This window comes from Ochotona curzoniae, unplaced genomic scaffold (genome assembly GCF_017591425.1).
Source record: "Ochotona curzoniae isolate NIBS_2020 unplaced genomic scaffold, NIBS_Ocur_1.0 scaffold_2683, whole genome shotgun sequence".
Taxonomy (NCBI): Eukaryota; Metazoa; Chordata; class Mammalia; order Lagomorpha; family Ochotonidae; genus Ochotona; species Ochotona curzoniae.
The window spans coordinates 9,296,890-9,368,978 of NW_024467100.1; the positions used below are offsets into that span (position 1 = coordinate 9,296,890).

At 40.2% G+C, this 72,089-nt stretch overlaps 2 protein-coding genes and 1 long non-coding RNA gene across 7 annotated transcripts in view; all 3 read left to right on the forward strand.

Moving 5' to 3' along the window:
* FCRL3 (Fc receptor like 3) overlaps positions 1-11,998 on the forward strand; it is a 16,565-nt gene extending 4,567 nt beyond the window's left edge. For 3 of the 5 annotated variants that reach the window (XM_041003337.1, XM_041003334.1, XM_041003335.1), the window contains 9 exons: positions 1-6; positions 375-653; positions 4,432-4,710; positions 5,045-5,170; positions 8,456-8,483; positions 9,245-9,357; positions 9,562-9,627; positions 11,266-11,297; positions 11,384-11,998. The exon at positions 1-6 is cut by the window's left edge and continues 279 nt beyond it. In XM_041003337.1, coding sequence (XP_040859271.1) covers positions 1-6; positions 375-653; positions 4,432-4,710; positions 5,045-5,170; positions 8,456-8,483; positions 9,245-9,357; positions 9,562-9,627; positions 11,266-11,297; positions 11,384-11,527 — 1,073 coding nt within the window. In that variant the 3' untranslated portion in view covers positions 11,528-11,998. The remainder of the gene's footprint in view (positions 7-374; positions 654-4,431; positions 4,711-5,044; positions 5,171-8,455; positions 8,484-9,244; positions 9,358-9,561; positions 9,628-11,265; positions 11,298-11,383) is intronic. The other 2 variants (XM_041003338.1, XM_041003339.1) reach the window with 2 other exon arrangements.
* A 24,962-nt stretch (positions 11,999-36,960) lies between these two features.
* On the forward strand, positions 36,961-57,398 carry FCRL4 (Fc receptor like 4). Its single transcript, XM_041003296.1, has 8 exons — positions 36,961-36,993; positions 45,262-45,282; positions 48,208-48,316; positions 49,983-50,237; positions 51,466-51,720; positions 51,991-52,275; positions 53,032-53,319; positions 57,223-57,398. Exons 1-8 carry the CDS (start codon positions 36,961-36,963, stop codon positions 57,396-57,398), a joined length of 1,422 nt encoding a protein of 473 aa, XP_040859230.1.
* An 8,403-nt stretch (positions 57,399-65,801) lies between these two features.
* Positions 65,802-67,825, forward strand: LOC121171515. The gene is made up of 3 exons (XR_005886146.1): positions 65,802-65,859; positions 67,559-67,590; positions 67,689-67,825. It is a non-coding gene; the product is annotated as an uncharacterized LOC121171515 (long non-coding RNA).
* Positions 67,826-72,089: the final 4,264 nt, after the last annotated feature.

Genomic DNA, 72,089 nt, shown 5'->3' on the forward strand with positions numbered 1-72,089 from the left:
TGAGAAGTAAGTTCCCAACTATTTTCACTTAGACTTGGTTCTTGGGCCAGGCTCAAGCTTCTCTGTCAGCTTTGACAAGATTTGAAGGAGGTATGGAACAGAGATGTGAAGATTCGAAAGCTGTCCAAGAGTTGGTAAAATAGTAAATATGAGTTGAAGACACTTCACATCTTGGGCAAAGGACCGAGGGTGGGAAAAGCAAAATAATCCAGAGTTACTCCTCATGGTTTTGTGGAAATGCTTGTGATTATTAGATTGGGAAAGCATGATTAGTGGGGAACAGAAATGATCAAGGGCTGTGTTTGATTCTAGAGGGTTATGAGTCTGTCGCAGGGGAGGGTGCCTTCCTCTGACAGCTATTTTGTTTTCCTCAGTTCCAGTGTCTCTCCCTGTCCTGACCCTCAGGGTCTCCAGGGCCCAGGCTGTAGTCGGGGACGTGGCGGAGCTGCACTGCGAGGCTCTGAGAGGTTCTCCTCCTATCCTGTACCAGTTTTATCATGACAAGGTTGCTTTGGGGAACAGTTCAACTTCCTCAAGAGGAGGAGTATCCTTCAACCTCTCCCTGACTACAGAACACTCTGGAAACTACTCCTGTCAGGCTGGCAATGGCCTGGGGGCCCAGCAAAGTCAAACAGTGAGTCTCACTGTCACAGGTAAGCAAGATACACTCACAACAGTTAAGAGCCCGTAGCTAAACATGTCTTCATGTTCTACTGAACTACTTCCTAATGTGAAAATCCGAGTAAACTTCTGCCTCCACTTGCAAATTCTGGGATTCTTCCCTGTGACTATACATGCATTAACTTGGTCCAGTGTTTTATCTCTTCTGCCATTGTCCTGAAGAGTCCATAGCAGTCCATACAATCTTCCTTTATATAGTAGAAGCATGAGACACTTTCCAACATAGTAGCTATTTGATGGTTCTGAAGTTGCTGACAATGGAACGTGGTACATAGCACGCCTTCCTCCTGATTTCCTTTGTCTAGGGAAAATGACCAAACCATTCTTTCGCTACAGTTTCCTACCCATAGTGTGATTCAATATAAATCCTTATTTCTTTCCATGGGTCATTAAACACAGTGTACTTCCTTGTGGATACCCCCGCCTCCAGGAGCTACTGATCTGTCTAAACATCTCATGTCCTTCAAATGCTTCCATACTCTTCAGAGCTTCATTTACACTGATGTTCTTGGTATCCCCCAGTGAAATTTTCCTTGACATATTTTCCACGTTCTACCCATTATTGGCAATTGACAATATATGTGTTTGGCCATTAAGGAGAGATTCCCTCCTCACAATCCAAAGCATATTTCTCCAAAAACACCTGGCATTAGTAAAATGGGTAGACACTGGGAGATAGAAGATGGAAAGATAAAGAGATGCTGTAATGACTCCCAGAGACTCAAACCCATGCCTGCTCTGGATTTTGCTATGGGCTTGTTCTCTGAGGATTCTAAATTGTTAGAACACTTACGATGCTTGGCTAACCATGACTTTTAATCAGCCAGACTTGAATTATGGCTTAGCCCAGACTTCCAGTGTTAGAGCTGGCAATGCTAGACAGTATTTTGAAACTAGGACTCTAACTTTGCAGAGGAAAATGCTTATTTGTGTAACTTTGGAGTAGTTCTCTTCTCTGATGTTATCCTTAATTTCCTCACTAGCAATGTAATTGAATCAAGTAAAACAGGGAAGTACAGAATTCTTGATCTCATATCTCTTTCATCCAAAAATGTTAAGCATGTGCTCCAAATAATTACTAATTATATACACACATATAATATATGTAATATATAATACATATAAATGTGTATACATATAATATACATATAACATACATATAATATATATATATTTACACGGGTATTTGGAAATGTTTGTGGAAAATGTAATTAAAAGATAAACTTAGATTTAAAAAGCTTGAAATTCACATTCAGTTTTTCTACAGTGAACATTTTCTATGATCTTTTTGAGGAACTCCTATGCATTTTTTCCACCAAAGCAGTCCTCTTTTTCTAAGGATTTATTTTTATTAGAAAATAAAAATAAATTGGATTTATTTTTATTAGATTTACAGAGAGACAGAAAGGTCTTCTTTCTGCTGGTTTGCTTCCAAATGGCCACAAAAGCTAGAGCTGAACTAATCCGAAGCCAGGAGATAGGAGTTTCTGGGTCTCCCACATGGGCGCAGAATCCCAAGGCATTTGGGCAATGCTATTGCTTTCCCAGGTCACAAGCAGGAAACTGGATGGGAAGTGGAACAACTGGAACACAAACTGCCACCTAAATGGGCTCCTGGCACCTGTGAGGCAAGGATTTAGCCACTAAGCCATCACGCTAGGCCCAAAATAATCCTATTTTTAAGTCCATTTCCCACAAACTTTTGAAATTCCCTCATACATGTACTACTATACTAAATATACACATAACAAAAACAAAGAAGCATAAATTGAATAAAGAAAAAATAGTATCTTAAGCTCTTTAATTTAAAATCTAATTAAAATTATAATTGAATATGTTTCATTCAGTTTGAAATATCAATTTGCTTTTTGTAGTATAACTCCTTGAGTTTTGGCTCTGTGCTTGATTTGCTCCAATCGTTTTAAGTAATTTTTATTGCTTAAAAAGTTATGTTACCAATACATTCAAATAAAAATAGGATGTCACTGATTCCTTTTTTTTTTAAAATCTGTGGTGCTTGTTTTTTAATCTCACACACTAATTTTGCAAAGCTATTTATTGTTATGTGGCTGGTAAGTTTGTACTTCCATTGAGATCATCAGTTATTCTTATAAAGTAAGTAAAGTGGAAGTGCTATTCATCCAAATTTGCAGGAAGTGGCCTCAAACCTTGAAAGAATTACAAATTAATTACACTTGTTTCCATGGATTTTAAAAGATCCACTTATGAATTTTCAAAGTTGATCATTTCTACCTTTTCTGATAATAAAATTGTGTAGAAATGTAAATATGTTAAGCATTTAGCATACACTTCCCACACCAGGACTTGACATTTCTTATCTGAGGCAGCAAATGTCATCTTCTTTATAGCCAGCAGATGGCTCATTGTCGAGCCTGTCTAATTATTGCCATTCACTGAGTGCTTCCAACACTCACACTCACTTCCCTATAGCCAATCTCTGATGTAAAGCAGAGTTGAAAAATCTTTTCCAAGGTTCCCTTGCCAATGAAGTGCTCTGCTTATATCTAAAGTACTGCACACAAATGGGCTCATCCAGATCTCTGCACAGCTTAGCAGAAAGCAAACTCACCACCCACATTCGGCTTTCCACACTTGACCCTTTACACTCATAATTTCCTATCTCCTTGGCTTTGCTATCTACTCCCATAATCATTCAAATAAAATGGAAGTCATAAGTCCATCATTCTGCAATTTAAGTGTATCATGACATTGTAGGTTTGGACAATGGTAGAAAGTCCAGCATACTATTATAAAGACATATTTAACAGTTTCATTGGGAGTCCATCTTTGATTTGGAAATAGAGATGCATATTGCATCATGTGTTCAAATATCAATAGGATAGTCTCTATTACATAGTTCTTCTAGATGAATATATGTACATACATGCTTACCTAAATATCTTGTATTTTGCATGAAGTTGCCTTAGAGAGAACATACAATATTTGTCTTTTCAGGATTGGCTTATTTCACTGAATATAATGGTCTCTACTTGCGACCATTTCATTACAAATGGTAGAATTTTATTTTTAATGGCTGAGTAATATTCCATTGAGTAGATGTACTTATGAGTATTTTTGAAGAACTATACTATTGTAATAATGTAGGGGAAGTCCATGGGGGGGAGGGGTTTTGGAGAGGAAGAAAAGGCAAATCCCAGAGCCTATAGAACTGTATCATAAAATAAACAAACAAACAAATAAATACTTACAATGATGATAGGCAGACAGATGGATGGAGGGACAGATGGGTAAATGGATGGATTAACAGATATCAAATAGAATTAAACATTATGTAGAAAAATAAAGGAAGGTCATCTGATAGACAGTAGTCATGTCCCAACTTAGATGGATATGGAAACACATCACTTCTACAGCTGAGTTTCAAAAGTAGAAATATTCAGAAATGAAACGACCCCAGTTACCATTTCTGTCAATTACAATAGCTCACATTCATTGAGCACTTTGCATATATGATTCTTAGAACAATTGCATGCTGTTACTTATCAATAGGTCCATTTCATAAAGCAATAAACTAAAACTTTGAAAAGTTATTATTTTAACACATCAAGATTATAAAGTTAATAAAAGGCAAAGGCAAAATTCAAGTTCAGTTTTTCACAAATCTAGGTCTATTTTCCCACTACTAAATTATACTACATGTTCTCATATTAGGTTTTCCTGTACACACCCTGAAGCAAAATTGCCAATGACCTGTTTTTTCTCCTGCAGTTCCAGTGTCTCGCCCTGTCCTCACCCTCAGAGCCCCAGAGACCCCCACTGTGGTGGAGGGCCTGGTGGAGCTGCACTGTGAGGCCCTTAGAGGTTCTCCCCCCATCCTGTACCAATTTTATCATGAGAAAGTCACCTTGGGGAACAAGTCAGCCCTCTCCGGAGGAGGAGCATCTTTCAACATCTTTCTGACCACAGAAAATTCTGGAAACTATTCCTGTGATGCTGACAACGGCCTAGGGGCTCAGCACAGTGAAGAGGTGACCCTGAATTTCAGAGGTGTGTTATAGTGGTACCCAGGCTAGTGGCCACAGTTATGTTCAATAAAATGTTTATCTGAGAGATTATAGAGATTCAGCTATAGTTAAAAAACTTCTGACCATGCAAAACAGAACTTGTCCCTCTGGAGCTTGGTGCTGGTTTTATGGAGGGAAGAAAAGAGAATGTATCATGCATCATTGCCATGAAAACCACAAGCTATAGGACATCATTTAAATGGATAAAGCAGACCTAATCAGTAGTGCCTTAGTCAGCTCTCAAGCATGTTTTTTTTTTTTTTAACCTCTATCCAAATCCTTTGCCTGGCAACTCAACCATAGATCTCCCTCGTCAGGTACTTCCAGGAGCAGAATAGGACTGGTCACTGGAGGGACCGTCGGTGGGCTGCTCCTCCTCATCAGCATCAGTCTTGCCACTCTTGCTGCTCTGCTGCCTCGCTTCAGGACCCAGGGGAAATCAGGTATGCGTCAACGTCTCACCTGCTGATGCTGTGACTTTGCCACTTTACCATTGGGTGTTGTGTAGTGTTTGAGGACCTATTATTCCCTTCCAAGCGCAAGACTGCTGGTATTGTCACCTACCAGCCCTCCATAGGTAAAACAACAACAACAACAACAACAACAACAACAACAACAACAACAAAAGGTGGAAAAGACTGTTTAGTGAAGTTTCTGCCTCAATATGTTGGCATTTGAGTTTTGTTTCCAGTCACAAATTAAAAAGCTAATAGCTCTGGTTATACCACCATTGCAAAGTCTACAGGAAATAAAAGGAGGAAAAGTAAATCCTCCATTTGTAATAAAAAAAACAGACAAGTTTTATAGGTGCCATTAATAAACCTTGATACTTTAATACCAGCCAGACATGGTAAAATTTGGATAAAATCAATAGACAATGCTGGAAATGAGATTAAAAGTTCAGTTTCTTATTGTTTCTTTCTAATGTATAGAATTATAAGTGATTTGCATGTGTTAATCTTATAGCCTGAGACCTTGCTAAACTCAGTCCTTCATTCTGGAATTTTATTGATTGATTGATTGATTGATTTGCTCTGTTTTGCTCCATAGATGGTCACATTTACTAATAAAGTTTTACTCTTTCCCATCTGTACTCCTTGCTTTCGGGGTCTTGTTCACTCAAACTGTCCACAGCCTGCCATACAATGCTGAAGAGAAGTGAGAAAAACAGAAAATTTTCACCTGTGTTTTATAAGCGTAATGTTAACCTGTAGGATTTTTATAGATTCTTTCTGTTTGATTGAGGCAGCCTCTAGAATTTCTAACTTGCTGAGAGTTTTTATAGGAGCAAATGTACATACATTCTTTTTCTGCATTGATTGAGATAATCATTTGGCTTTTTTTTTTTTTTGTCTCTTGTTAAGCTAGCCTTAATACTGAAGCAGCCTTTCATTTATGGAGTCAGTCCAGTTTGTTTATGACTGTGGATTTCATTTGCTAAAATTTTGTTAAGAGTATCTATGTCTGTGTTTATGTAGGTTATTGATCACTAGATTTTATTACTTGCTATTTATTTTTATTATTGGATGTAAATGTGACCTTCTATGGAGCAAAACATAAGGAAATCAATAAAAGAAATTCCAGAATTTATCTGTTCTATTAGTTCTCTCTCTCTCTCTCTCCTTCTCTCTCTCTCTCTCCCTTCATCCCTCCCTCCCTCTTTTGTGTGCTTTGAGGTGTAAGGTTTCAAAACTGCCTATGCTGGAATTCTTATTGCTTTACTTTTCCTATGAATCCTGTGCCCATCACTGCCACCAAGTGGTGCAACATGGCATCTCCTCTTCTATAGGAACAAAGGCTTCAATCAAGCATAAAAGTAAAACACTCAGGCCTTGATTTGCTGAAAAACCTTACACATTTTTCCTTACAACTCAGATTTAAAAAGCTATTGACAAGGGTTAGAACTAGGACAAGACTTGTACCTGGGCCGATGGAAAAGACTCAGTATGTCTATGATTAAAACTGCCTTGTTGTTAAAAACAATAAGTCAGCTTGTCATTGTTTTAGTCCTCAAAGTACACACTTCAATTTTTAAACTTTTATTTTATTTTTATTGGGAACGCAGATTTATGGAGAGAAGAAGGGATAGAAATATCTTCTGTCTGCTGGTTTACTCCCCAGAAACCTCTAATGGCTGGGGAGCTGAGCCTATTCGAAACCAGGAGCCTAGAGCTTGTTCCAGGTCTCCCATGCGATGCAGGGTCCCAAGGCATTGGGCCGTCCTCCACTCCTTTCCCGGACCACAAGCAGGGAGCTGGAAGGAAAGTGGAGCAGCCCGGACACAAACTGGTGCCCATTTGGGATCCTGGTGATTGCAAGGCGAGGATTTAGCCACCGGGCTATTGAACAGAGCATACTAAAAAATTCTTTATAGAATATCTTCTCAACTGGCAATGCATAGTACTGGAAATGCAAAAAAGAAAAAAAAAAGACAAGGCATGCAGCCTCAAGTGCCACACGCTTTGATATAAAGCAGAAATTAGAAGCAAGCGTAGAAAGGGATCATCCTAACACAACTTAGTGCTTCCTTTTAATTTCTCTTGTTTTTATTTGAAAGAGAGGGAGTGAGGGAGAGAGACAGAGAGAGATCTTTCATTGCTGGTTCACTCCCCAAATGGTTGCAATGGCCAGAACTGAGAAGACTCAAAGCCAGGAGCCAGGAGATTCTTCTGGGCCTTCCATGTGGGTGTAGGGTCCCAAGGACTTGGGCCATCCTATGCTGTTTTCTCATGCTGTAAGCAGGTAGTTGAATCAGAAAATAGAGCAGCTGGATGTCGAATTGATGCATGTAAGGCATGCTGGCACTGCAGGCTGAGGCTTAGCCTATATGCCATGGTGCTGGTCTAATTTAGTATTTAAGTGTTGCTTGGCTCCATGTTCATGAAGGCCACTTAGTTCAGCCACCAGTTATTCGGGGAATTCTGTGGAGAACAAAAGGGAAGTTGGAATTTTCCAGGTGAAAAGAATGGCAAAGAAGAGGTATGTGAAGATCAGTATGGGGAAGACACACAGTCCAGTGTTTCTGCAAGGGTTTTGCAGGGATCACGGCTAGAGAAAGAGGAGCTTGTGTTCAGTTTCATTCTTACTGGTTTAGACTCCCCTGTGGCCTCTCTAGGGCTGGGTTTTCTTCTCTCCCCTTTGCCAGACTGTAGATAGGATAACAGAGTGGTGTTGGAGGGAAGTGCTTGGCTTAGAGTGAAACACCAGTGTGTTTCCTGTTTGCGACCCAGTTGCAACCACGTGGAGATGCTGTGTACACAGTTATTTCTGATTGATAAATCACTTAGGATAAATGTGACTCTTTAAAAGTCTTTAAAGACCCTACCTGGTTCGCCTGTAACATGACATGGCTGGGGGAACCTAGGGGCTTCCCAGCGATTGCTGTGCCTGAGGTCTGGACTGCCCAGATTTCTATTACACAGAGTCCTGCTGGGAGCATGCACACACAGCTCGCTCATGCCCAGGGTCCTGCTGGAGCACGTGCACACAGCTTGCTCATCCCTAGGGTGCTGTTGAAGCACGCGCACACAGCTCGCTCATGCCCAGGGTCCTGCTGGAGCACACGTACACAGCTTGCTCATGCCCAGGGTCCTGCCAGAACATGCGCACACAGCTCGCTCATGCCCAGGGTCCTGCTGGAGCACACGTACACAGCTCACTCATGCCCAGGGTCCTGCTGGAACATGCACACACACCTCCCTCATGCTCAGTATTCCTTTGTTTTGCAGGAGGACTTCCCATCGCTGGAACATCTTGGTGAGGCTCCTGCTTCTTATGTTTGTGCCGTGATTTCTTTATACCCACAATGGAAGCACTTGGGATTCTATGTTTTTAAAAAGATTTGGATGGGTCTCCTGTCACCATTTTAACATTTTTATGAAATCCAAGCTGTAATAAGGAAGACATTTTCATTCACTTTATGCATGATACTCATTCGCGTCTAGCTAAACACAGAATTCATGTTGTTTGTGATTTATGTTAATGTAGCTGTTTCTTTAAGTGTGCTGCAGTGGAAACTTGGCCACTGATGTCTTAGTGACACCATACTCATAATGCTGCAATTCACCGATTCCCTCATTTCTTCATTCACACTCATTTAAGAAATAACTATTGAATGCTACAAATGTTCAGTCTCCAATATTAAATGCAGACAAAATGAGACTAAGGGAAAAACTATTTTCTTGGAGTCCTCATATCCTACAGGAAGTAGAGGTTATTAGACTATGAAATAGAAAATTGGGAGGGTCTTTAATAAAATGGCAGAAGTTAAATCATGTGGAATGAAGAAGGCTTTGTGCACCAATGTTCTTTGAAAATTAGGAAAATTTGAGTCTTTAATCCCATCCAAGAGGCTTTGAGATTATGTAGCTTTTGCCCTCTAACATTTCTTTGGCCAGCATGCCAAAATGCTGCTCTAGACTGCGTCTTTTGCCACCTACTGCTGATATATTTATTTTTGAGGTTCTGTGCAACCCACATAGACTTTTCATCCATTATCTCTTCCTCACGTGTCACAGTGATAGCTCCAATGGGTGTCAGGAGACTTCTCGGTCCAGGCCTTCCAACATCCACCTCCAAGAGCTTCCCAACCCTGAGCCACCAGCCATAATGGAGCCACTGTACAACAACGGTGAGCACTTACCAAGAGCAGAGGGCTTCAGGTGTGAATTAGGGCAGGAGGAGTGATAGAGCACAGTTCATAGACCTGCCACATCAGGTTTCAAGTGACATTTTGGGTATAGAGGTGGGTATGAACTTGGTGGGTGGAAAGGAGAGTCCAGAATGTGAAATTCTTGACTACAATCAAAATGATATTGTTTCTCCTCTCTCACAGTACATCCCGAAGAGAACCTGGTTTATTCTGAGGTCTGTAGCCTTCATCATATGAATAAAAATTCAGGTGAGATAACTTTGAAACAAGTAGAGGTGAGGTGGCAGATAGTATCAGAACCAGCAGCAAGATTTCTTCAATTAGAGTCATTTCAAATATGAATCCAACATGGAAGGCATTGCCTGTTCCCTTCTGTGTTACTAGTCATATCATTTCTCCATTGCCTCCTACTTGTTCATGCTGCCACCATTAATGCATAGACTTTGGGAGCAGGCAGTGTGGCTGTTTCCCTAATGTGTCATATTACCTAGTGTAATGTTTAGAAAGCTGTAAATCCCTTGAAATAATGGAAAAGTGAAAAGTTTCTGCTAAATTACCACTCTCCTGGTCTAGTATATAGATAGTTATACTTCTATCTGATCTCAATGCTAGTCTTATTCCCCTCCAACCTTGCAATGTTACCAGCACAACCCCTCTGAGATGCCCCTAAAGATGACATACTTGCCTGGTCTAATTGCCTTAAAAAATCCTCCATTTAAAAACCTGGTTCTTGTCAATCCTTGCACTCCAACAGTTCTGTCCCTCCTATAACCATACTCAATTCTTGGCATTTTCATACTTTGGCACTGTCCTTACTTGTCCTAAAACCTCTTTCCCCTTAGTATATCTATCAACCTCTGCCCACATTTTAAAACACAGCGTAGGCACTACTGCAGTGATTTCTGACAATGATTATCTCTTGTAAAAATAGCATACTGGAGTAAGCATTTTTATCTTGGTATCCATAATTTTTTATATTTTTGCCTTTGATTAGATAACCATTTCTCCCCTTTAAAAGTATGGGCTCCTTGATCATATGGGGTGAGTTTGTGTTATTCCCATTAATTGATAGTTTACCTATTGTCTAATAGGAGGGCATTGTGCAATGCATGGTTACTGATTGAGTAAATAAATTAAAAAGATGTCATGAACCCTTTGGGGAGACAGAAGAGACACAGATTGAATTTTCTTGCTTTCTTTTTAAAAGATTAATTAATTTGAAAAGGCAGAATTAAAGAGCGAGAAAGAGACTCTTCCACTCACGGATTGACTTCCCAAATGGTCACAATAACTAAGGCTGGACTAGGCTGAAGCCAGGACCAGGAGCTTCTTCTAGGTCTCCTGCATGGTTGCAGGGGGCCCAAGAACTTGTGCCATCTTCTGCTGCTTCCTTAGGTGCCTAAGAATGGGGCTGGATCTGAAGTAGAGCAGTTGAGACAATTACCAACATTGTAGGTGGTGGCTTAATCCATTGTACCACTAGATTGGTCCCACATTGAATTTTTTTAATACTGCACTCCAAATCTTCGGCTTCCTGGGAAATAGTCATGTGGTCTTAGCACTGCCAATCACCTTTTTCTGGTCTCTTCCAATTTCCCTGTGAATATCAAAAGGAGTCATATTTGTCACCTTCTCTCAGAGATCAATACAGCTATTTATGATGTTTGTCAATAGGAATTGTGATGAGCAGAGAAGAGGAAATCATTGGGAAAGTCTTTTGGGCATTCAGTGGGCAGGAGAGAGGCTTTATGTGTGTTTTTCTGTGAGGGCATACTATGCAGTAGAGCAGACCGTCAACAAATAGAAACAGAGATGATTGCCTCGGAATGCACCGTGAGTTGAAATTTATTACCCGCAGTTTAATACTTTGCTACTTGCACCCAACAGCAAATTCTCCCAGGACACATTGGCCAATTAAGGTGAGTCACATTTCCTGATTTCCTGACTTTCTCTCTTCTCTTTCTCATATGTGTTTATGTAGTTATTGACTGTTGGCTTTCACCAGGAATCCATGATCATTTACTCCGAGTTGAAGAAATCACACACAGATGACTCCGCTGAGGAGTGTAGTAGGAATGGCAGTTTCCATGAAGATGCTACAGAAAACTATGAGAACATTCCAAATGCATCAGCAACCTTGGAGCAGTAGCCACTTCCCAAGAGTATCCTACAAAGACTTCCTAGAGGGAGCCTGTGTTGTTCACCCATTCCCTCCATTCTTGCTTCCTCCCTCTCTCAGACCACCTCCAACCTGGGTTGCAGGGAACCGAAGGCTTGGCAAAATCCCACCAACCTCCTCCCGATATGAGTCTGTATCCCTAAACAACAGAAGGGATGGCAGGTGAGCAAATTTTCACTGCGTTCTCACAGTGGAAATTTAGAGCAAGACTGGTGGGCCCTTCACTCTCAGGGCTCTGGAACAGAGGAGGAGGATGGTCTAGCCAGGGTTATAGTCACATCACCACTGGATCTGTGTGATTGAGAACTCTTAATGGGCTAACTGTATACAGCTTGTTCTAAACATGTTATTGGTACTTTTGTGTGCCAATAGTGACATTGCTAATGTGTTGGTGCTCTTGCTATCAATTGGGAACAATTAAAATAAAGAAAAAGATTTTGAGGTGAGTGTCTGAAAAGCATTGTTGTGTTTATGACATTTCCAACCAAATCAACCTGTTATGATGAACATTTACATCAATGTTTCATTAAATTAAAGTTTCTGTAATCTGACTTAATATGTATCTTCTCTACCCCTCACTTCAGGGACTTTTCATGCAAAAATATACTCATTGTAATCTGATTCTCATAAGAAAGGCCTACATACTTAGCTAATAAGTTTTAGTTCTATTACACATACTTCCCAGTGCTCACCCCTTTTAGGTATCCATGGCAGAGGAGTGCTAAGGATTGATGTTGATAATTACTGTCACATTTTAAAGGTTTACTGTCTGCCAGGTATTGTGCAATGTGCATTACCTGCAGTATCTCATTTACTACGACAGTGATATGAAGTAGACCCTGTTATGTCATTAAAAAAGAAAGCCTTCTGATTTGTAAAGGTCAAGACGCAGCTGGTAATTTCATAACCAGTGAAAAGGGAACGCGGGCCGTCTGACACCAGCCTGGATTCTCTACTAACCTTTCACTTACCACCACTTCAATCACTTCCTCAATTTAGGCTCTAATGTATTTTTGTTCTGTGAGTCAGTTTAAAACTTTGTTCTCCCGCATTTCCAAATAATAAAATGTGTTCAACTAATGTCTATAATATAAAAGCATATATAAAGGAAAACTAACGTGTTCATTACTAAATTGTCAAATAATTTTCTAGGGGTATGCTCTAAGGCATTAAAATTAAGACATTTCTACAAATTAAACCATTCTTGTAAAAATGCATACATGTGGCCACAAGTGTAGATTTAGAGATCCATCAAGCTTTCAACAGTGGTTATTACTGTTAATAATAAGAAACTTTTAATTTCTTTGATTTTCTTTTTTTTTTTTTATTATTATTGTTGCTTACATTGTATTATGTAGTACAGCTCCATAGGCGCTGGGGATTCCCCCCACCCCTCCCACAAACCCCTCCCCCCATGGTGGATTCCTCCACCTTGTTTCATAACATAAGATCAAGGCAGTGGAGAGTCATGGCTTGCATACACTTGCCTACATAAAGTCCGTCCTTTTGTCCAATAAGTTTCAGTGCCTCTTGGGGAACTTCTATTCTGAAGATATCTATCAAGTAAAGAGCCGTCCATTAAAAGCCCCCAACAAGGACTCAGTAATCATTATACATAATTAGAATAATACATAGGATTGGGAAACAAATGTTAAAAAGAATGCCAAGTTCCAATTCCTTCGAGACATCTATTGAGACATATCAATACAGGTCAAATAAGAACAATCAACCTAACTAAAATTACACGTAATATAAGGCAAACAGTGGTATCTAAATCTTTTGGGATTCGACTCATTCCGTAGCATTATCTTTCCTTTTTGCCCATTTAGACCACAAAGAACTGCATTTTGTTTTTTTAATATAGCGAGTATATCCAGTGGATAGATGAACATAGCTGTCTTATCCAAGCGCTGCTATGCAGTTTGGTTGCTTCCATGTTTGTTGCAATTACTGATTGTGCTGCAATGAAACATAGGGATCATGTTGGATTGTGAAAACAGTGTTTTTGGATATATTCCTAGGATGCTATTGAGGGGTCATATGGTATGCAATTTTGAGTTTTTGTGTGTTCTCCAACTGATTCCTAGAGGCTGAACCAATTTCAGCATCCACCACAATGATAGTCCGGTTCCCCGCATCCTCGCCACAGCGTCGTGGTGTTCTTGTTTATTGCCTAGCCGCGGGGTTAGTGTACCTCATCGATTTTAATTTGATTCCCTTAATGCTAGGGATCTGGAACATTTTTCATATTTGATTGCCATTTGCTTGTTCCTAGTAAATGTTCCCATTTCCCCTCCCATTTCTTGATTGCATTGTTCTTTTGGTTGGTTATGGTTTTTGTAGTTCTTTGTAATCCTGGAAATTAGCCCCCTATCGCCTATATCGTGTGCAAATATATTCTCTCCACCTGTGGGGCTTTTGACTTGTGATGGTTCCCTTGCTGTCAAACTTCTTAGTTTGATGAGGTCCCATTTGTTTATTCTGTTCTCAACTGCTATTGCTTTTGGAAGTTCAGCTTCTTCTAAAATTATGCTAATAAAGGTTAGGAGAAAATAGACAATTTCACACTGCAAGTGAGGAATAATTACTAGATCCTTCTGGCAGCCACTAGCAACATTTTAAATATATATATCCCTTTAACTTTTTGATTCCATGAGAGTTTTTGATAATAATGTAAAACTTAATGATATATGAATTATGTAATTAGAGAATGAGTGAAATAAATTTTAGCACACCCTTAGTATGTAGAAAATTATCTGTGCATATTTATGTATCTTTAAATTCTGGGGAAGTCTCACAAAAGAGACAGGTATTGAAAGAGCTGATAAAATAATAAAGATTATGTTAATTACCAGTTGAACATAGACAATTAATTTTAATTGGACATAATATTTACAACCATGATTTTAAAATGTTACATTTCTGGAAGTTGACATACAGGAAACAAAAATTGGTGATAAAAAAATAAATAGAAGAAGCAAGAAAAAGCTAGAGGTAAAGGAGAAAAATATCCTATTTGACTGCATTGGATTATTTGATACAGTTAGAATTGATATTATAAATAGCAGGGAATGAAGATTTAAAAAAATAATAATAAACACACTCAGCACAGGTGTCCATTCTCCACCAGCCTTACGAAAGCTTTTCTGTTATTCTGGAGGCCCTTGACTGAGGAAGAGGCGTCCAGAGTTGCCAACAAAGCTTTCATGCTCACTGGGAGAATTTTCCCAATTATACTTGTAAACACTGGCTCGCTGTGAATTCACCCACCATGAACTTTACTCCACACAACCTGTTTACTTCTCTGAGAATGAACAAAATCAAGCCCTGAATCTACCAAAAGTGAAAATATTCTAAGTTTTTATTTTTACACACATGATTTTAGTAAACAAAAATATTTATAGGTTAGATAAGTGAACACTTGTTTTACAGATAGGATTGAGACCCAGGGAAGTTAAGCAATTGTTGTGGATGAGTGCCTGCTGTCAATTCTTCTTCAGCATCATCTCATTCTTTGTTGAAATGAGGTACCCATTAAACTATTGACTTGTTTGAGATATTGTTCCCATGAGATGTTGGCAAAGTACCAACAATTTCATCATTATTCCACCCAAGCTTCATACTTTTGCTTTGATTTCAACAGAATTCATGCTGCTCTGATGGGGTAATCTCTTTCCAAACCAATGTCTTATCCTTCTTGGTGTCTCAAATTTGTTTCTGTTTAGCCATGCTATAATACAAATAGCCCGAATTTATTTGGGTTAAAAAAAAAAAAAAACTGGAAACCCATGCAGAATTTTCCCCATAACACATAATTTCCATGAACTTTGTTAAGTCTTTGGTATACTATTTCTTCATGAGTTACGCATCACTTTACAAGTTTTTAGAAATAATCCATTCCTTTCAGTAGGCAGTAAGTTTTCAAATTAACTAGATAGGCTCATACATATACATGATAGATGATTGATGCCTAGATGACACACAGATTGAAATTGATAGAGATAGATGATAGATAGATAGATAGATAGATAGATAGATAGATAGATAGATAGTTCCAGCTCTGGGTTTTTATGTCAGATTTCCAGCGTGGTCTCCACAGCCCCAGCTCTTGGCTCACAAGTCTCCACCTCCTGTGATACCGTGCTGAGGCTGCACGGTTGTCTCTGCAACCTTTCTCCCACTTCCAGTTGGAATACGTCCCAGGATTAGAGAGACACCAGGTGTCCTATCTAGTTAGGTTGTTGGTGGTGCTGATTTTGTCGGAACCTGTTGGACATTAGGTCTGGTGCCACACAGACCTATTTTGACTGGTATGATTCCATAGTTGACATTATTTTCCTACGGGACTTCAGCAAGTTCTCTCGAGCTCAGCACATGTGCAGTTCACTGTTGTCCCTGCAGTCCCGAAGTTATTGCCACAGTGTGTAAAATGGCGCCCGACATACCACCACTACAGTTCTTGATGCGGTGGCTGTCACATCCGAGGGCTACCCAAACCAGCCCCTGGTGGAACCCATAGAATACCACATCGTTGCAGTTCACAAAGTCAGAATTCACTCTGAGTTCACTTCCAGCTCAGAGAATGCTCCGTCCTTTCTCTTGCCCCTTCCTCCTTATGCAAAATGATGCCCTATTCATCTCTAGGGGGCTGACTAGGCTATGAAATCCACTCTGTTCTCGCACTGCCCATCTGAGATTTGCTGCTCTGTCTCTGCTGCTGGTCAAATCAAGCGGACCAGCAGGACCGACAGTTCTTTGTCTGGATTCACCTCCCAAGCTCCCAGTGAAAGTCCCTTTCCGCCTGGTTGCTGGTGGAGTTCTGGCTGCTGGTGGAGTTCAGATTGCCGTGCTGGAGTATCAGTCACTGCAACACCACAGTGCTGTGCCCCCTGCTTTCCTGTGTCTGTCAATCTCTAGGTACCCTTCTGCTGTTGTTCTGTCCTTTCTTATTTCCTGAAATATATCCTCTCTGCTTCATCCTGATTAATTGTTTCTCTGTCCGTTTAAACGTGTCCTTACCCTATTCCACCATCTTGATTCTCCTAAATATTGAATTTTAATATCAGCAGCATTTGAACTTGGCATCTCTCAACTGTCTTTATTTTAAATGATTAAACTTAGTCTCTTGTAGGTTGAATAATTTGGGATTATACCTTGGATGTTATGTTGTATGGATCCTGTGTTTTTTGCACTCATCATAAGAATGTGGAAGTTGAGCTACCATTCAACCTAGTTAGAGCTAACATGTTAGCTCTATCTTTCCTTTTTGTTCAGATTTCAATTCAATTTGATTAACTCTTGTGCATTTTGTTTTAAAATTTTATTTCATTTTTATTGGAAAGTCAGATTTACAGAGAGAATGAGAGACAGGGAGAACGATCTTTTATCCATGGGTTCAATCTCCAAGTAGCGACAATGGCCTATGTAAAGCCAGGAGCCAAGAGCCAGAAGCTTCTTCCAAGTCTCCCACATGCGTTCAGGGTCCCAAGTCTTTGTGCCATCCTCTACTGCTTTCCCAGGCTATGAGCAGGAATCTGGATGGGAAGTGGAGAGCAGCCAGGGCACAAACCAAAGCCCATATGGGGTCCTATCAGATACCAAGTGAGGATTTAGCTGCTAAGCCATTGTTCTGGGCCTTCCGGTGCTGCTTTGTGGCTGCCTTACTTGGCCCATGGGTCAGCCTAGACTGGGGCATTATTCATGCAGAAAAGTAAGAACTATCTTTCTCTGGCTCTCTCCCTTCGAAAATTCTCCCTTCACTTTCTACTGCCTTTGGTAAATCAGGTTCCTTCTCTTAGTTCCTCTGACTGGAAAAATTATAATATTCTAGCCATCCTCTTCAAGTTAAAATCTGCTGGCACTTGAGATGTATGAATACAACCATGGAAACTGAATCTCTCCACCAGTCATTGCCCCAAAGTTCAACTTCCTTCCACAGTCTGTCTGTCTCTCCTCATAATCCACAGGTAGTATTTTTCTGTGCTTCATTGAGAATGTAGGGAGTTTACAGTGCCAGAAATGGGATTGCAGCTTGAGGACAGGGCACATTTGTACCTGCTGACAACTAAAGTTTGGAATAATCAGGATCCATGGACATACTTTGGCTCCAGTTGTATCATTCACTTAATGTATTTAAAATGCATTTAAAATTTTTTCAAGCTTTTAATATATTCTTCTGAAACAAGTTTAGTAGCTATACAACACTCAATATATTTCTGACATAGTTCCCTGATTTGCTATTCTTTCGCTTTCAGATATTTTGCATTTTCTATTTTTATAAAAACATTTAGATGAAATTTTTCATCTCATTATTTCTTCATAATGATGGCCTTTAATCCAGAAAATTTTACATTGAATAATTTCAATTGGAATTCTGAAACTGGATGTTGCTGTACCAAAATTATACCAGGAATCATATATTATATATCATATAATATAGTTATATGTTATAAAAATTAATTATTTTATATATTTATTTAAATTTATTTATAATTGAAATTGTATATAATCTTATGTTTGTTGACCAACTTTCTTATTTTAGTCAATTACATAAGAATTGTTCCACATTAAAAAAATTGAGATGCTCTTTTCCTAATAAATAAAACAAGTATTGTATAAACTAAGGTCATTAACCCTTTACCCATTATGTTTTATGTAGATATTCAACATGCATTATTTGCCTTTTACTTCGTTTATGTTTTTAGCATGTCAAACTTATTCAATACATTATGAAGATATATTTATTTACTGAATGCTATGTCTAGCCTTGGTTTAAATGATCTAAGAATCTTGACCAAGATTTCTCTAAACAGGAAACCAAGGCTTGACCTGAATTTGAGAAAAAAAGGAAATAATTCTTAAGTAATATGTAAGGCAAGCCACCTTTCCAGTTGTGTTCTCAAAAAAAAAAATTGTCTTGATGGACCTGTTACCATGAGGTATAGAGAAAAGTAAGATTGGGAGTTGCTAACATGAAAGGACCGCTTCATAATCACCATCTAAGGGTTATTGTCAGGAGCTGTTGGTTATCCTTGGAACACACGGATTAGAGAGCAGTTGTACTTTTTCAAAAATGAGTATGGTGGAATAGTGCATGCAGAAGTGTTCCTTTTTTACACACTTCACACTCAAAGGAGAGATACACTTAATGTATAAGACAGAGCAATGCCTTGCTGATTAATGGAAGGGCATACGTATTAAGAAATGACTACCCAGCAGCCTCTTACGGGTCTTTTTACTGTCTTGGGCATTCCTCCTTGACCATTATAAATTTCTCTCTCTCCTTGCCTTAGATTAAGGAAAATTGAATGGTTCACTTGACAGAAACTTCTCCTAAAATGAATTCTTTGCCCTCCTTCTTACTAGTGAGTAATGTGAGTCTTCAACACCGCCATTTCTCAACCAATCAGCTGGAATAGGGCTGCTTTACATACGGTGTAAGGAGTCAAAAAAACTTAGAAGGAAGTCGTGGCAAAAAGAGGAAATAGTGGTTAGTGGGTTCCTGAGAAAGTTCTCTAATGGTTACAAATTGAAAAGTCTGGCATATTTATCGTTTTGTACTCATCTTGGATTTCTCCTTTTTGGAGGTTACAGTCAGAAGAAGTAAAAACAAAAAACAAAGCCAAAAAAAAAAAAAAACAACCCTATGACTTCTTGATCTCCAGGTAAGGTTGGATTTCCAGCTGGTGCAAAAGAGAATTGTAGATACCTGCTCAACTCTCTTCCCTTCAGGTGCTGCTGCAGTACTGTCCCCATCACCTTGGACCAAAGGAGCTGTGTGGTTACACTTGTCTTCACCACAGGCACCAGCTTGTCATTCTGAGCTGAGCTTGCCCTGAAAAGGAACCTTACCCACAGAGCACTGAAAAGGCAGAATGTCTTTAAAACCAAGGCCTTTCCCTTTAACCTCTCCTTTCTCACTCTCTTGGAAAGCTTCCATTTTATTTTCTGCTCTACACATGGAAAATATGTGACCATATTTTTTCAAATTCCCTTTTCTTAAGATGTAGTTGCATACACAGAGAGGGAACACAGAGCCAGGAATTACATAACATGCAACTTAAGCATGTACACGAGAAGGAAAATCTGACCGGGAGTACTGAAGATGCCAGAGTAACACCGGAAGTTGAGTACACCAGAGCCCTTTCAGAACCAAGAAGTCCCTCAAGTGTGGAAATCTGAAACTGAAATCCTATCTTGTCCTGATAGCCTGATACCAAGCCTGTACCTGTCTGGGCTTTTCTGGACATGAGCTTTTTGCTACCTAATCCATAATACTTTCCCCATCCACTAATTGTCAAGACAGAATTGAGACATACTCTCACGCTTCTTGCCCAAGTAATAATAAAGTCCCAGCCTCACAGAGCATGACTGGGAGTGGCAGGTACGGATCCTACAGCCTCAAGAAAGGCCTCAATACTAATATGGAAAAGAGAAGAACTTTGCTTTGCCTGTAGATCTAAATCTACTGGAAGTGGGAAATCCTTGTATGTGTGTGTGTTTAATTTCTCATCTATTTATGTTATATATTCGAAAGGAATGACATCCCACATCCTCTGATTTACCAACCCCACCAGTTCCCATAGCAGCCAGAGTCTAGCCAGACCAAAACCATGACCTTAAAATTCCATCCACATCTCCCACATGGGTACATGGGCGTGAGGGATCCAGGTGCTTAAGCCATTGCTTATTGCCTACCAGGATGTACTTCAGCAGGAAGCTGGAGTTGGGAGTGGAGCTAAGGCTCGAACTTGGGTGCTCCACGGTGTGATGCAGGTATTACAAGCAGCATCTCTTAATCACAAAGCCAAATTCTTACCCCTTAGAATTAATTTTATTTTTTAAAGAGTTATTTATTTTTTTTTTGTTTGAAAAGCAGAGTTACAGAGAGAGAAAGTCATTCCATCAAATGATCACAACTGCTGGAGGTGGGCCAATCTGAAGTCAGGAGTCAGGAGCTTTTTCTGGGTCTCACACATGGGTACAGGGACTCACGCATTGGGACATCCTCCACTGCTTTCCCAGGTCATTAGCAGGGAGCTGAATGGGAAGCAGAACTTAAACTGGTGCCCACATGATATACCAACACCACAGGCAGAAGTTTAACTTGCTTTTTCAGAGGCCTAGCTGGCAGAAATTTAACCTGATATGCCACTGTACTGACCCCAGAATTGCTTTTATTCACAAAATATTGATAGGGCTTTTTCAAGTAGTAGGGAATATGAATCGACATATATGATCTTAAATATAAATGTAAGCTTATTATAAATGAAAATGAATGGCTTTTAGAATAGTGGACAGGAAGGTCAGAAACAAGCTGGACTCAGAAAGAGGGAAATGGGTGGACATCTTGGAACTACCTATGACCCTGCAGTCAAACCCTTCCACTTGATGTCTGTGACCTTGGGCAAGTTAGTCAGCCTCCATGTGCCTCAGTTTCCTCACTTACAAAGTGGGAATGATGACATTTGCCTCATAAGACTTTTATGAGCCTTGGATAAGTTAAAACAGGTAAAGGGCGTGGCATTTTCCCTGACCTTTACTAACCATTCCAACACTCAGCTCTTGCAATGCTCATTCCTCTTGCTGATTGTTTCATTGAATCTTCCCACGTATTTCAGGTTCAATTGCTTTCTGCATAGAACTTGTTACTCTTTGAAATGCTCTTGCTTCCTTAAGTAGACTATACATTTTCTGTATTGGTGTTGAAGGTTTTCACGACCTTAGCAGAGAAAGGCAGTGTGCCCTGTTGGCTGAGAACTCCCAGCCTACTTCTGACCCAGCCCTGTGAGCCTCTCTCTCTGCTCTGGAAATGGAGCAACTCTGGTACCCAGCAGTATTTCTGTCTACTGGTCCTGGGAAACGCACACAGAGAACCTCAGCTGTCAGGTGGAACCAATCAGAATCAACTTGTTGCCAGTCTGAGTAGACAACTCCACACAGTGCTTGTCCTTCCTCAGTGACTTTGAAGAGTGATCCTGGTTGCAACATTGCAGTAGTAGATTTGCAGGTGTCCTTAATACAGTGCAAAATCACCAATGGAGCAATCCCTAGTTTCTTTAGCCAACTCATCAAAAGAATTCCACATGAAACTATTGGTGAGGACTGAAGGAAGGGAGAGAATGCATCAGAAGTCAGAACCCTGCCAATCAGCACCTTCTGCTCGCGCAACTTGCCGTCTGCTTATGCCGACTTCTTTTGCATAGTTTTTCCCTTGAGGGTCAATGCCACCATGCATGTACAACCTGTGGCTACACGCCACCTTGCACAGGATGAGCAGTACAGATTACGTGGTCACTTCAAATCCCAGGGTTAAACATCAAATTTCTAGTAAGACTCAGTGTCCAACTCAATGTTCTCCCTCAGAAAATATTCAACGCCAGAGGCCAAAAAATTTTTTTCCTAGAATCTCAAGGGTCTGCACTTTGGTTCTCCTCCCCACAGAAGCACCCTCCACACTAGTCACTTCTAAAAACATCAGATCTGCCATATCTGATCTCAGGTGCTGTATAGCTTCTGTGTTGAATCTGGCATTGTTACAGAAACTGTTCATGATCTGGGCCTTGCTAAAAATAGCAAGGCTGCTCCGCAGGTGGGTAAGAACAGGTCACATCAAGAGAAAGCTATGTCATCCAAACTCCAAAGAGGCACACCAAGAACTACAGCCTTCCTTAACAATCCTGGAGTACAAGAAGCAGCAACTTTGTTTAACTTTGGCAATGTCCTAGAAAGGAAATAATAATTTAGTCCATAGTCTTCTTTGTCAGGAGAAAATAAAACACTTTGTCCATAGATAGCATTTAATGTCTCCTAAGTATTAGGTATGATGAAGAGAATGAGGAGGACGCTTTTTGTTTTTTTGTGACCATAGCTTTATTTTAAACAAGACTGCCTGAAGTCCTTTGCAGACTTCAACTTTGCTCTCCACTCCACCATCACAACACAACACAGGCAGCTGAGTCAAAAAAAATATATATAAATAATACAGGAAGCAGAGATAACTGTAGCCATATAGTTTTATTAAAAGCAGCTAAGTAATTCAAGAAGCCAACTTCCATGTGTGCAAATAGTGGTCTAAAATATTTAATATGTAGGAATACATTCCAGTAAGGCCATTGGTCATTTCAGAACTTTTCACGAACATATGGCGTGTAGTGTCCTCAGCACACAATTGCTGCTCATGTTTGGGTGCTTGTGTCTGGGCCCAGGGCATATTTAAGGATGGGAAGACAGTGATCTCCACCTACCACAGGGTAAGGCTTCAAAGGACTGATCCCTCCCTAACCCTAGGAAAAACAAACTTTCAGAGGCTTTGATGGGCTAAGCTCCCTCTAACAGACTACGCATCTCTACTTTGGAAATGGGAATAAATGCCTGAGTTCAGAAGGCAAATGCACTGATAGAGACCTGGAATGAAAATAGGAGAGAACAGGGGAAAATAGGGGTTTCTTGTAAGCCCCGCGGTGCTGAAAAGTCTTCACCATTTCCAAGACACTGTTTATAGAGCCTATTTATGTCCCAGGAAGACTCAGGGCAGACAACGCTAGAATCTGCTATAGTGCAGGGCATCTTGTAGCCAGCAGTAGTGACTAAAGCAAAGGACCCATCCAGAGGTGTCTCTTTCCAAAGAAACTTCCCTGAGACTCCACTGTCAATCCTGGGTCTCAGAGCCCTAACCTCCCATGAGCCTATAGAGCCAAGGTCACATCCTGGGATGCTGATAAAGCTTGTGGGATCATTAAGACCCAAAGGTGAGAAAGGAACAGGAACTCTGTAATGGACTGGAACAACTGAGTATGGGCTAAGTTTAATACACATAAATATGACATCTTCATTTAGTTCTTATATTTGTCAGAAATTATATTCAGGACTTTCACTTATCAATTCATTTAATAATGATAAAGAAGTTGAGGTTTTCACTCAAGGGGGTGGTTCACAGCATGGGAGTGAGTGTGTTTGCAGGGTAAAGATGCTACAGAGTTACACAGAACATAGATAAGTGGTAGGTAAGGCGTGCTCTACTGAAGGTCATCAAGTAAGTTTTGGAACCTGCAACAGACCTGCGGAGGTCATGTCACTCCTTACTAATTCTCTCTCCTCTAGGCAGGTAAGAAATCACTTAAGAGCAGAAATCAGGTCAGTTTTGCCATAGTGAGAGAGAGCTCAGGCAGATATCTCAGTACATGGGATGAAGTAAATACTCCAGTGAAGTCAGTCAGCCGCTGAAGCTAAGGAGATTTAAACAGTTACAACAGGACAATAAGGCTAAAATACCCTTGGATAGCTTCTCATCTATTTTAGCCGTAACATCACTCAAACGATGCATATAGCAGATCTATAAACAAGAGGACCTTGCATTTCTATAGAATCCACGGCAGAGGAAATGTTTTCTAGCAAGTAAAAGTACCCTTGGCTTGCCCTGTTCAACGTCTTCTAGACTAGCTCGTGGTGCCACTGTGGACAAGATAATTCCAAGAGAAGCCTCCTCAGCCTCTCATGTTAGGCACTCACACTTCTGTGGTCTTCACTGCTTGCCCTAAGCAAGTGAACACCATGAAGCAGGACCTGAGTAGACTGGCTGCAGCCTTCCCACCAAGCACTGGTCTCAAATGCTCTCAGTTTCTAGGCTCACAGGGGACTGGGGCTATGGATCCTCAGCCTCTTAAATGAGAATTTAGTATCACATTCATACAAAAATGACTGTAGGTGAAATGTTACTATTTATGGATTCCTCACATTCGTACTTTCTAATTTCGTCACTATTGCCAAATAGGGTTTATATCAGAATTGAAAACCATTGCCCATACCTACAATGTCATGATACACTTAGATAGCAGAATGTTGCATTTGTGACTGTTGCTAAGACTATACTAATTCTATAGCCCTTATATAGTAATAATACGGAGGAAAAATCATGCTGGAGGAGGGATATGGTGAAGGCAGAAGGAGAGGTAGAGGGGAACTCCTATACCTACAAAACAGTATCATGGAAAATAATAATAATAATAGTAATAGAAGTTTAAAAGAATATATAATAATAATAAATAATAAAAAGTTAAAAGAATATATGAAAATATTCTGTTATTAAATTTTAAAAACCATATTAACAAGCTGAATAAAGGTAAGCATATACTGATAACTGATGCCAAAAGTATTAGAACAAAATTAAAAGTCAACATGTATTTCTAAAATAAGTATTGTTTAAATAGAATAGTTTACATGATAAAGAATGTGTGTTCCTGACTGGCAGCCAGCATTATACCTAATACAACAAGATCAAAATTGCCATTCAGGTGCAGTAGCCTAGTGGCTAAAGTCCTTGCTTTGAACTCGCTGCAAGACCATATGGGTGCCAGTTCTAATCCTGGCAGCCTCGCTTCCCATCCAGCAACCTGCTTGTGGACTGGGGAAGCAGCTAAGGACGGCCCAAAGCCTTGGGACCCTGCACCCACATGGGAAACTTGGAAGAAGCTCTTGGCTCCTGGCTTTGGATTGGCTCAGCTCTGGCCGTTACACCCACTTGGGAAGTGAACAAGCAGATGAAAGATCTTCGTCTCTGTCTCTCCTTATCTCTGTATATCTGACTTTGCAATAAAAATAAATCAATCTTTAAACAAATTACCATTTGAATTGGAGCCAAAACCAAGGCACATGCAATCATCATCATTTGTAACAGGTTTTAAATCCTGGCAAATTCACCATACTAGTGCAAAAAATAAGACATGTATTTGAAGGTTTTTTTTTTAATTGTCATTCTTTACTCAACAGATAAAACATACCATTAGCTTCGGTAGAAACACTAAAGTAGTATTTATAAAAATGTTGGTTCTCCCAACTGGATTTATAGATTTTGTATAATTTTAACTAACCTACAGAGTTTTCCTTGAATCTCAATAAAATGTTCCAAGTATATCTGAAAAAAAAATATTATATAAGCACAGAACAAGAAGAGCCATGTTGCCTATTTAATTCATATATATATTTAAGAGTCTACATGCATATATATGGAAAATAATATAAGCAGAAATATTTTCATTAAATATTATTCAACATATTGTAAATAGACACCAACAGCATATATTTGCAAATCTCACTACAGATTTTAAAATAAACTTTTATGATTATGAGCTAAGTTTATTATTTAGTTCTCAAAAATATGATGAAAAGTTAAGGCTATTGTTAACCTCAATTAGTCGTAAAAAAAAGTCAGATATTTCATAATATCAACATTAAAAGCTTAATATAAATAATATACAATAACAAATACAACTATAATTATACAATAGCAAATAACAGATTCTAATATAAGGTAGAAAGTTTGTTTTACAGTAACACAACTGTAATACAAGCCAATGTTAAGAAAATACCTGCACCACATAAGGAGAAGCATTTAAATGTGATTAAATAATTTACATAAATTGGAAAGAAAAAATTGAAAAATTATTAGGCAAATGCTGAAAGATCATTTTATAACACAAAAATACACCCTCCGAAAGCTACTTACTTGCTTGCCAGCTTCCTAAAAACATAGTGGATTGCTTGGCACTTGATAACTATATCTTAAATAAACAAGCAAATTGACTCAAGAAATTCAGATAAAGGTACAGTATATAGTTATTACATTTGCAGAAACAATGTACAAGATGGCTAAATGCTTGTGAACAAGTATAGAGAGATTGGATGAGCTGCTACTGGCATTGCAAATGGTAAAACTCATTTGGAGAACTAGTGAATCAAAAGCAAAAGTGATGTGTATTATGACTCAGTAATCCCAGTTCCAGAAATCTTAAAAGAAAAAAAAAAAAACAAGAAAGAAGCATGAGTGAGAGTAAGAAGATAGCATATACAACGAAATTCATTGTAATTATAATACTGAGGAAATCAAATAACACAAAACTATCTTATCCATTAAAATCAGGTTAAGTGCATATACATACAAAAAAAAAAATCTCCTGAATGAAAGAGACTGTGAAACCACATGAGCTCTGAAAGTAAGAAAATGAATGTCAGGACAGTTTCAAATTGACACATAAAAGTCATAAATAGCCAAAGAGTATCATGATGTTTTCATATCCGTACAGTTATATAACATTCAAATCAGGTTGCACATGTCTGCCTCCTTGAAAAGTTACTCTTTCTGATGAAATCATATAGAAATAAGAAATTTTGGTGTTTTATCGTATATTACAGTGACTATGTTATTGTTAGTAGAAAGCATATCTTTAATTAAAAAGGCTAGAATTTATAAGTATTTCCTTTTAAAAATATTTACTTATTTTTATTTGAAAGCCAGAGTTTCAGAGAGAGAGAGACAGACAGACAGAAAGATTGTCCATCCTCTGGTTCATTCCCTAAATGGCTACAATGGCCATGGCTGTTGTAGTCAGGAGCTTTCCCATGTGGGCTCAAGGATTCAAATACTTGGGCCTTCTGCTGTTTTTGTTCCCAGGCCATTAACAAGGAACTGGACTGAAAGTAGAGCAGTTGGAACATGGCCTGGCATCCATATAGGATGGAGGTATGGCAGCAGCTTAACCCATTTTATCACAATTCTAGTCCCTGTGTGTTTACTTTTTGGAAATAAACATTTAATGTTACAAATTTTAGAAGCAAAAGAGGTCTCAGACTTTATAATAATAAGCTTACCTTAAAATTTATTTATTTTTGTTTATTTGAAAGGTTGGGTGGCAGAAACAGAGAGCAAGAGAGATCTTCCATCTACTGTTTTACTCCCCAAATGCCAGCAACAGCTGGCAGTGAGGCAAGTGGAAACCAAGAACTGAGAACTCCACCCAGGCCTCCCACGTGACCCAAGTACTCCTGCCATCACCGCCTGCCTTCCCAGGTGCCATAGCAGCAGCCTGGGTCAGACACAGAGGATGGGAACTCAAGCTGGCACACTGATACGAGATGCAGATGTCACCACTCTCACTATGCCACTGCTCCAAACTCAACATTTGAATTCTCTTTTTCTGTCACAAGCTATACATATTGTCTTTCTTATTTGGTTAAAAAATCTCATCAACACCTTCACAACTTCTGTGTTTCTTGCTATCATAGCCTTACCGTTTTGTATTATCACTGGTTTTTAAACATAGTGTCTCTTCTATTAGACTGCAGATTTGACAGCAAGAGTGGTGTTTTATTCTTAATGACTGTAACATGTAGGTGCCTGCCTTCACAGTGCTCATTGAATGTTTGCTGAATCATTAGCCCAACAACGAGAGCAGGCAGGTACTAAACACTGCTTTGAACAATGAGGCCAAACTGCAGTAGTCAAGGAAAATGTGCTCTGACACTTCATTCTCCATTGGACCCATGCCTTTCTGTCATTCCACCTCAGCCTTGGACAAGACAGAACTGCCGAGGGGCCAACAGGTCCTGCTGATGAACTAGAGAATGTCCATCAGCCGTTTCAGTTGGAGTGAAGTGGTATGGAGAAGACATAGAAGAAAGAGAAAGGCTGAGTGTGCAGTGAAGGAAGTTATCTCTCTGCTATGCGAATTTTTCATGTCTCACTCTTTTGTAACTCAAGATGGAATAGAGTCCTGTAAGTTCCTTTCTGTTTCTTCTGCATGGTTTCAGAGAAATCATACCCAACACAGGAGCCTGGAAAACTTGTGCCAGTCCTGGCCCCAACAGCATCAGGAAGCTACAGGCTTTTTCTCTAGCAAGTCACTCTAATCCATTCCACCTTACTCTGTCGTAATGCCTCTGTTCTGCAGGAGTGTGATTTCCAAACCTTTCTGAAAATAGAGGAAAGAGCTGATGAAAGTAAAACCAAGCAATCTTTCCACCTGCTCATGGATGTAATTTGGCACCCAAGGGTTCCCCAGCTGGAAATCTACACCAGGAGAAGCATGGCAGTTCTGAAAACAGGACCCACACAAGAACTTAAAATCCATTTTACCTAATGTCAATATAGCCACTCTCACTTGCTTTTGCTTTCCGCTTTCAAAGAACACATTTAAACATTTTAAATAAAAGCAGAAAGGTAATTGCCTTCAAGTATGGTACTTCAAAATGTTATATAATTTAGTTATGTGTTAGAAAAAGCACCAAATGGGGGCCAGTTTTTGGACACAGCAGTTTGAATCGACACCTGCAATATTGACATTTCATATAAATACTGATTCAACAGCAGAAGATTGGATAAGAAAGCTTTGGTTCATCTACTCCATGGAATACTACTCAGCTATTAAAAAAAACAAAATGCAGTTCTTTGTGGCTAAATGGGCCCAACTGGAAACTATAATGCTAAGGGAAATGAGCGAATCCCAAAAGGTTAGATACCACATGTTTGCCTTGATTTAACTTGTAATTTTTGTTTGGTTGTTGGTTATTTTTTGAACCTGTCATTGATACTGTCTCAACCCAGATGTTTCGAAGAATGGAACTTGCATTATTTTTAACATATTGTTTACTCAATACTATGTCAATTAATTCCATAATATTGTATATTGATACTGAGGTTTTGTTGGGGGCTTTTAACTGACTGGAACTTTACTCTGTTAGCTCTACCTTCAGACCAGAGAAGGTCTCCCCAAGAGGCCACTGAACTTATCTGGACAATAAGACGCTGGACTTTATGCTAGGTATATGTTTGCAAGGAAGGAATCTCAACTGAACTTGAACTGTGGTTATGCAACAAGGTGGAGGAATCCACCATGGGGGGAGGAGTATGGAAGGGGTGGGGGGAATCCCCAGTGCCTATAAAACTGTATCACATAATACAATGTAAACAACAATAAAAATAAATAAATAAATACTGATTCAAGTCCCTGCACTACATTTCTTCAAATCTAACTCTGTATTAATGGACCTGGGAATGCAAAGGAAAATGGCCCAAGTCCTTGGACACTTACTACCTGCTTGGGAGACTTGGAGCATTCTTGACTACTGGCTTCAGCCTGGTTCAGCTTTCATGGCTGAGGCCACTTGGGGAGTAAACTAGTGGATGAAATCTCTGTTAATCTCCCTCTCCCTCTCACTTTCTTGTTCTTGCTTTTGTTGTCTCTTTCTTCAGCAGAGGGAGAAGATGTCTCAGTCCATGTAACTGTCTGCCTTTCAAAATAATATTTTTAACATGGAAAAATGAATGAATGCATTTTCTATCCTTTCATTTCGAATCTGTTTGCATTATTACTGGTGAAGCGTTGCTATAGATAGCTCACACTGGATCTTGCTTTTCTATAGATTAAGCCAGAATTTTTTAGTTAGAGGACTTAATCTGCTTACACAGAGATAATGATTTATTCTTGTCATTTTGTTAATTTGCTTTTGGTTGTTTTGAACATACTTGTTCCTTTCCTCTTCTTGTTGTTTTCTTTTGTGGGTTGGTAGTTCTCTGTATAGGTAAGATTTGATCCTTTTCTGTTTCTCTTTGGGGTGTCTAATCTCCTGGTGGTTTTATACTTTCACGAGCTTTCATGATTATGGTTATCTTTCCTTCTAGATTCTAGACTCCCTTCAGTATCTTCTGTAAGACCATTCTGGTAGTGATGAATTGCCTATTTCTATGCGCCTCAAAATGTCTTTGCTTCTCCTTTGATTGGCAACGCTTTTCTTTCAGAATTTTGATTATATCATCTCATTCCTTCTTAGCTTGTAAAATTTTAAATGAAAAATCTGCCATTAATCAAATAAGGTTCCCTGAAATGTGCCAGGGTAGTTTTCTGTTGCTGTTTTTACAGTTATCTCTTTGTCTTAGACTTTTTGACAGCTTACGCTTAATACACTGTCAATGCAACCTTTTTTCTGGTCAAATCCATTTGGTATCTTTTAGGCCTCCTGGATCTGAAGGCCCAGGCAGGTGGGGTGCAGTGTGCATGTGTGGCAGCTGAAGTGTCTCTGCTGGTTCCCATTGGCCACACGGTAATGGGGACACACTGATGTACTTTGTCAGTGGCAGTGCGGTACATGCCTGCCTAGCCGTCCCCATGGGCACCACATGGGTGGAGCTACTCGGAGGATGTAGTGCCACTTGCATGGCAATGGTAACAGAGCACCTATGTGGGTCGATTGAGCTGAAGGTGGTTGGTCACTCCATCAGGATAAAGGATCAATATGCACAGCCTAGAGTCTGAATGTCTACATGGCACTGCATACATCTGCCACTCTGTGAAGGCTGCAGGGATGAGATCTTGCAAAAGTCTAATTTTCAAAAAATTTTTAATTGACAAACAAAATTAGTGAATTTTTGGCTGAAAATCTACCACTAGTCCAATAAGCTTCCCTAAAATATATATTTGTATATTTGTAGTGTGCAACATAATGTTTTGACATGTATGGAATGGCTAAATCAAGTTAATTAGCATATCATCATTTCAAATGCTAAAGCATGTTTTTTTGTGATGAAAATATTAGAAAACGTTCTGAGTGATTTTCAGTATGTAGCATATTGTTCCTAACTGCAGCCACTACAATGTTAAATAAATTCCTTATTCCTTAGGTATAATTGAAAATCTTAGACTTTAATCACTGTCCTCCGGATCCCTCATCATTTGGTCTCTAAGCAATACATTCTGTTCTCTTCTATTAATCTGACTTTTTAAAATCCACATGTAAATGAAGTCATGCAATACTTGCCTTCCTGCACCTGATTTATTTCACCTATCACTGTGTTCTTTAGATGCATCTAAGTTGTTACAGAAGACAGGGCCTCCTTCTGTTTTAAGTCTGAGTAGTATTCCATTACACATGTCTATCACCTTTTTTTTAATCTGTTCATCCATCGATGAGCATTAGATTGATTCATTACTTTGGCTACTCTGAACAATGCTGCAGTGAACATGGGAGTGCATTTATCACAACAAACTAATTATTTATGCTTTATTAAATACAGTATTAAATATAACCTGAAATGGATTTTTGGATTATATAGTATTTTTATTTATTTATTTTTTCATATCTTTATTTTTTATTGTTAATAACATTGTATTATGTGATACAGTTTTATAGGTGCTTGAATTTTTTTGGAAAACACATGTACCTTTTTCTATATGATTCTAATTAAGAAAAAACAATTGAGAGCAGTAAAATTACATTTCTTGAGTAGTATCAGGAATGAACAGGAATTCAGGGAGTTGAAAATATGCTTTGAAACAGAAAGGGCAAGTGTGAAAATTCCAATTATTTTGTGGAATTTTATGTGACAGTTTATAAGAATAAAAATATCAGTGGTAATACGTGGTTACTGATATCTATTCCAATATCACTAGGAATTGAGGTGGGGTGTTAGTTGGTACAATAGTAAAATGAGTTAAGCCACCAGTTGTAATGTTACATCTCACATGAGCACTAGCTGAAGTCCTTGCTGCTCCACTTCCAATCTTGCTCCCTCGTAATGAAACTTGGGAAGAATCAGAAGATGTCCTAGGTCTCTAGGCTCCTGCCACCTATGTTGGAGACATGGATGAAACTCCTGGTTCCTGACTTCAGTCTGGCCCAGCTGTGGCTGTTGTGGCAATTTGGGAAGTGAAACAGAGGGTTAAAATTTCTCTTTCTCTCCCTCTCTCCCCTTCTGCCTCTGTTATGCTTCCTTTCAAATAAATATTTTATTTAAATTTTTAAAGGGGAATTAACATGTATTGAGTATTAAAGTAAATCTTAGCAGTAGTGTATAACAGGCCACCCCAAAACTTAGTGACCTTAAACTGCAGTAATTTATTTGTGGCTTATTCTACATCTTGGCAATTGCACTGAGAACATCAAGACAGTTTTTCTAAGCTGGGCAGTGCTGAACTGATCTTGGGCGGACATACATATTTCTTCTGTGGGATGATATTTAGGATTGGGCTTTCTGGTTGAATCAGCTGGAGTGACTGGGTCTTCTTTCCATTGTTCTTAAAGATGGCAAGTAAGGTCTTACCAACAGTGAAACCAGAAGCATGCAGGGCTTCTTAAGATAAGACTCACATTCAGAACTATGTATCATCCTTCTTTCCAATATTCATGGCCAATCTAAGACTAAAAGAAGACTGCTTATTAATTCATACCTCTAACATAAAACATGGAAATTTCTCATGCGAAACAAGTTTCTAATTCTCTATAGACACCAAATGAGAATCCTGCAGCTTAATTAAATTCTGACATTAACTACCCAAAGTAGTACAGACTTCACAGTTTAAGAGCTTAGTCTCACACAATGCCCTCTGTTTTAGAGGCCAGGCACAAGTACTGGGTGTTAGAGTGCACACACTTTGTCCAACTTAGCTACAAGTCAGAGATTCCCACACCCTTCTTCAGTTTCGTAATTTGATGTAATGTCTACAGAACTGAGAGAGACACCTTATTTACCTTTATCATTTTATAATAAAGGATATTATTAACACATGATCAGCCAGAAAGCACAAAGTTTTGAAATATCTGGGAGCACATGTGCTCATCATCTAGGAAATTTTCTCAACTTTGAATTGGGGATTTTTGCTCAGGCTTAATTATATGGACATGAGGAATTTTTTTTTAAAAAGATTTACTACTTTGTTTTGAAAGTCAAAACAGGGATTCATTGCTTTTCATAGACCATCAGTAGGGAGCTTGAACAGAAGCAGAACAGCTGGGACTTGAACCAGAACCCACATGGGATATTGACCTCACAGGCAGAAGCTTTAGTGCTACCCCACAACACCAGACCCAGATATGGTTGTGGTTGATTATTAACTCAGTCTCCATGCATTCACAGAAAATGAATTTAGGGTTGAAAGATTCAAACTTTGCTTATGACCCTATCTTTTCAGTATTTTTTTAAAAATCAGTAATTGCAAAAACATGGAAGCAACCAAAATGCCCATCAGCTGAAGACTGGATAAGAAAGTTATGGTTCATCTACTCCATGGAATACTACTCGGCTATTACAACAAAATGCAGTTCTTTGTGGCCAAATGGGCCCAAGTGGAAACCACAATGTTAATGGAAATGAGCCAATCCCAAAAGGTTAGATACCACATGTTTGCCTTAATTTAAGATGAAATGATGTCAATATGAAAAATACTACCTGTAAGATGTAATATTATCTCAACCTCAGCCTATCTCACATGCAATCAGATATTGTGAAGTAACCAATGAAACAACAATCAATGTGAGTCAGACTGCTTATGATCAGCATCAAAGAATTGTAAAACCTAATATACTTTTAATTCCCTATGTTATTCCGTAATGAGGTGGGAGAGCGGAGAAATCTTCCATCACCCTAGAAGGTGTGAGGAAGACGTGAAATATTAGTTACTCCTCACTAGGGCATTGAGGATTTCTCTGCACACCACCCTAAAACTGCTCTGCAACTAAACTGTTGATACATGTCTTGTTGGAGTTATAAGCCAGTCTAGACTACCTGAAAAAATAGCCAGGTTTAGCAAAATTATGCTTCAACGCTATTAAAGGCTAAATATTATAATGAAAATAGACACAAGACAGCTGAACAGTAATCTATAGCTATTTTAAGATGTATAGAACTTTTTGTATATAAACTAAAATTGAAATGTCAATGAAGTAATCACAGGATGTGGTTCAGAACTTGCATTTTTCTTCTTCTTTTAACATATTGGTTACTCAATACTATGTCAATTAATTCCATAATATTATAAATTATTGCTGATGTCATGTTGGAGCTTTTAATTGATCGGGATGATACTCTGCTGGCTCTACCTTCAGACCAGACAAGGTCTCCCTAAGAAGCCGTTGAACTCATCTGGACAATAAGATGCTGGACTCTATACTTGGTATATGCTTGCAATGAAGGAATCTCAACTGAACTTGCACTGTGGTTATGCAACAAGGTGAAGGAATCCACCATGCAGGGAAGGTTTGGGGAGGGGAAATCCCAGTGTCTATAAAACTGTGTCACATAATGCAATATGTAATTAATTAAATAAAAAAGATTTATTTATTTATTTATTTATTTATGCAAAAGGCAGAGTTACCGAGAAGGAAAGACAGGGAGAAAGAGAGAGAAAGAGATATCTTTCATCTGCTAGTTCACTCACCAGAGTCACAGTGGCCAAAGTGGAGCCAGTCAGGAGCCAGGAACTTCTTCCAGATCTTCCACATCTGTAGATACGACTGAGGACTTGAACCATTTGCTGCTCTTTCCCAGGCACATTAGTGGGGCACTGGATCAGCACCCCTATGGCGTACTATTGCCACAGGCAGCTGTAGTCACTGTCCAATAGCACTGCTCTGATCTTTGATTTTTTTCTAACAAGCTGTTATTCTGAGAGTGCCAAGGAGTCCACAAAAAACTGCCTCACCAGAACAAAAGTTGCTCCTATTATTAGAAAACTCCCAGAGTTTTAGAAAGTCAAGATCAGAAACTAGTGTCAAAGACCAGCTATGATATTAAAAGATGATCCTAGCCCTCCTATCATTCAAGAAATTGCAAGTTTTAGGAGCTGTGTCAGGAACCCGGGCCAGTGATCAAAAATTTATTTTTACCATGTTAAAAAGACACAAAGCCAAAATAATCAAGGCCTGGAGAAATAGACTCCACCTCTTTGGAACAGGAGCCAAACTGTAAGACTAGAGCTACAAGATGAACTTGTAGTCATTCTTTTACAAATATTTATTTATTTTTATTGGAAAGAAGGAGAAACAGAAAGACCTTCCATCAGCTGGTTCATTTCACAAATGGCCACAATGGTCAGAGCGGAGCCAATTCTAACCTGGGAGCCAAGCATCTTTCACATCAGTGCAGGTTAACAAGGCTTTGGGCAATCCCTGGCTGCTTTCCCAGGCCACAAGCAGGGAGCTGGATGGGAAGTGGAGCAGCCGGGATATGCACTGGTACCAAAATGGGATTCAGCATTTGCAAGATATAGATTTAGCTATTGAGCCATTGTGCCAGACCCTATAATAATTTTTAAATTTAACTTTCCCTGGTATAGGCTACTGCCTTGTGCCTGGCAAGTGTTGAAGAGATAAACAGCTAGCAGCTGGCAGGCATTCTGGACATGGTTATACCAAATTTGAGTTAACTATACCAGTGTACCAACATAGCAACATAGTTACCTATTCTTTTTTTCTTCTTCTTCTTCTTCTTCTTCTTTTTTTTTTTTAGATATGTAGGGAAAGTGAGGAATGTCAGACCAGAACATGCCACACTAGTCTATAGACTGGAGGTTGCAGATTGCTGAGGGAAGGGGGCCTGGGTACTTATTGGAATGGGAGCTGCTGCCAAGGGCATGTTTGACAGTTGAGAAGTGACTTCTAGGAGCTTCCATGGACTGAGCCACTGCAATTACAGCTAGGTGAGGGAACTATGATGGAGTGGGTTAAAGAGGGGAAACCAGAGGCCATGTCTGGGTCAGGCCAGGACACCCACCCACATGGGAAATCTGGGCTTGGCTAAATAGCATTGCCTGCTGCCTGCTGGTGCATGCACAATGGGGCTGAGTGATATGCTTGGTTGGTCATGACACTGTTCATAAGTGTCAGAGCAGAGATGGGCCAAGTCAGGCTGAGCTGCAGCACCCACCCAGACATGAAAAACTGGATTTGGTGCAGATTCTAAAGATGATTTGTGGGCTCATGGATTTGCCTGGAGAGCTGGAGGTGGTAATGAGCTGAACCAGCTGGATCATGGAACTCACATTCGTGGGAGCCAGGGATGGAAGGGGAGTGAACTGGGCCAGGCTGCAACACTCACCAGCATTTGTAAAGGTTGAAACTGAGGGTAGACCATGCCAAACACAGCCTGTTGCACCAGCCCGAGATCTGGGTGCATGAGATCTGGACTGAGAGTGGGCCTAGTAAAGGAACTTGGGGAACTCCTATACTAGGCCTCAATTCCTACAATTGAGCCCAAGAGGCAGAGTGGGGGTAGGCCAGAACAGACTGGGCTATAGCACCGCCATCAGAATGTGTGAGTTGAGTTTGGCGGGGAGGGAGCAGGTTGGGCTGGTCTAGTCCATAGCCCACATTGACATGAGTGAGAACCAGGTCAGGGGGCAGGCCAGATCAAGTTAGATCTCAGCTCCCACCAGTTCACATGAGGACTGGAAGCGAGCCTGGCTGAACCAGGCTGTAGCACTTGCTAGAGAATGCTGAAACTGAGGGCAGCCCTTTTCAAACTATGCCACAGCACCTGCTGAAATATGCAAGACTCGGGGCTCCAAGCAGTCTCATAGGGGAACTTTGGGGACTGCCTTCCTGGGCCATTACTTTCACCGTGGAGCATGGGGACTGAGGCTGGGGATGGGCCAGTGTAGGCACAGGACAGGCTTGGCTAGACTAGCACATCCACCCACTGGGATACATAGTCAGAATGGGTGAAGGCCAGCTGGGCTAGCTTGCAGCACCCACTGTCAAATTCTGGGATTGAATGCAAGTCATGTCCATGTGCCTGAAGTGCAAGACTGTCTGAAGATTAGGCTGGGCCAGGCCACAGCACCCATCAGTTCACATGAGAGATGGCAATGGGGATGCAGAATGGGTCATTCCAAGTAAGTCCTCATCTAGGCCAGTAGAGGATACCAACTCCCTCATCAGAGGATGGAAAGCAGAAGAGGTTGGACCACTCTCTTGGCCAATTTTTGCAACATGGCCCTGGTCTTGGGGATGCACTAAGGTGGATTTGGTCAGCCAATAGATCTTAGAAAGATTTTTTAAATCCTGGTGCAACAAAACTGACAACAGCTCAGAACTTTCAAAATTAATCAAGTAACACTCTTGGAACACTTTTCCCAACATTAAGGTTTCTAACATGTCATCAAATGACCATCCCCTATCCCTGGGTGCTGATGTAGTTTGATAGCAAGGAGTGGCTCCCTATCCTTCAGTGCGAAAATAAGAGAAAAAAAAAAATGGAAACATTGATCCCACCCACCTTCCTCCATACTTCGACCCTCCCCTCCCTTTCAACTATATAAATAATGTTTTTTGATTATGTAGATGAGCAAACTATGTATTTCATATATACAGACTTAAGAGGATAGTGACACTTCCTAATGTGGCACATACAACATGAAATGTAAGCTCTGGCACTGATTTCCTGGAGCAGAAGGGACGTGAAGTTTCCAATTCACAGCTCAGTCACAATGAATAATGAAGGGAAGTTAATAACCATATCCACATTCCAATTTTGGATTTAAAATACGGTGCTCACTTTACATTATGTGGTGTTACACATAAAGCCAATATTCCTATAAAAATAGTTAAGTTATACTGCATTTTGGCAATTGATGTGTCTTCTACCTCACTGTCTTTGATCTATAACACTTCCTGTCTGACTCCCTCAGGCTCTGAATTTATATCCTTTGTAACAAGCTAAATCAGATTCAAACAGATGCCAGAGGTGCCAATCTTGAAAAGCAGTCAAACCAAAACAAATCCATAAAACGTAAGCTAATTCACACCCAAATAGTACAGAGAACCCTCCAGCATAGTTTTAAAAAAGGCATTTCTCCAGAGCAGAATTATCAGGGGAATGTTTTTTGTAACATGCAGTGAGAGCTGCAAATGAGTAGTCACACATGAAATGAAATTTAGAAGCCATAGAATGCTCACCAGTAGATGAGTAACATTGTATTAGTATTTAAATTTTAAATTCTTCCCAAAAATGTCCCGAGTTTATAAAATCACAAAACCTTTTGAACTTTACAATTTAAAGTATTAAACTATTTATTTTTTTTACAATTTCAGAATGATAATTCAGTTTTGGTTAAGGGAAGTGAAACAGTGAGAAAAACAGTTTCTATATAGAATGAAATTAATGGGAAAGCTGTAGTCCTCTTCCACTCTCAGATAAGTAACAGGTGTCCCCTAACTTTTTCAAGGATCAGAACAAGAGTACAGATGGAGGCTTTTATGATATACTAGGGAGATTTAAAAAGTTTGAGAAAATATATGTTATAAAAAACTACATGGAATTTATTTTTGGTATCAAAGTTATCTCTTTTTAAATTCCATTTTTCAACGAATTTTTGGAAGTAGTCTTATATACATAGGGCTCTAAAGGTAACACATCCACTTGATGGATTCATGAAATATGCTTTGTTCCTTACTCAACACGTATGCATTCACAAGGACCTGGAAGTCCTGATTCAAATACAAGAATCTTAGATCCTCAGAATGTCACAGTGGAACATGTCTTATAATAAGTTTCTGGTTTCCAGCACCAAGTTGGAAGCTTCCTCCTTCTCTATCACACAACACAATAGTGAGGCAAGCCCGCCTGTACTTGCAATTTTCTTATGCTTCTCACAATAAGTGATACCTTGGCCGTTCCTCAGAAAAAAAGATAGCCACAAGGATGAAAAAGTTAAAAATTGATGCATCTCAGTGAAGACCATACACTCATTGTGTTATGCTTGCCATTTTATTTTTCAGAAGGTTTAGCATTTTCACAAAATAGAAATGTAGAGGAAATGACAGTTTTACTAGTACAAAAAGTCTCCATGTAACAAAATGAGCTATGGAATTGTAAATGTTGAATCAAACCACTGCCTTAGATTTCAAATATAGTGTTTATTCTGCCCCTGTTGTCACGTGAGTGTGGATCTGTGACACTGGAATGAAGGGCGTTCACTCTATGATTCTGTTCTAATTTTTCCCCAAATTTTTTTTTTTTAAGATTTATTTTTATTATTTTTTCATTGGAAAGGCGGATATACAGAGAGGAGAGGCAGAGAGGAAGATCATCCGTCCGATGATTCACTCCCCAAGTGAGCGCAACGGGCCGATACTATGCCGATCCGAAGCCAGGAGCCTCTTCTGGGTCTCCCACGTGGGTGCAGGTTCCCAAAGCTTTGGGCTGTCCTCAACTGCTTTCCCGGGCCACAGGCAGGGAGCTGGAAGGGAAGCGGGGCTGCCGGGATTAGAACCGGCGCCCATATGGGATCCCGGGCGTGCAAGGCGAGGACCTTTAACCACTTGCGCCACCGCGCCGGGCCCTAATTTTTCCCCAAATTTTTAAGCAAACTTACTTTGATGCTCCTGGGGATGAAGCAGTCTCAACTCATAACAAGAAATCACTTAAGAAAAGTCTCTACAGCCAAAGAACAAAGTCTTTTAACACGAGGGAGTGGAATATTTTTATCTGCAGGCAGGGGGAAGAACAAGATTTCCAGGTGACAATAATTTCCAAAGAAACCTGAATGAACTTAACTACTATATTTTCCTTGAAATTCAGTAATGATTATTCTCAGGTCTCATTTCTGTAGCACTAACGGATGGCCACAGAAACCATTATACACACACTTCTGTATACAGCCGCTGGTGTTGGAGTCAAGGCAAGGTTAGCAACAACAGGAACAACACACTTATTTGTCTAGTATTTATTTTAACTAGTATTTAACTAGTTATGTATAAAGCCCTGTCAAGACCACACACTCCCTTTAACTATCTTCTCCCACTGCCCACCAGATCACCTGTTAGAAGGAAGCTAGATAGTAAACACTCAAATATGGAATATGAGTGTCTGATGTAATAACTTAACCACTGTGTCAAATACTCTTTTTTATATATATGAGAAAAATTTAGAGCTTTCAGTTTCTATATGTACTATATGGGTGTTGAATTAGCTTACGTTTTGTGGATTTGTTTTGGTTTGACTGCTTTTCAAGATTGGCACCTCTGGCATCTGTTTGAATCTGATTTAGCTTGTTACAAAGAATGTAAATTCAAAGCCTGAGGGAGTCAGACAGGAAATGTTATAGATCAAGAACACTAAACAGCAAGATCAAGAATCACTAAAACAGCAAGCATGTTTGTTCGGTACAACAGTTAAACAATTGTTTGAGGCGCCACATCCCATATCAGAGTGCCTGGTTTCAGTGCTGACTATTTTCTTCTTACCCTGGGATGCAGCAGTTGAAAATTCAAATATTTTGATCCACACCATTCATGTGGAAGAGCCAGATGGAATTGCAGACTTGTGTCTTTCCCAAATCTACCTGTTACAGATATTTTCAGAGGGAACCAGCAAATGAACAATATATTTATAATCTGTCTCTTTTTCTCCTTTGACCAAAATGAAAAAAATACTTTAAAAAAACAGCCGTAGTTACTTTTAAAAACTCAGTATAAAAATTAAAAATAGAACCAAATTAGCTAAATAAATTACGCTGTTCACAGTCAACACTGAAAAGTGAAATCAGGGTGCCAGCATTGTGATGTAGTAGGTTAAGCTACCTCCTAAAATGCTGGCATTTTGTAAGGGCATCAGTTCAACATGCAGCTACTTCACTTCCAACCCAGCTCCCTACTACTGTGCCTGTGAAAGCAGTGAAAGTTGGCACGGGTGCTTGAATTCATGTGGGAGACCTGGAAGAAGCTAACTCCCACTAGGGCTGCTACCAACCATCACAACCATTTGGAAAGTGAATCTCTCTCTCTCTCTCACTAATTCTGCCTTTCAAATAAATAAAAATTTTATTAAAAACAGATAAAGGTGAAATTACACTTTGGACATCAATAACTATGACTTTTGTATCAGTAACTTAAACACAACAAAATATTAGGACTTAATTAAAGTGAACTTTCATACTATAGCTGTAAACGAATGTAATAGTATCATAAATGTAAAATTTTATATTGCTAGGTGAAATTCCTTCACTCAACAAAACTGAGACTAGAAAAAGAAAATAAGCAATATAATCTCAACTTCCACTCAATCCTTAAACAATAAATACATTTTTGAGTTTTATACTTACTTAAAATATTCTTTTCTGGTGTAATAGGGGATACACAAATATTGATAGGCTATTGTTACCACTTATAAAGCTCTTTTCTATTGATTATAGCTATGATTCCAAGTGTAACAAGATGTCTAGTCCTTCATGGTTATTACTTGTTGAGTGTTTACATCATCTTGGACATTGGTCCAAGACTTTTACAATATAATTGCTTTTTCCTCATAGCATCAGCACCATCCCCTTCAAGTGGGTATTTTTATTTATTTTCACTAGTGTGAAATTGATTCCTATAGAAGCTCAAGTCACACAACTCATAATAGGCAAAAAATAAACAAAGGCAACTGAAAGATGACAGAAAACTCACAAAGCCAGAAGAACCTGAGGGTCACCTTGACATTTTGCATGTACCTGTGATACCGTGTGCCTCTTTGCCTGCTCTGAAACCTCTTTTTATATAGCAAAGGTCATTGACCTTATCTAGAATACAGTTGACATTTAATACAAATCTCAAGTGGAAAAAAAAATAGTTCTATAGAAAATGGTGTTGTATCAGAAAAATGCAGACATTTCAGCTGCCCTTTATCTGTTCTTCTCTGCTTACAGGAAGGTCAAGAGTCATTTATTCACAGATAACACTACGTATTTCCCAAGATATTCTTGTGGAAAACTTTAGATTCTGGGACCTTAAGTAAAAACTTGAGGGTCAGGATTGACATGAAATAGCGGGTAAATCTGCTGTCCACAATACCAGCAATCCACATAGGCATTGGTTCCAGTCCCATATCTAATCCAGCTCCCCGCTGATGGCCTTGGAAAGGCAGCAGAAGATGGTCCAAGTATTAGAGCTACTGCCATGCATGTTGGAAATCCAGATGATGTAGTTATTGAATCCTGGCTTCTTCCAGGACCAACCCTGACCATTGCAGTTACCAAGGGAATGAATCAGACAATGGATGATCTCTCTCTTTCTCTTTCTCTTTCTCTGTCACCTTCCCGCTTCCTCTCTCCTTTTGTGTGTGTGTGTGTGTGTGTGTGTGTGTGTGTGTGTGTGTGTGTGTGTTCCTTCCTCTCTAACTCTGCTTTTCAAATGAATAAATATGTCTTTTAAAAAATTCTAATTGACATTTGATGGTCTAGAAAGTGCATGTCAGGGCTATAATTTTCTCTTTGGTTTGCCTCCTGCTTTGATCAAAGCTGTGGCTTCCCCTGAGACAGATAACTCAGGATATTTTTATATCTGTGAGACAAAGTGGGAGTTGTCTGGCAGCTGAGGGGTTTCATCAGGTATGTGGCTAGTCAGTAGGAGGTGGTCCGATGGAAGCAACAGAGGTTGGAGGAGTGTTTCTGCATTGATGAAAAGTTCCCCATCTCTAGGGCGACTCAGGTACATTCTTGGATTATGTGAATTTCAATGGGACTGCAGTCTCACCTGGGATCTGGTGGGAGTAATTTTTATTTCCCGGAAAGACGAAATGCATGATAACTGAAGCCTTGAGGAGTTCTTCACACCAGAACGCCAGCCAAGTGCTTACATAATTGTGCTAATTACTGATCATCGTAGTCTGGGTCACATGGTGTCTGGTGTTTTAAGAGACTGTTTTACTTCCCCTTTTCACTCTAATATCGTGGCCCACTGTTCTCCGAGAGGCATCTTACTCATTCTGTAGCACCGGAGTGAGCCTGCAGTCAGGGCACACGCTGCTTCTGTGACCTGAATGAAACTGGCCTGCCTTCTAAGATCTTCTCTTCCTCCAACCCCTGGAGTCAACTTCCATGCTGCTGTGGTCATCCTTGCTGATCCTCGGTAAGTGGTAAGGAGGAACCTCCACTCTGGGGAGCGGGGGTCTCACTGTAAGCAAACGGCTTCTCTTCAGAAATGCCACATCACAGACTTTGACTCATGTTTCAGACTAGCAGGAAATAAACGAAGGGGGGAAGATACGAGTAAATTGATATGAAGGTAATGTAATCATTGATTTCCAAAGGTGTGCTTCTCATCCACTTCTGCTTTTAATTACTTAAAGAAAATTCCTCCTACTCTAGAGTGGACTTTCTACTCATATGAAACCAAAAACTATAGATATAGTCAATTACCTTTTAAAAATATAGTTTCTGGAAACCCAAGGTAAAAAAAATCTGAATTTCTTGTGGGTAGGACTATGTCCTAATCATGAACTAGATAAAAATGATATTTTAAACAGTATTTTCTCTCTCTATCCTAAGATCTAAATGACTTTAATGATTGAAAAGAACGTGTGAATAAATGAAATGGCTTTTCCTTGGGTTCCCAACAACTTCCATGCTCCACTTCTGCAGTATTTGTCAGTGCTGGTTCACAACAGGCACCGAATTCCCAGCAGTTCAGGCTAGCGAAATAAAGATCAGACAATATTTTGTACACTAAGTATGTATCTCTGTGTTTATCTTGTTCTACCTGTACCTAAGACCTTTACTTAAGGAAGAATTATTGGTGTGATTGGTGCATAATGAAAACTCAATTAATAGTGAATGGATGGATATAATTAGCATGACACACAATGCATAGCCTATCACAAAAGATAGAGTTCTAGGAGAGAGAGGCTCTGCCCTAATAAACTGTGATTTTAATTGGGAGACCCAAGTACAGGTGCAAGAACTTCTGACCTGGCATGCAAGAAAATTGCTACACAATAGAACATAGGATCATTTGGTAACAATTAGTTCTTGTTCAATTCCAATTACATGAATGTCTCAGACGCTATTCTAGGAATACCTCATTTAGAGCTGGCATTGTGGCTCAGTGGCTTAAGCTCTGCTTCTAATGATGCCCTTGTGATTTCTGGCTTGAATCCTGGCTGCTCCACTTCTGATCCAATTCCCTGCTAATGTGCTTGGGCAAACAACAGAAGATGACTCAAGTGTTTGAACTCTTACATCTGTGTGGGAGAACCAGACAGGGTCCCAGGCTCCTAGCTCTGACCTGGCCCAGCCTCAGCCACTGTGACTACTTGAGAAATGAACCAAAGGCTGCAAGATATCATCCCCTTTGTGTCTCTACATTTCTTTCTGGAACTCTTTCTGTCAAAGAAATAAATCTTTTTTTTTTTAAAAAAAGAATATCCCATCTGTTAACTTAAGGAATTATTAGACACTCAATTAGTGAGGGCTGTTCTAACTGCTATTTACAAATAGGAAGCTAAGGCATACAGACTTCAGTATCATGCCTGAGATTCACACAGCCAGTACAGTGGTAGAATTGGGATTCAAACTCACAATCTGACGTAGAAAACTAGCTGTTTGACTTTTATTCCATACTGTATTATATATAGTTATATATAATATAATATAATATAATATAATATAATATAATATAATATAATATAATATAATATAATCCAAATAAGCTATGAAAGTCTCCAAAGTCAGGAAAAGAGGGAGACTGCTTCAGCCCAAAGGCATCTCAGAAGGCTCCAAGGAGGAGGTGTGACATCATCTTGGTCTTTTTTTTTTTTAAAAAGATTGATTTGAAAGAGTTATAGACAGAAAAAGAGAAAGAGAGATCTTCCATCCACAGATATTCCATCAACACTGCAACAGCCATTGCTGAGCCTGGCTGAAACCAGGAGTCAAGAGCTTCATCTGGGTTTCTCTCATGGGTGGTGGAGACTCAAGCACTTAGACTGTCCTCCACTATTTTTACAAAATTATTATTATCCAACAGAACATCCAGAACACAAATTGTCTCCTATATAGGATGCTAACATTGCAGGTGGTGGCTTCACCTACTATACCACAATACCACTCCCCATCTGGGTCTTAATGCTTGAGTGTGATTTAATACTGTGTTTTATTTTGGAAATGAGGAAAATGAAACTTGGAAACTTATATTCATCCAGAGTCACACAGCTAAAACTCAAACCAGGTTGCCTGAGTCCACAGCCTGTGCTTTGGGCCACTGTACCATCTGCCTTCTCTGGAGTGAATAGGACTGAATGTGTTTCTGTTTCTTTTGGCTGAAGTAGAAGGTGGGTAGCTCTAGGGGTACATGGTTTGGACCTCTTTGCTTATGCTGACATCTGGCTCTTGTCTCTCTTGCAGCTGCAGTCAGTGGACAATTCGGTAAGTGCTCCCCCTTTTTTCTCATTTATTACTTATTAGACATTCTCTATCTCGAATGCTTGGAAAAGGAGATCCAATTGTCCCTTTCACCCTTTTCCTAAGGGTTGTAGGGACACAAAAATATGTCAGTCTGGTGACTTTCACGCCCTAAGAATCAGGCTTTGGGGGGACTACTCTCCAGAAGAAAATCCACCATCGTGTTGGATAAAGATGCAGGGACTGGGATATGAGTCACAGGAGTCACAGAACAGGGAGGGGCACCCCACCCCATCCTTACAAAACATGTCAACTCTTGTGGACCAGGACCAAAATAAACCTCTACCTCAAGGGTACGGTGTTGTCCCCAGTAACTTGTCCAAACAGCAGCACTCTGAATAGACATATTTTTTTCTGTTAATAGTTCAAAGCATGATGACTCTGACTCCCTATCCATCTGGTGGTCAACAGAAAGTCCAGTTTTCCATTAGCAGCTGTTCTAGCATGCCTGTTGGAATATTTACAACTCACCAAGTACTTTTTGGGAGTTGTCTGCTGTCCTTGCTTAAGTCAGCAAGAGCCACGACTTTCTCAATATATAATATTTCTTGTGGTTCCAAGATCTGCTGTACTCTTCATCAGTATGTGGACCAAGACCAATTCCTACACATCCCTGCCTTACTGAAGACTATAACTTTGCTAGTGGCTCTTGGGAAGAGAAGTAGGGCAAACAGCGCTTTATGTCAGCCACCAGATGAACTCAGTCTCAGAGCCCACAGGCTTATTGGCAACTTCATGAGTGAACTGACAAGAGGTGCCTCTTGGCCATAGGGCCATCTGCACAGACTAGGCACACTTAGACCAAAGAGGTCCAGGCTGCCTACAGCACAGGTAGGAAGTCTCCTTCTCTCAAGTAGAAGAGCCACTGCCTGGTTGCCTGGTTTCCTATCCTCAAGTGCTTACCATGTATGTAACTGGTAGCAATGTCTTCTCTTTAGCAAAAACAACCCTCTTGCCAAGAAAGACATAGAACATTTGTCCAAATCCTTAAAGGGAGAACATGTTTGAAGTATATGAAAGTCCAGTTTCTCTAAAACCTGCATTTGAGATATTTTACAAATTTTAATCCCCTAAAAAAGAGGATATTCCCATTATGTTTGAGTATAAATTAAAAATCAGCTTGTGTGGAGATGAGAGTATTAACTTCAAGTTTTTAAAAAAGCAATTTCTTATAGTTTTTAAGTGTAAATATTTCCCCTTATCTAAATTGAAAATACACCAGAAAGAAAGCACATTTAATAATTCCACATACAATTTTACAGTAAATAGTACAACCCAGAAAAGAGAAAAATAAGATAAAATAAATTGAAATACAGGTTTTATTTTCTGCTTCGTAAAAGTCAAATTACCTTAGGTAGTTTATAAAACAAAATAGGCATCTAATACTGATTTTTTTTAATTCGTAGGCTGCCACTGCTTGCAGCATCCTGACTGTGTTTCAGGTAGGCAAGAAGGAGATTGAATAGGGAATTGAAGCTTCCAAGAATCCAAGAAATTCCTATGTGTCTCTTTTCTTTCAACATCAGGCTCCTTTCCCTGGAACCTCCATTCTGCAATCCACTCTATGTGCTGTTTCTCTGACATCTCTCAACCCAGACCTGAATTACACAGCTGAGAAATCAGTGTCTTGGTTTTTGAAACCTGTTGGTAGATAATAGACTAGGGAGAAAGGCACTGGGGCTAACTTTTGAAAGGCAAAAAAGTACCTTCCTTATTACTGATTTTGGTCTCTTCAATGTTTACAGTCTTTTCCTACCACACTTTTCACTGGGTTTGTGAGTTGTCAGAGTTGTGGTTCCACAAAGAAATAGAGAGAGCTCCTATCTGCTGATTCAGTCCCCTAAGTGTTTGCAATGACTGGGGCTGGACCGGAACTAAACCCAGGAGCTGGGAACTCAATCCAGGTCTTTCATGTAGGTGAGCAGACCCAGTTATTTAAACCATCACTCTCTGGTTTGTAGGGTGTGTTTTAGCAGGAAGCTTGAGTTAGAAGCAGAAATAAGATCCAGTTACTCCAATATGTGACACTGGCATCTTAGCTGCTGGTCCAGAAGTCTGCCACCTATATAACTAACCAACTTCACAAATAATTGCATCTTGAACAGATTCTGAAATAGGATCATGTCTATTTGTAATTCATTGAACCTACTCATATTTCTACAGTCTAGAGAAGGTACCATTAAATCAAGGAGAATATTCCAATGAACATATCTATCAGTGAATACTTTGAGTATAGTTGTTTTAGTTATTAATCCCCACAGGCTCATAGCTACAAATAGATAGATGATAGATAGATAGATAGATAGATAGATAGATAGAGAAGTTAAAAAGAGCCCAGTAATACCCACTTCTTGTGTGCTACTTCCCCTAACCTAAAATCTCCTCCACAAAGGTTGCAAAGAAAATCCTCAATTGAGTGGCTGGCATTGTAGCACAGCAACTTAAACCACTGCCTACAAAGCCAGCATCTCGTGTTGGAGCACCAATTTGAGCAGCAGGGATGCTCTGCTTCCAATCCAGGTCACTTCCAATGTACCTGGAAAATCAGCAGAAGATAGTCCAAGTGTTTGGGCCCCTGGAACCCACATGGCAGACCCAGATGAAGTTCCTGCCTCCTGGTTTGGGCTTGGCCCAGCCCTGGCCTTTACAGCCAGTTGAGGAGTGAATCAGCAGTGAAATGATCAGTCTTGCCCTCTCTCTCTCTTTCTCTCTCCCTCCTTTTCTCTCTACCCCCCACCTCTCTATAATTCAGCCTTTCAAATAAATAAACATTTAAGATGAAAAGAAAGTTATAATTGAATAAGCATTAAACCAGAATGTGATGTGAACCACAAGCAGTCCACTGCAAAAGACACATAGGAATCTTAGCTTTTTTTTGTTCCCATGCAGGTAAATAATAAGTGGTCCTCAAGAACAGCACCCTTTGCTGTTCACTTGTCTGAGCTAATTGGCTCTCGCACAGAGGAGAAGCAAACTCCTTATAGCTTGGTGCCAGCAGGTAGTTCCGCACACTGAAGCACATGAGCCTACCCCACTTGGGGTTCTGTCCTCAGGCAGCAGCTGGGAGGTAAAGGATGTTGTTTGAAGACAGCTCCTGAGATTACAAATGGGTCAGGGGCTTATTTAGCCATCAGAAAATTATAAACATTTGAAATGACCCTGAGGTGAAAGTACCTTCCTTTATTTTCAGCAGGGAGAGAGTGAAGCTATCTGCAACCAATTTACATTTACACGTAACTTTCTGGCTTTTTCCCATCCTTATTTGAAGAATTTTAAGGTCTGATTTTGTAGATGGCTCCCTGCACCTGGTCTCTTTGTAGCTATCTGCATAGATCTTTTATTTCAGACAACAGCCAGTTCACTTCTCCCAAACTTTCTGCTTATCAGTAAAAACGCTGCTTATCAGTAAAAATGCAACTTGGGTGCTTTTCCATAATTGAGCCCCAGACTTCTATACTTCCTCCATCTTTAACCCACAGCTGACCACAAACCCATGCCATACATTGCAAAAAGAAAAAAGAAAAAAAATGACTTCTCTCTTGATTCATCTTAGTTTCATGGGCTTTGGCCTGTGAGTCAAACTGGTAAAAGATAAATAAGAGGTTGGGTCAAGGAACTTTTTTTTAAAAGATTTATTTATTTTATTGAAAAGGCAGATATACAGAGAAGGGAAGAGACAGAGAGGAAGATCTTTCGTCTGATGATTCACTTCCCAAGTGGCTGTAAGGTCCCAAGGTTTTGGGCCATCCTTGACTGCTTTCCCAGGCCACAAGCCGGGAACTGGATGGGAAGTAGAGCTGCTGGGATTAGAACTGGCACCCATTTAGGATCCCAGCATGTTCAAGGCAAGGACCTTAGCCATTACGTCATCGCGCCGGGCCCAAGGGGGACGGTTTGATTACATATATTCACAGGGGAATTCTCAAAGAAATATGTAACTGCAGAAGATAGCCAGATGATTGAGACTTACCTACCTTCTCAGGCCAAACAAGAAGAAGTAGAGTTCAAGCTACTGAGTGCAGGAGGTCAGTTGTGGGAAGATGGCCATAAAAAGTAACGTAACAGATGCCCCTTGATAAGGTCTGTTACCAACACTTAAGTCAATGCTTCTCCAATGTTAACAAGCATTTAGGGATCTCTATTCAGGTATGGAGAGAGGGGGCAACTTCTAAAGATGGAACTTGCCTTTACAAAAGGAAATTCTGTGCCCCGTTTTTAGAACTTCTGCTGCTCCAGGCAGTTCTTCATGCTCTTTAGCCTAGAATAATCCATACACCAAAAAGGATGTTTGGAGATGCTAATTCTGGTACCCCTCACCCACAACCACTGCTCTGAAAAAGGTGTGTGCAATGTGGAAGCAGCTGTATGAGTCTAGGAGAAATGCAGTTCCCAAGTATCTACCTGAAGGTCTGGTCCACTGGGAAACAGAGTTGGTGAGGCTCCCTCCATTGCCATCAGTGAAGGGCTGGAGCTAAGGTTGCTCTCTGAAGACCTGGGAGAAGCCACTGCACCCTAAAACAAGATGAATATAGTGACTAGTAAGACTAGTAAGCTGGGGATTTTGAGGGATTCTCCAAAGCCAGGTATTCACTTGTCTCACACTGACCACTGCAGCTTAAAGTACAGCCCCTCCTTTTCAGACTCACTTCTTTTCTCCTCCTCAGCTACTACACTACCTCAGCCTGCGATTTCCCTTGATCCTCCATGGACCACAGTCTTCGAAGGAGAGAAAGTGACTCTGACTTGCGATGGATTTCACTTGTACAATACAACGAAAACAATATGGTACAACGGAAATAATAAAGAGACACAAGGAGAGTTCATGGAAAACACCTTTGTGGTTCGTAAATCTGGAACGTACAAATGCCAGATCCAGGACTCGCCCCACAGTGACCCTGTGCATTTAGTTTTTGCTACAGGTGAGAAAGATGGTGACTTAGTTACAACTTCAAGCACAATTATGGTTTAACTCAGCTCCCTGGAACTTTCAAGAACTGAGGTCCTTCATCCCTCTCTAACCCTTGACCTCAGCTATTTGTTTCGCATTCTACCAATGTTTTCCAACCTACTATTAGAATGTTTAAATGTTTACCATTAATCTACATACTTTCTTACATGCTCACATAGTCAACAAAACCAGCTACTTTCAGGAGAGGCGAAACTGAAATTGCCCCTCAACACAGAAAGGAGTTTAGTAATGGCAGTACTTAATGCGATAGGTTGAGGCTAGACTTTAGGGAATGGAGTGGCCCCTGTGGGTTCTATTTTCTGGACTGAAACAGTCACTTAACCTCCCGTAAGCTTTCTAGACTGGACATAAAGCCAATGAGGACTGTGGAATTCTCCTGTAGCTCTAGCTACTGATCTGAGATCCTGCCTTCTAGGATTTGACAGCTATCATAACAGAGAAAAGTACACACAAGTAAATGCACTGAGCCTAAAGCAGCGAGCAGGAAGTTCAGAGGAGAGTAATCTCCAGCCTTGGCTCTTTAATTCCCACTTTCCCTGGCATCTTCCTCTTCTTCATTCCTAGTTTTTCGTCTGAGCTCCCATGTTTCTTCCTGGGCAGTTTCACCAATTTAGAATCATGACCCTGGTATGACTCATAAAAGCAGGCATTCACTAGGTCAGCTAGGAGAAGGGATAGAGCTATAACCATAGAGGACCACATCCCTTTCCCTTGGACTTGGATTTGCATTTCCAACAATATCCCGGCCACATAACACCCCACACTGTAAATCTCTTGACAATAGGCTTGCCACATAAAACATTGCAGGTACTATAATAGCACCTGCTACATTTTCCTAAATGGTCCCTCCTCTACAGCTGCCCTCAGACTTAGTAAGTAGATAAGAGTTTATTCTGTGACATCAGGGATCTTGATCACATCTGTTTGGCTTTTCTTTTCTGTATCATAAACTTTATATTTTGAAATTGCCCTTGATTATTGAATAGATATATTTAGTATTTAGCTATGAATTGTTTCTGATATGCTTCACTCTGATTTGAAATGAGATTAATGTGCTAGAGTTGGTAAACCAAATCCTTGGAAGAAGAAAGCAGTAAAGTCTGTCATTCCAGACTGGATAATGACACACATTGGAAAGAAGTCCCCCTGAATGATATTGTTTTTGTGTCATTTTGCAGCCACTGTCATCCTGCAGTCCCCTTATCCTGTGTTTGAAGGTGATGCATTGGTTCTGAGATGCCAGAAAAAGGGGAAACAGAAATTTGTTGCTGCAAAATATATTTATGATGGGCATCATGTCTATAATTCTAATCAAGACTTGGATCTTATCATCCCACAAGCAAGTTTAAATAACAGTGGCAGCTACAAATGCCATGGATATGAAGACCAACACACTCATATTGATTCAACTGTTAAAATTATTAAAATCCAAGGTAAATCCTTCATTTCCTGTAGATTTACCCAGCAACATTGGGGTGAGTAAACTGGATTGGAGGGTTAACACTGAAACTCTAGATCCATGAAAGGCATGAGGCCTTCAAGAAGTGGAGAGAGTAAACTGACTGGGTTGGAAGAAAACTCAGTTTGATGGGATTATTCTGCTGTGTGCCTGGAGTTTCCTGGGACTGAGACGCTGAGCCTGCCTCAGCCAGGGTGCTATGTATACCCTCATGCTGAGAACTTGACTTACCTTTTCTCTCTAGAGTTATTTCCACATCCAGAGCTGAAAGCCACAGACTCTGAGCCTATAGAGGGGAGTCCTGTCCTCCTGAGCTGTGAAACACAGCTCCCTCTAGCACGGTGGGACACTCCTCTCCAATTCATCTTCTTCCGAGATGACATGGTCATCCTGTCTGACTGGAACAGGTCCTCAGAGCTCCAGATCCCAACCATCTGGATTGAAAACTCGGGACTGTATGGGTGCAGTGCTGAAACGTTGACCCACACTGTCTACAAACACAGTTCCCTACTAGAGATCCGCGTGCAAAGTGAGTGTGGGAGAGCCTGGTGGGCCAGTTGGTAACAAGAGGCATCCTCCCTACCTCCTGCTTGAGCTGCTTCAATGTCTGAGGGGCAGGGAGTGTCCAACAATGATGAGTTTGGTCATCCTTACAAGTCACCAGTCTTAGACTGAGAAATAAGGAGCCTTAGTGGAAGAAACACAGATTTTCTTTTCCTCCTCCATTTTCCTACAAACTCAGTCTTCTTTTCAAACTCTATCATCTGGAAGAGGTACACGTGGTTCATGAAGTTTGATGCAAGAAAACATAGGTCCTGCTCTAGTTGGCAGATTTCAGGATGCCAGAGCTTGAGGCAACCCATTTAGAAAACAAGCATTTGTCTCGTCCTAATCATTAGCAATAAGCAATTTGAATCCCTGTGATACAAACTGCAGAAAAGAAGGAGCACTCTAAAGAGAGATGTAATACATATCACCTTGACGTGAGCCCGAAAGTAGAACTTCTGGAAACTGGTGGGGGTCCATCCTACAGCATTGATGGCCACTGTTGCTATTACCTGTCCCTCAAAACAGTGCAGCTCACCTGTTGACATATCCAGCAAAACCTAGAATGCTTCTCTGAGGATAGTCAGTGTTTATCTGAGGTCTTATGTATGAGGATGATACCACATTCGGTGATATTCTAGTATCTAACAAAGATAAACTTGAAGTCCCAAGAAAAATGACCCTGACCAATGCTCCTCTCCCACCCTTGGTCCTCACCTACTATCTCTTGTTCATGCAGGGATCCCTGTGTCTCAAGTGTCCATAGAGATCAAGCCCCCAGGGGGACAGGCATCTGAAGGGGAGAAACTGGTCCTTGTCTGCTCTGTGGTCGAAGGTACAGGGGAGACCACTTTCTCCTGGCACAAAGAGAACACAAGGAAGCATGTGGGACAGAAAATTCAGCGTTCCCAGAGGGCAGAACTGGAGATCTCTAACATCAGGGAGAGCCATACTGGGAAATACTACTGTACAGCTGACAACGGCTTTGGCCCCGTCCAGAGCGAGGTGGTGAACATCACGGTAACAGGTGAGTGTTTGTAAACAAGGGCCTTATTTAGGGGCAAGCATGACCAATGTCACTTGTATGCCTCTCCGGTTTTCTGTTTCTATTTTGCTGTCCTCCACTGTGATCAACAATGTCTTCTATCAGAGTGCTAATGACTCAGACTAGAGTAAGCTATCCCAGTGAGGGGATGCAGGCCAAGCAGCCATTTTGCCTCTTGGGGAAGATTTTGTGTGTCTGTGCTCTAATGATGTCAAAGGGAACACTTGTTTCCTTAGCAGCACCTTAGTGTGGGATGCAAGTCTCTCGCCTTAAGTGTTTCCTATGCTTCTCCCAGCAATCATTCATAACACTTCACGTAGTGCCCTAAATTCCAAAAGAATCAAAAGTACAAGACACTTTTTTCCCTCATTACTATAGGCTTGTGGGAGTCTCAGTAATCACACTCTTAGTAGGTTGGGAAACTTACAAGTACAGAAGTTAAAGCCTGGTTGTGTTCATAGAAGAGAGAAATCTCGCTCTGAGATTGTGAAATTCTACCATGTATTCTTCTCTTCCTCTTTTCTTGAAAAGCCACACTAACCTAAACTATCTTCTCATTCTGCAACATTGCTTAAGGAAACGGTTTCTGCTGGGCTGCAGTCTTTCTCTATTGCAGACTGAGCTTCATCACCTAGTGCTATGTAACACTAGTTTTTTTTTTTTTAAATAAGTTACTGAAAAGTTGGATTAGAAAAGCATCTCAATAGAATGCTCAGTGTGCACTGTCTTCTTTTGCCCTATTTTCTCTCATTCCCACCACTATCATTCTTACCTTGCTCTACCAGAACATTACTCATGACCTTGATGCTGCTAAGGCTAATAAGCAGTTCTTAGCTTCTACTTTACTTGGCCTGTCTCCCCCTTTGGGCAGAATGAGTCCATTGCTCCTTACAACACTTTACCTCTTGATATCTGAAACGTAATTCTCTGTGCTTTATCTCTCCATCAGACATTCCTATTGGGTTTTCTTTCTAGTTTCTCATTGTATCATTTTTTTTAGATTTCTTTATTGTATTTGTAAGACAGATTTACAGAGAAAAAGATTGATATAGAGAGGTCTCCCATCCACTGATTCACTCCTCAAATGGCTGCAGTGGCCAAAGCTGAGCTGATCCAAAGCTGGGAGCCAAAAGCCTATTCTGGATCTTCCACATGGGTGCAAAGTCCCAAGGACTTGAGCCATTCTCACGTGCATTCCCAGGCCGTAAGCAGGGAGATGATTGGAAGTGAAGCAGCAAGGACATGAACCAGCACCCATTGGACATGTTGGCACTATAGGGCAGAGGCTTATTGAGCCATGATACCAGCCCCTCCTCATCCTGTTTCTAACCCAAGACTCCTGGAGTTCTGATCTCAGACTAACCTCTGCTCACTGTCTAGATTAGGGTAGGGAAACTTCTTTCTGCCAAGGGCCATGTGAATATTTATAACCTCAATCATGACCCATACATAATTATCAGCTTAAAAAGTGAGCTGCTACAGACTATTGAATGTAAGTCCCAACCACAGTTACCTTGTCAGGGTCAGACACATGACTGAGAAGGCCTTCTGTGGCTGTGGGCTACATAGTCCCCACCCCCTAAGGTCACTTCAGCCAGCCTCAAGACTGTGAATGCACTCGTTACTATGCACTTGGGACTCCACACTCAACCTACGCCCTAGATATGCAGTCTGAACTCAAGATTTCTCACACTTAAGTGTCTCAAGCAAATGCTCCACTGGAGTAGCTCATTATCATCTGCAGTGTAATTCATCCAAAACCAATCTCTTGGTTCTCACTCCAGATAGATTCCTGCTTATAGCTTTCTCTTGGTGAATGTAAAATTCTCTTCTCCTAGTGGCTCAGCTAAAACAAAATACATATATATAAAAATATAAAATATATATTTATATATTTTTATAAAATATGAAATATATAATATATACTTATATATTATATATTTATCTATATCTGTTTTATATATTATATATATTTATAACTATATATATATAATTCTGAACTTTTTTTATTTCACGTTCCACATTCAAAATACCTGCAAGTCCTGGTGGCTGTGTTGTGAAAACACAGTCAGAACGGGACTGTTTCTAGGTTCATTCTAGGTTCATTCCACCGGCGTCCTTGCCTGCATTCTTGTGATAGTAACTGGTCTTCTGCTTCACTCTGCTCCTCTGATAGTTTTTAGTATAGTATCAGAGGGAGCCTTTAAATTGGATGCTGTTATCTTTCTGTTCAAAGTACCTCTTGTCTGCCCAACTCCTTCAGAATGAGACTCAACATTTTCTCAATGACTCATCAGGACTGGCATTATCTGCCTCCATGTCCCTTTGACCTACCCCTCACCACTCTGCCCTCACCAACTCCTTTCCAGACAATCTGGTCATCAGTCTTTTCCTCAAACTCTGCAGGCGCCCTCCACATCAGAGCCTCTCAGTTGCTCTTGCACAGTATCTTCAAGCTCATCTCCTTGCTCACTCCAGAGCTCTACTCATCTTTTTAATGAGTCCTGCCTCAACCACCCTTAATGAAACAACAGCTCTTTCCACCATGCCACCCTTTCTGGTCCTGCTTGATTCCCTCTCCACCACACTCATCATCCTCTACTGTGCCTTGTATGCTCTTGTTTGTTTTTTGCCTTTTCCCACCCTTCCATTCTTCTCACATTAGCCTCATGTAGGTGGATCCCCCTTTTAAACCACTATTAAATTCCACATACCTGGAACAATGTTTGACTCAACTCTACATTCAGTAACTACTTATTGAATGAACAAATTTTTCACACATTATCTTCGTAGTAATGATCCTAGAATATAAAAATACTACCATGAACTTTCTTCAGAAAAAGGGAACTGAAGAAACCCAGAGGGTTTCAGTTATTTATAATACGTCATGGAGCTTGTACATGGTAACCCAGATCTGAACCTTGGTAAAATCATTTACCTCAGAGCAAGAGAGCAACATGAAAGCACTCCTAATCTGTGCCAGGTATGTTAAATAAATAGAGAGCCTGGCTGTTGTGCAAGCGGTGAGCTAGCACAGTAAGAGTGATTACAGTGCAATCACTGTAATCACATCCAAGTTTATTTAAAACTAATAAAGAAAACACACACACAAAATTGACCTAATGGAAACATCAGAAATTCTAAACAGTTTGCTCTATTGTATATATATTTTTGTTATTTCTTTTTTTCTTTTTTGTCCTTTAGAGTACTTAAGGCACAGGTTTTATGAGTGATCCAGCATGTAGAAGCATACACACACTCTATTTCTCTGTTCCTCTGCCTCTAAGATAAATATATATACACATACATACATATGCATGTATGTATATATGTAAATTATGTATGTATATAAATATATATGTATATACATTATACATATATGTGTATATGTATATATGTATGTATATATGTATGTATGTGTATATATAAAGTATATATATATTTTTAAACTTAAGTTTACTTTAATGCAGAGAAATTTGAAATCCATGCATAAGAAGGGTCATCCAAAAAGTTCATGGGAATTGCATGGATTTCAGATTTTTCTCAAATAAGGTAATCCATACAAGGTATTCCCTATTCTGCGCACTTTTTGAAATGCTCTCATCTATATGCATCTGCATACTTTGGAATTTCCTCCAAAGTGCTGGTTTCTAAAATAGTTAACTGGAGGTACAGGCAGTTGTTCCCTCTGCCATTCCCACTTGGCCCATCCAGAGTGATTTCTCTGTAACCTGGTCCAAGGCATCCTCATGAACCTCCTTTCCTAAACCGTCTGTTCTAGAACTCAAGACCCCAGCTGAGCTGAGCGAATGTTCTAGGGTTGTGTGGCAGGTCCCAGCCCTAAACCTCCCCTTGCCAGGACTCACAGACTTTATTTCTCCTTAGGGACTCCAGGAAAAAGAAAGGCCTTTGTCGCTCTGGGATCTTGCGGGGGATTGTTCCTGCTCCTGGCAGTGGCTCTGCTGTGTTACTACTGGTGCTGGAGGAAACAAGGTTTGTGGACTTTTCTTACCACTGCTCAAGGCTTCAATAAAGTTTCTGTCCCTTCCATGCTTCAGTAACTACCACCACACTACTGCTCCCCACCCAAGCACCCCCAAATTTCACACACATCCCTTCTTAAGCTGCACTTTCCCAGGAAGATGCAGTGGGCCATGGCTGCTTAGAGCTGGTCTGGTGTGTTGAATCTCAAGGGGGAGGAAGGGAAGAGTGAATGTAATCTTAGAAAAACTTCACACTGTTTGAGCGGCTTCTTAGGTTCGTACAGACAGGTCAGCTAGGCACTGCAAAATCAGCTAAAAGTCTCTGCAGAAATGGCTGAGAATAGAAAGTGGCTCCTTTCTTTCTGCCTCATCAGAGACTTCTTGCATCAAAGTTTAAACCCAGTCTCTTGAGCTCCAACACCCTGCTCTCCACAGCATAGCAAGGAGAGTTTCTCCCAGGCACTGTCAGCCATGTGACCCCAAAATTTTCTTGCCTGATCAGACTAGTGTCCAGGTTCAGAACTTTACCAACTTAAAAACAACTACCATATCCTTCAATTCTGTGTCTTATTTCAATTCTATAGATTCTGGTGAGCACATTCTGTACATTGGGTTGGGCTGCATTAGTGAGCTTTCAACCTCTGATCACATGTGCTGTCAATAAGCCTGAGTAATAGCTCAAGATTCCTCTGGACATGACACTAATGCTGGTCAAAGAGCAATGCCGACTCAATACTCCGCAAGAATGATAGGTTATTTATTTTTGGATGTAAACACCTTGGACCTTAATAATCTATTTAATTCGTGAGTGTGTGTCCCCAACCCCAGCAATTTGTCAAATCTTTTTTATTCTATTGTATTTTTAATTTTACGGTACAATTCCATAGGCTCTGGGATTTCCCCTACTCCCTTTCCAGACTGATTTTCCCATATTATTACAATAGTATAGTCCTTCATAAGTAATCATAAGTCCATCATTCTGTTGTTTAAGTGTGTTCTGACATTGCTGGTACAAACAATGCCAGACAGTCCAGCATCCTATTGTCGAGATATATCTAACAGTTTCATTGGAAGTCCATCTTTGATTTGGAGGTAGAGATGCATATTACATTGTATCTTCACATCTGGATATGAAGGTCTCTATTATGCAGTTTGTATACATTCCCTTAAATGAGAGGTTATGAAACTAAATCAACAGAAATAATGTTAAAACAAAAAATTTACAGCACCATGGAGTTAAGTAACATGCTACTGAATAATCAATGTGTTAATATATTCCAAGCAGTGGGATAGCTGGGTCATATGGCAAGTTTATTTGGAGTTCTCTTAGATATCTTTCTCCACACGTCCGTGTCAGCAAGTGTTGTTAGTAGTGTTCTGAATGTAGGCCAATATCACCACAGTTAGATGTAACCTCAATGTAGTTTTCATTTGTGTCTCCCTGACATCTAGGAAGTCTGAGCATCTTTTCATGTGCCTGTTAGCCATTTAAATTTGTTTTTTTTTTTTTAGTTGTCTGTTTATTTCTTTCTCCCATTTCTCCATTTCTTCACAAGTTTTGTTTTTTTTTTTAACTGACCCTGGGCTTATGAAGCTCTTTGTAAATCCTAGATATTAGTCCCCTGTAGTGTACAACAATTTCTCCCATTACGCTGGTTGTTTCCTCACTTTGTTAAATGTTTCCTTCGCTGTACAGATGCTTTTTAGTTTGATGTAGTCTCATTTGTTTATTTTGGCTTTGACTGCCTGTGTTTATGGTGTCTTCTCCAAGAAGGCTTTACCCATTCCTATGTCTTGTGAAATGTTTCCTTTGTTTTCCTTTAATAGTTTGATGGTTTCTGGGTGTAGATTTAGGTCCTTGATCCATTTAGATCTGATTTTTGTGTAAGATGACAGGCGTGGGTCTTGCTTCTTCCTCTGCAGATTGTCTCGACAGTATTTAGAATAGTTGAATAGACCAGGCTTTTCCTCTGGATTGTTTTCAGTTTTCTTGTCAAAGATTAGTGGCTATATATGTGTGGGTTTCCCTCTGGGGTTTCTATTCTGTTCCATTGATCTCTGGTTTCTGTACCAGTACCAGACTGTTTTGATGACCACTGCTCTGTAGTCTCGAGGACTAAAATTGTGATTTCTTAGCTTGAATTGTTTTCTTCAGGATAGCTTTGGCTATTCGTCGTTATCTATTATTTCCAGATGAACATTTTTTTAATCTTCTTTTCTATTTCTGAGAAGAATGTTGTTGGGATCTTTTTCTTGGGATTGAGTTGAATCTGTATATTACTTTTGGTAATATGGACATTTTGATGCTGTTGATTCTGCCAATTCAAAAACAAGGTAAGTTTCTTTGATTTTTAATGTTTTCTTCCATTTCTTTTAAAAAATGTTTTATAGTTTTCATCATAGAGCTCTTCCACATATTTGGTTAGATTAATTCCTAGGTTTTTAAGATTCTTCTCCACTGTTTCAAAGGCGACTGTGTTTGCAATTTCTTTCTCAGCCACGGCGTTATTGTGTACACTAGTGCGATTGATTTGTGCTCATTGATTTTGTATCCTGCTACTCTGCCAAAGTCTCTTATGAGTTGCAACAGTCTTTCAACAAAGTCTTTCTGTTTTCCTGTGTAGAGAATCATGTCATCTGCTATTAGCGATAATTCCAGTCGCTTATTTCCAATTTAAATTGTCTTTCTTGTCTCTTTAAATTGTCTTTCTTGCCTAATAGTTCTGGCAAGGACTTCCAATACTATATTAAAGAGTAGTGGTGACAGTGGACAACTTGTATAGCCAGATTTTAGTGTGGAAAAGCTCCCAATCATTCCCCATTTAGTATGATGCTGGCATTGGGTTTTACATATATTGCTTTGATTGTGTTGTAGAATGTTGCTTCTATGCCTATCTTGCATAAGGTTTTTACTATGAAGTGCTGTTGGATTTTATCAAACACCTCTCTATATCTATTGAGTTGATTATATGATTTTTACTTTTCATTTTGTTAATGTGATGTATCACATTTATTGATTTGTGAATGTTGTGCCATTCCTGCATGCCTGGGATGAATCCCACCTGGTCCGGGTGAATGGTCTGCCTGATGTGCTGTTAGATCCTGTTGGCTAGTGCTTTGTTGAGGAGCTTTGTGTCTATCTTGATCAAAGATATTTGTCTGTAGTTCTCTTTTTCTGTCGTGTCTCTATCTGACTTTAGTATTAAGGTGGTATGGTTTGAATGAATTTGGAAGGGTTGCCTCCCTTTTTATTGATTGGAGAACTGGGGTAAGTTCCCCTTGCAATGTTTGGTAGAATTCAGCAGTGAATCCATCTGTTCCAGGGATTTTATTTGTTGGAAGGGCTTTAATTACCAATTCAATCTCGGTACATGTTATATATCTATTTAGATTATTTATGCCTCATGATTCAATTTCGGTGGATTGTTGTGTCCAAAAACCTATCCGTTTCTTCTAGCTCATCTGATTTGTCAGCATATTGTTGCTTGTAATAGTTCCTAATAATTCTCTGTGTGTCTGAGGTATCTGTTGATATATTTCCTTTTTCATCTCTGATGCTGTTGGTGTATATCATTTCCCTCCCTTTTCTGATTAGTTGGGCTAATCCTCTTCTCTGTCAAGAGAACATCTTGAAGTGTCATTTGTAGGGCAGATTTTGAAGAGGCATATTTTTTGTAAACTTTTCTTTACTGTGGAAGAATTTTATTTCATTTTCAAAGACAAAGGAAAGTATTGCAGCGTACATTATCCTGGGCCGACAATTTTTTTGCTTTTAGAATCTGGCATATGTCACTCCATTCTCTTCTTGCCTGTAAAGTTTCCTATGAGAGGTCTCCTTTGAGTTTAATTGGCAGTCCTTTCACCAGTCTCCACCTCCTGTGAGATCATGCTGAGGCTGCACTATGGTCTCTACAACCCTTCTCCCATTTCCGATTGGTGTAGGTCCCAGGATTAGGGAGACAACAGGTGTCATACAGCTAAGTTGTTTTGGTACTGATCTTGTCAGAACCTGTTGGCCATTAGGTTTGAGGGCCACACTGACCTATTTTGTCCTGTACAATGCCAAAGTTGGTATCATTTTCCTGTGGGGCCAGTGCAATGCACTGAGCTCAGTAAATTCACCCCCAGCTCAGCACATGCACAGCTCACTGTTGACTCTGAAATCTTAAAGTTTTTCCACACTGTAGAAAATGGCATCCGATTCAGCTCTAAGAGGCCGACTGGGCTGTGAAATCCACCCTGTTCCTGCACTGCCCATCTGGGGCGTGCTGCTCTGTCTCTGGTACTGGTCAAATCAAACAAACTAGCAGGATGAGCAGTTCTTTGTCTGGTTCACCACCTGAGATCCTGGTAAATGTCCCTTCCCACCTTGTTGCTGGTGGAGTTTATAACGTGGTTTGTGAATGCCGCAGGGCTATCAATCACTGCAACACCATACTGTTGTGTCTGCTGCTTTCCTGTGACTGTCCTCAGAGTCTGTCCGTGGAGAGTCAGAGAGTAAGCAGGTACTGGGAAGGCCAAAAGTTGAGAGTGCTAGAGTGATGGAAGCACAAGACCAAACGTGTTATTTCTTTTTTTAAAAGATTATTCTTATTAAAAAGTGAGACATATAGAGAGGAGGAGAGATAGAGTGGAAGATCGCCTATTAGCTGATTCACTCCCCAAGTGGCTGCAACAATCAGAGCTGTGCCGATCTGAAACCAGGATCCAGGAATCTCTTCTGGATCTCCCATGTGGGTTCAGGGTTCCAAGGCTTTGGGCCATCCTCAACTGCTTTCCCAGGACACAAGCAGGGAGCTGGAAGGGAAGTAAAGCTGTCAGGATTAGAACTGGTACCCATATGGGATCCTGGTGCGTGCAAGGCAAGGACTTTAGCCACTAGGCTACCACGCTCGGCCCTCATTTATTATTCCATTGACTATGTCTGTAAGCCTAGCTTCTCTTTTCGCACCTTCTGGAATTCCCATAACTCTTATATTTGGTCTTTTAATCTTTACTTTAATTCTTCAAAACTTTTTTTTTTTAACTTGACCCAGCTCTGCTTCCAGCTTTTTGATTGTTTCCCCTTGTGACAGAAAATACCTTCCAATTCTGATGTTCTTTCTTCTGCTTCATTCATTGCATTATTGAGATTTTCCACTGAATTTTTAATTTGCTCTATTATGTCCTTCATTCGTAATAATTCAGCTCAATTTTGCTTTGGTGTTGCTATTTCCTGTGTGACATATTCCTTAAATTCCTGTATGTGCTTCTGCTTGTTCATAAGAAGCTTTATAACAAGTTCTTTATCCCCCATTTCCTCTATGTATTTTTCAGTTAACTCTGAGATGGGCACAGGCTTTTGCTCCTTTGCAGGACAGTCTTCACTAATATTCGTTGTATCTCTATCTCTTCTTTTACTCTTGGTCATTGCAATTCTGGTTAGCAGGTTCTTCTCCTTAGGGCTGATTTCTAAGCTGTGACACCCACAGGTGTACAGGTCAATTTTATTGACTATGTTTGGTATCCAGTTCTTTGTAGTCATTTGTACCACTCCCTCTCGGGTTTCATGCCTGGGCTCTTTCACTAGGCTTCCATCACAATCTCCCTCTGTAGTCCCAGCCACTGGCTCACCGTTCTCTACCTCTTGTCTTCCCATGCTGTGCCACAGTGACATCTATACAGCCCTTCTTTCACTTCTGGTTCAAGCAGTGCCCCAGACTAGCGAGACACCAGCTGTCCTAAATAACTGTTGTCAGTGGTGCTGTTCTGGGCGACACCTGCTGGCCATTAGGTATGGGGGGCCATCTGGACCTATTTTGGGTGGAACCTCTAGAATTCCATGTCAGAACTGTTTTCTCTGGGGGACTGGTGCAATTCACTGAGCCGGAAGTGAGTTTTCTCTTAGTTTAGTGTTTGTACACCTCGCTGTTGTAGCTCCAGTCTCACAACCTCTGGTCCCATGAATATATGGTGCCTGATCACTCCTTTTTTAGTGCATGCATAGCTTACTATTGTTCCTCCCATCTCCCTGAGCCCTTATTCCACTGCACAAAATGTTGCCTGACTTGGCGCTGGTGAAGTTCTGGGACTGCTGGCTGTCAGGTCCAGGAACCATGCAGACCCATTGTGTGTGGAACCTGCAAGATGTGAATTTAGCGCTGCTTTCCCTGTGGGATCAACACAGTGCTCTGAACCAGAAATGAGCCTGCTCCCGGCTGGGCTGTTTATCCAAATCCACACTGTCTCTTGCAAAACAGCGCCCGATTCAGCACTGGTGGTGTTCTCGGCTCTGAGATCCACCCTGTTCCTGCACTGCCCCTCAGAGTCCACTGCTCCTTTTCTGCTCATGGTTGGGTCAAACAAATCAGCAGGATGCAGTTCTTTGGCTGTGTTCGCCTCCCAAGTTCTCGGTGAATTCCCTTTCCCACCTGGCTTCCACTGGAGTTCAGATCGCTGTTTGCCAACTGGTTTATCTGGTCACTGCAACACCACTTCACTGTTGCCGCTGCTTCCCTCTGTCCGGGGGTCTCCAGGTACCCCCTCTACCGTTGGCCTGATCTCTATCTTTTCCTGGAATCTGTCCCTTGTGCTTCATCCAGGACTGCCTGAAACTAGGCCTGTGTTGCAATTGATTTTCTTTCTTCGTCTTTTGTTTATTTTTCTTGGAAAGTCAGAGTCACAGAGAAAAGTGGCCAAACAACCAAAGCTTTACTGATCCAAGGCCAGGAGCCAGGGACTTCTTCCAGGCTCCCATGCAGGTGTAGGGTCCTAAGGCTCTGAGCCATCGTCTACTGCTTTCCCGAGGCACAAGCAAGTTTCCCTGGCAATAAGCAGGAGCAGGATGGGAAGTGAAGCAGTCCCCAGGAACCTGTGTTACTGAGCTGGGCGGCAATTGGATTTCTTGAGGAGTCCTTGAGAAACAGTGCCCTCTGCTGACACAAATGTGCCTTTGCTTTATTTTGCAGGAGATGACTTTGAGGGGGAAGACATCAGGTGAGCCCTAAATTTCTCTTCAAACCCCTTTTGTGTGTTTGTTTTCCGTGTACACAACATGCAAAACAACAGAGGTACACAGTTAGGACAAGTAACTTCTCTCTGACTAAATGTGATAAAATATTGTTTTCATATTCCTTGAATTGACCAAAAATGACGTTTACTACAATGCTTATCCACTGAGGTTATAAATTGGCCTGTATTTGAATCAGTTTCTTAGTTAAAAATGACCTATTACTCAAAGGTTATATATTATTTTGGGTTGGCACAGGGTATTTCTTTATAAATAATTCTGATTGTTAGTCTCTCGTTACTGGATCCTAGAATTTCTACATTCTCAATTTTCCAGATTAAGTCCACATTACCAATGATGCTTTTTTCTGTAGGCACCCACATACACTCAGACTTTGTGTCCTTAACTTTGGTTTGGGACATATTCTTTTTTTTTTTTTTTTTTTTTTTAGATTTATTTTTATTATTTTTTCATTGGAAAGGCGGATATACAGAGAGGAGAGACAGAGAGGAAGATCTTCCGTCCGATGATTCACTCCCCAAGTGAGCGCAGCGGGCCGATACTATGCCGATCCGAAGCCAGGAGCCTCTTCAGGGTCTCCCACGCGGGTGCAGGTTCCCAAAGCTTTGGGCTGTCCTCGACTGCTTTCCCAGGCCACAGGCAGGGAGCTGGAAGGGAAGCGGGGCTGCCGGGATTAGAACCGGCGCCCATATGGGATCCCGGGCGTGCAAGGCGAGGACCTTTAACCACTTGCGCCACCGCGCCGGGCCCGGGACATATTCTTTTTGCTTCTATGGCATTGTCTCAGTCTGAGATCATAGCCAGAGATTGGGGCATAGGTTATGTCTGGTTCCTTCTTGAGGGGATCCAACATGACATGTGGAGATGTTCAGTCACTACTTCCTGATGACGGGGCTGATTTTTACGGGTAAATTGTGTCTTAGATAGCAGAAACTCTATGCCTTGTTCCTAGGCAACCTGTTCATACTACAACCTGGGGTTTCTTTCAAAGTTTTTGTCTGATTCTATGTAGACCTATGAAGCTCCAATGGAGCCATTCAAGAGCCTTAGTTCTTTTTGATGGTTGGCCCAACTTACTTTCCCTCCAGCCTTTCTCCCTGATCACCTCAGTTTTGTACATGGTGTATTATTCCATGGATAATCACACGTTTCTCTGTCTCACAGGAGGCCTCCCAGCCCATGTCCAAGAAATTCCTACCATTCCATCCACTCTAACCCAGTGGAGCAGCAGCCATTTTACAGCAATGGTAAAGATTCCCCTGCAAGAAGCTTCTCTCGACACGATTCATGTGTCTTAATTCCTATGATATATCCATCATATCTCTAAGGTGTCCCAAAGTCAGATATCCCCAGTAAATACGTACTTCTTTGATGTCCACGGGGAGTAGTGGGCTCATGTGGGAAGAGGTAGTTTGGCAACTGACACTCATGGAGACTGCCTAAAAATGTTGTTTCTTACAGTGAACCCCAAAGAGGAAGACTTGGAATACACTGAGGTCCAGATAATTCAGCTAGAAGACAATGGGAATGGTACGTTTCTGGAAAGAGATTCTGGCTGTAAATGACAATAAATACTGCGCTTCTCCTGAGTGCTAGGGACTACTAAAAACAAGGCTGTCAAACAGGGCAGACGCAGAACCCTACAACATGGAACTTAAACCTTTGAGTGTGAGAGATATCCTTTCCAAGCTTACTCTTAAGCTTGATTTTAAAATGGCATATCCCAGTAAATCTTTAGAATGGAGTTAATCTAGTCCCAATATTAGTGCATTTCTGAGGATTCATCAGATGTCTCATTGTTGTAAAACATCACCATGAGCCTCATATTATTCTGCCTGATCTTTACGGTGATTCTTCCTTTAGCCTATGATCCTTAGTTCTCACAGATGTGTCTACTGATATGCAAAGACCCGAGTGCCCGCTCTACCTCTCTGAAGCATGTGATTTACTACTTTCCTGTGGAAGTCAGTAAATTCCAGTTGCTTCAGCAAGAGGCTCTGTGCTCTCCAACCTGTATTACAGCTCAGAAGCTGCCCCCACGTGCTGACTTGGCACAACTGCAGAACTCAGCTTTTTCTACTTCCTCTTTAAGTTCCCAGAATATTCTGCCTGCTGTCCAATGTCTAAAAACCACTGTTTCATCTTTAAAAAAAATCTTTTTCTTGTTTAACATAGAAAGATAAATCTAGCTCCTGCTACTCAGCTTGACTAGAATGAGCAGTTCTATTTCACCTTTCTTAATCATTGTCTCTCTTAGGTATATGGTTTTAGTTCCCAAATGCCAGGGAAGTCACCTCAAAATTCTTAAGAAAAACCTCTGGGAGCCCCCTCACCATCTTTGCCTTGACACACTTGGGGCGGGAGCATGGGGAGAGGGAGAGACAGACACAGGGACAGGGAGACTCCTCTGGTAGGACTCCTTGGGCTGCTCGCGTACACTGGATCCTACAGAGCTCCCTTGAACACTGCTAGAAATAAACATTCTGTTGTGAAATAAGCTGTCTATCGAGTCTTTGCAGAAAAATTCCTTCACTAAACCCTCAAAGTTTGCATAAAGACTCTGAAATCATTTGCAAAGCTCTCTGCATAATACCATTATTCTGAAAGAGGGAGTATATAGCTTTTCTAATATCATTAAAAATATCTGTGACCCCAAGAGGCTGATGGTTAGAACATGGTGAAAGAGAAAGTACTCCAGAGTATGCCTTCCCTTCCACCAAGCTACAACGTTGCTTTGGTGATCTACCCTTTTCTTTGAGGATCTTAATTTTTAGTATGTATCAGCAAAGGAATCATATCTGCGAAATTTTCTTCTCATGTGTCTTCACCTTTAACAAAGCATGGCAAATGTGCTCATGTAAAAGAACATACCCCTCCCATAGCATATATGTGTGGGGAGACCTAATGGAAACTTACCAAAGATGTTGGTACTGATGCACTTAACTGTAAGTTAATTATAAGTTAGGAGAAGTAAGACCCAGGAAGAAAATTTTCTCAACATTTGGTGGAGGAAGTGGTTTCTCTGTGTGATATTAAGGGAGGACTTCACAGACCAATGGAGCTTGAGATGAACTTGAAGAGAGCTGTGTTAAGAAATGGTGAAATGGAAAATTAAATGTATTGTAGGCCATGTTGGGGCTTGGGTGGGGAAATCATGACAGTAATGGGTTTTGGCCAGTTAGTTAGCAGATGTGGACCTAAGTGCATTCTATACCCTTTCTTTTTACAGCTGATACCCTCATGGCATCTCAAGAGGACCAGGTCAGTTTCATTCCCCACTGTTTTCTGCCCCGCTCCTCTCCATAGCCTCCTCCTTGCCCTCTTTTTCCACTTCTCCTTCCATCTTCTCTCCATTCCAGGCTGTCTCAGTCATCTATTCTGATGTGAAGATGGAGCTTCCAGATCCATCATGAAAGGCGGCAGGATGTCCTACACCTGTGAGTTGTCTGTGATCCAGAGTTCCACGCCTACCACAGTCTTCATGATCCCTGACGTGACCAGTTAGTCTCAGCTTTCCAAATCTCTCTTGTGTTCATTCACTCCAAAGACTCCTGAAGCCAAATGGCCTCTGGAAGACTACTGAGGTGGCTGGGATGGACAGATGTCACTCTTTGCCTGCTCTGGATTTGACTTAATTTACAGAGTTTGATGTAAGGGAAGGAAATAAGGAGAGAATCAGACATACAGATTTTGGTGAACTGGGATGGGCACAGAAGTGGAAGAGTGAGTGATCCTGTGTGCTGCTGAGTGTTCCGACAACATCTCGCTGGTGAAATTGCCTGCATCAGTTGGTATTACCATGGGCAGGTGCACAGACTGCCCAGACTGCACAGACTCTTCTGCCTTCATAGCTGGGATGCAGATGCAGACAGAAAAACCCACCCCAAACTGTTTACAGAAACAGAGATTTAAGAGAGATTATTAATGCCTTACACAATCATGACAAAAGTTAGAGAAACAAGGTCCAGGCTGACCTTCCAAAAGTTAAATACTCATGTCATTGCCACAAAGATTTTCAACATCAGAGAAAAGAGGTACAAACATAACCTGTTTAGCTGAATAACAACTCTGTATACACAAATTTAAATTGGAATCACTTGCATAAACTCTTGATAAACTCTGCTTTTTAAAAACAATATGTAAAAGCAAAGCTAACTGATATAAAAGCAAAATATATTTCTTAGATCTGCCCACTGAAAATACTTAGGAAAAATTACCAACTCCATAGCAACAAGCATCCCTAACACAGCTGTGTTCTCCCAATACTATTTTTATTCAATATAAATAGGGCTACTACAAAGAGTTAATGTGAAAATTATTCTTCTAATGAGTAGAGAAGGAGTGAAGGAAATACACAACAATTTTGCATGGATGTTTGATTTTACACCTTCTGATTAATATTAAAAAACTAAAAACCAAACAGTCTGTGCTTGTTGTAGATGATATCCTATAAGTTTCTTAAAGACATCAATGTTTACCTTTGTTGTTCACTGATAGATCTCTCAAACACCTAGAACTGTTTATGATACACGGTGTATTATTAATAATTTTGAATGAATGAAGTTTTCTTTTAAAGTGATAAAAAAAATTTGCCCTCCTCATGAAAAAAGAGATCTAACAGAAACAGAGCAAAGGCTTTGGCTCTCTAGAAAGTTTCAGGTTTATGTTTAGAGCTTAGCAGTGGTCTGAGTGTCCTTGATAAACAGATGCTGCCAAGCCACCTGTTACATAAGCCCTTGAGCAATAACTGGAGTAGAGAGGAAGGATTGCTCCCCAACACTCACTCAGAGCAGATTGGCATTGACCTCCTGATTCTTTGGATCTTCCTCTACAGTCTTACAAGAGTATTCACACAAGACACAAATACTCTCATACTGTAGGTCATTCAGAAAGATCCATCAGGATGACTCTTCCTTAATCTTCAGTACGATTCTTTCTGAATACTTGATCTTATGAATCCATCCACCTTCCACAGCTCACAAGTCAGAGTAGAGCCCTACTTTTGGAATCTGATCTTCCAGGCAGAGTGGAACACTTGGATGTTCACTTTTTTTTCCCACAATCCTGAGTAGGGCTATAATATTGTAATAGTCACCTTCAGTTCAAGCTGGCATATTTAAATCAGAATGGAGGAGGCTTTGTCTCTTCCCCAGCTGGTCATAGGGAATTCCACCATCAGACTATAGTTGTTGGTTGAGAGAGGTGGGAGAGCAGCAGAAATGAACCAGTCATGGTTTATTCAACTTACCACTGCCTCAAATCATGCCAGAGATAAATCACAACCACTTACTGGAATGATCCTAGACACAGATGATTTTTTATGGTTACTGGACCGGGCAACTCCAGTTCAAGATGTACAGCTCTAGTCTCTGGTATGACAGGTTTCAATATTCAGTGGCTACCATGATGCAGTTTTAGTTAAGAGCCTAATCCGAAAGGAAAACAAACCAAAAAAAAAAATGGTAGTTACTTGAAGAAGTCATAACTTCTCTCCAAATCTTTAGGGTTCTTGACTATAATGCTGTAGTCAAACCAAGCTACAGGCTTCATACAATATCCTGATGGGGCAAGGTACACTGGACCCTTTAAGTATACTGAATCACAAAAAAACAAGGATGAGCTGGTTGCAGAATAGCTGGGACAAGCTAAAGGTATCTTTCTTCGTCAGGGATCTACTAAAAGATAGTAGCCTTATAGTTATTCAGTCAAGAGTTCAAATAGAACAACCAAACTCAACATCCAGAGTCTGCCAACTGTTGAGTTTCTTTTCTAACATAATGAGAGTGACAACTTAACTTTCTCTGGCAAAACTGTTTCAACATGTTTCAGTTGGTCAATTCAACAATAAGACCTAAGATTAGATGTTCAAGGAAGTAAAATAACATGGTAATTTACATCAGAAAAAGCTAGATATTTTGCTGAAGACAGTGTGTCAGGGATGAAGGAATAATTGTACTTTGAACTAAATGAATCTATGCAGGCACATTTAAAAGACAGAATCCAATGTACTAACTCAGCTGGGAGTGACACAAAATAGTTACTGTACTGATAGATGAAAATCTATAACTCAGGGCCAGGACTGGAAGGATTTATTGCTGAATTCTACCAAACCTTTTAGGAAAAACTAATTCCAAATCTTTACAATCTATTCAAAGCAATATGAAGAGAGACAATCCCACCAACTCCTTCTATGAGGCAACCATCACCTTAATTCCAAAATCAGAAAAATATACAAGAGAAAGAGATTTATAGACCAATATGCCTGAGGAATACAAATGATGAAAAAATCCTCAACAAAATATTAGCTAATAGAATCCAACAACATAATCAGAAATATAATTTTTCCAGACCAAGTGGGATTTATCCCTGGAATGCATGGATGGTTCAATATACACAAATCAGTAACCATCATATACCACATTAACAAGTTCAAGAATAAAAACCATGTGATTTTCTCAATAGTTGCAAACAATTCATAAAATACAACATTCTTTTATGCTGAACACCTTAAGCAAATTAAGTACAGAGGGATAATTTCTCAGCACAATCAAGGCAATATATGAAAGATCCAATGTCAGCATCATATTGAATGAGGACAAGTTGGATGCATTTCCACTAAGATCCGGAAACAGACAAGGATGTCCACTCTTGCCATTGCTGTTCAATATATTCCAGGAAGTTATCAAGAGCTATTAGGAAAGAAAAAAGAAATCAAAGGGATTCAGACTGGAAAAAAGAAGTCAAGCTATCAGTGTTTACAGATGACATGATCCTCTATACAAGGGAACCAAAAGACTAAACCAAGAGACAGAACTCACAAGAGAATTGGTCAAGGTTGCAGGACAAAAATCAAATTGCCTTTGTACACATAAACAATTTCTTGGCTGTGACAGTTATTTAACTTTCAGGATCAATCCCATTCACAGTTGCAGGAGGGGAAAAAATCTTAAATACCTTGGGATAAATTTAAACAAGGACGCGAGTGAACTCTGTAATGACAACTACAAAACATTGTAAGAAGATAACAACGCATGGAAAAAATCTGTCATGTTCGTGGATAGGCAGATTCAACATCATCAAAGTTCAATATTAGCAAAAGTAATTTAGAGATTCAATATGACTCCAATCAAAATATTTATGACATTCTTCTCAGCTCTAGAAATATAATGATGCAAAATTCACGTGGAAACACAAGAGATCCCAAATAAAAAAGCCATCTTAAATAACAAAAACAATGCTGGAGAGATCAATCAAAATATCAAACTTCAATATATATTACTGGGCCACTGTAATCAAAACAGCCTGCACTGGCATAAAAATAGACATGAACATGAATTCAACAGAATAGAAATCCCGGAAATGATCCCACACATTTTTTATTATCTTATTTTTATAAGCAAACTGAAATCAATCCAAGGAGAAAGGGCGGTCTCTTCAACAAATGGTGTTGGCAAAATTGGATCTACACATGTGGGTCCCTACCTTACACCTTACACAAAAATCAGCTCTGTATGGATCTACAGATACAACCTTACACCATCAAGTTACTAGGGAAAAACACTGGAACACTCTGCAATACTTAGATATAGGCAAAGGCTTCATGGAAAAGACCTCCAAAATCGCATGCAGTGAAAGTAAAAATACATAACTGAGATTACATAAAGCTAAGAAATTTCTGTGCTGCAAAGGAAACCATTAAAGTGAAGAGGCAGCTAGCAGAATGGGAGCAAATATAAACCACACAACAGCTAGAAGACGTA

What these genes read in the sequence shown, in the direction of transcription:
- FCRL4 (XM_041003296.1), top strand. Translation starts at nt 36,961, where the DNA reads ATGGCAATGGGGATGCAGAATGGGTCATTCCAA. An exon ending in GCATTTAGTTTTTGCTACAG is followed by an intron (nt 50,238 to 51,465) that starts GTGAGAAAGATG and finishes GTCATTTTGCAG; the next exon opens with CCACTGTCATCCTGCAGTCC. An exon ending in GGTGAACATCACGGTAACAG is followed by an intron (nt 53,320 to 57,222) that starts GTGAGTGTTTGT and finishes ATTTCTCCTTAG; the next exon opens with GGACTCCAGGAAAAAGAAAG.